Source organism: Pelophylax lessonae (assembly GCF_965119305.1).
Source record: "Pelophylax lessonae genome assembly, chromosome: 1".
In the NCBI taxonomy this organism is placed as follows: Eukaryota; Metazoa; Chordata; class Amphibia; order Anura; family Ranidae; genus Pelophylax; species Pelophylax lessonae.
This window is the reverse complement of record NC_138768.1, coordinates 154,978,404-155,050,492: the sequence shown is the minus strand read 5'-3', so window position 1 is coordinate 155,050,492 and position 72,089 is coordinate 154,978,404.

The window sequence follows — 72,089 nt, the reverse complement described above, 5'->3', positions numbered from 1 at the left end:
AAATATGCTCTCCTCCTTTACTGAGTTGATTCCCTTTATGTATTTAAAAGTTTCTATCATATCCCCTCTGTCTCTTCTTTCTTCCAAGCTATACATGTTAAGGTCCTTTAACCTTTCCTGGTAAGTTTTTTCCTGCAATCCATGTACTAGTTTAGTAGCTCTTCTCTGAACTATCTCTAGAGTATCTATATCCTTCTGGAGATATGGCCTCCAGTACTGCGCACAATACTCCAAGTGAGGTCTCACCAGTGTTCTGTACAGCGGCATAAGCACTTCTCTCTTTCTACTGCTTATACCTCTCCCTATACATCCAAGCATTCTGCTGGCATTTCGTGCTGCTCTATTACATTGTCTTCCCACCTTTAAGTCTTCTGAAATAATTACTCCTAAATCCCTTTCCTCAGATACTGAGGTCAGGACTGTGTCAAATATTCTATATTCTGCCCTTGGGTTTTTACTCCCCAGGTGCATTATCTTGCACTTATCCACATTAAATTTCAGTTGCCAGAGTTCTGACCATTCTTCTAGTTTTCCTAAATCCTTTTCCATTTGGCGTTTCCCTCCAGGAACATCAACCCTGTTACATATCTTTGTGTCATCAGCAAAAAGACAAACCTTACCATCGAGGCTTTTTGCAATATCACTTATGAAGATATTAAACAAAATTGGTCCCAATTGATTTGATATAGGTTTAGTTCACTGTTTGGATAAAGATTTAATGTTTGCTGAATTCTGATAAAAAAAGCCAACAATCTGTAACATTATTCCTGGAAGGCATGGCAGGCTACATGATTTCTAAGAAAGTTTTAGGTGGCAATGTCACTGAAAAATGCAACAGACTGTCACCTACACCTGTTGATACATTACCATCCATCAAAGAGATCAAGGCTGGCATAAGCTGTGATCTTTGCCCTCTGAATACATGCAATAGCATAACTATCACTATTGCCACTAGTCATCACTAGAGATGTCACGAACATAAAATTTTCCGTTCGCGAACGGCGAACGCGAACATCCGCAAAAGTTCGCGAACGGGCGAACTGGGCGAACCGCCATAGACTTCAATAGGCAGGCGAATTTTAAAACCCACAGGGACTCTTTCTGGCCACAATAGTGATGGAAAAGTTGTTTCAAGGGGTCTAACACCTGGACTGTGGCATGCCGGAGGGGGATCCATGGCAAAACTCCCATGGAAAATTACGTAGTTGACGCAGAGTCGGGTTTTAATCCATAAAGGGCATAAATCACCTAACATTCCTAAATTGTTTGGAATAACGTGCTTTAAAACATCCAGTGTGTGAATACGATCAGGTATGGTTTTGTATCGATCAGGTAGTGTAAGGGTTACGCCCGCTTCACAGTGACAGACCAAACTCTGACAGACCAAACACCCAGTTTAACGCACCGCAAACAACCGCAAACAGTCCATTTGCAGTGGGCACAGTACAGTCTGTGGGCCTGACACTCACTGGCAGGCAACTGCAATTATATTACAGAGGAAAAATTAAATATATAAATATCACTACTTGTACTAAATTAATAGACGATGTTGTAATCCACTGCGCTTTAGGAAATACAGGTAACACAAACCTGACAGAATAACACAAATAACACAAATTGCTGCTACTTACTCTACTGAGTAAATATAATAAAAAATAAAATTCATCCAGAAAAAACAGGAACTGGCTTTTTCATTCGAATTTCAGTAGCGCAGGGATGGTGATAACCTCTTACCAAATAAATAGGATGATAACATATACCAAAATATATGAATCAGATGTGATAAATATAAGCATAAAATCATAAATACATAAAAGCATGAAATCACATCAATAGGAGTCCATAAAGTCCATAGGTATAAAGTGCATAGAGCAATGAAAGTGCAAACATGAAGGATCACAGGTGCGACTTATGGGGACCACCCTTGCTTGCCACCACCACACAGTGCCGGGAGAAGTATCTGAAATTCAGACTCACCAGACGCCTATGCCTAACCCCTCTCATGGACTAGGCAACAACAGCATATAGTAAAATCAGGTTTCCTCCAGATCTCTGATTTGTGCTGCAAAGACTCCTCTGGAAGATTTCCTGGTAAATTTATAAATCTACCAGGAAATCTTCCAGAGGAGTCTTTGCAGCACAAATCAGAGATCTGGAGGAAACCTGATTTTACTATATGCTGTTGTTGCCTAGTCCATGAGAGGGGTTAGGCATAGGCATCTGGTGAGTCTGAATTTCAGATACTTCTCCCGGCACTGTGTGGTGGTGGCAAGCAAGGGTGGTCCCCATAAGTCGCACCTGTGATCCTTCATGTTTGCACTTTCATTGCTCTATGCACTTTATACCTATGGACTTTATGGACTCCTATTGATGTGATTTCATGCTTTTATGTATTTATGATTTTATGCTATATTTATCATATCTCATTCATATACAGCATTTTGGTATATGTTATCATCCTATTTATTTGGTAAGAGGTTATCACCATCCCTGCGCTACTGAAATTCAAATGAAAAAGTCAGTTCCTGTTTTTTCTGGATGAATTTTATTTTTTATTATAGGAAAAATTAAATTAATTTTTTATCTGCAAGGTGCTGTGCCACTCTATATGAGTGGTGGGCAGTGGGCATAGTACAGTCTGTGGACCTGACACTCACTGGCAGGTAACTGCAATTATATTACAGAGGAAAAGTTAAATACATTTTGTATCTGCAAGGTGCTGTGCCACCCTATATGAGTGGTGGGCAGTGGGCACAGTACAGTCTGTGGACCTGACACTCACTGGCAGGCAACTGCAATTATATTACAGAGGAAAAATGTAATGAATGTTTTATCTGCAAGGTGCTGTGCCACCCTATATGAGTGGTGGGCAGTGGGCACAGTACAGTCTGTGGACCTGACACTCATTGGCAGGCAACTGCAATTATATTACAGAGGAAAAATTAAATTCATTTTTTATCTGCAAGGTGCTATGCCACCCTATATGAGTGATGGGCAGTGGGCACAGTTCAGTCAGTGGGTCTGACACACACTGGCAGGCAACTGCAATTATATTAAAGGGTAAAAATTAAATGACTTTTTTATCTGCATGGTACTGTGCCACCCGATATGAGTGGTGTGCACACAGTACAGTCTGTATATACTGTATATATAAAAAATAAATAAAAGCAGACTGATATACCAGCCCTAAAAAGGGCTTTTTGGGGTGCTGTCAGGAGTCAGGACGCTGTCCTTACAGCAGGAGTGGACACAGAACACTGGCCTAGCTAATGATTTCCCTATTAATTCAGCAGCAGCAGCACTCTCCCTGCTCTAACTAACTCTGTAGCTTCAGAATGAATCTAAGATGGATGCTGTCCTTGCTTTTTTATAGGATGTGGGAGGGTCTGGGAGGGAGGGTATGCTGATTGGCTGGAATGTGTCTGCTGATTTTGAGGTACAGGGTCAAAGTTTGCTCAATGATGATGTATAGGGGGCAGACAGAACTTCGCATATGTTCGCCCCCCGCAGCGAACGCGAACAAGCGATGTTCGCCGGGAACTGTTCGCCGGCAAATAGTTCGGGACATCTCTAGTCATCACTAGCCAAAACCATAAGAACCTGCTAAAAAAGAAACAATCCTGCCATCCATATCCACCGCTGACCATTCTGTTTTTCCTTTGCTCATTTGTCTGAAATGTGGGGAAGATAAGCTAAAACAACAATAAAGGTCAACGTCCGTTAGTTATCCCTATTTAACATATGTTCTGGTGAAAAACACCTCTTTCGCCCCAAAATAATTAATGGTGTGCTATGTATCTCTGTGTACCTCATATCTCTTTATTTGGAGTCAGCCAAAAAGTTTGAAAGGAAAAATTCCCCTTTAACACATGGTAACCTTTTGTGTGCCAGATTATTTTGTTTTTGAGTCACCCAAGACATCAAATATATTAGAGAAGGTAATTCTGATCTCTTTGTGAAGAGTCACTCTGAATGTTTAAAACATTCCTCTCACCCATAATAGCCAATTCTTTGTTCCCAATCTCAATGCCCAAAGTTACCCAAAACTTTACATTAATAGAAAAAAAACCCTGTCATACACAGTAATCTGATATGTATTTAATTTCTCTGCCAAATGAGTGTCCCCAATTTCTTTGTCCAAAGTCATCAAGACAATTAATTGACCAACAATAAAAACAAAACAAAAAACACAAAATATAAATTAATTAAATAAAACAAAGGTGCATTTCCACTTTCTTTTTATTGTGTTATTTTTTTTTCTGGGCGTACTTAGATATTCTTCTCCTTTAAGTAGGGATCATTCCATTTTGATAGTAAAATCTTGCCTTTTCGTTTTGTTCTTCAATTTATGTTAAGACATTAATTTAAGTGAATTGTGAAAAATGTGTTACTTACATATGTGTGTATGTGTATTTGTGAGTAATACACAAACACACACACACACATCTTGAAAAGCCATACAGCAATAATTTGCCGCAGCAAAATTAATACACTACTTAACGCACCATAGAACCTAATTTTGCTGATTAAGAATGAGAATAATTTGTGAAAAGGCAGGTTTTAGGTTTTATTTTCACTAATCAATGGAGTGTATTTTGATTAATTTCATCATTCGTCACCTTCTCTAGCTATATATCTTATAATTTATTTGGTGTATCAAACTGAAAAACATTTTATCAAGCTGTTCTTACTTATTTAGAGCAGCATATTCATAAATTTGTATTTTTCTCACAACAGTTGGTTTCAGGAAAAAAGTGAGTACAACAAGCTATCAAAAGTCGAAATTTAACATTGCAAACATGTACTCTGGGTACAGAAATTTATCAGAGAAGAAATTACTGCTATTTCTCTCATATCATGCTAATTGCAATATATTCTCCCCAAGGTATCCTGGGTACAGAAATTTATCAGAGAAGAAATTACTGCTATTTCTCTCATATCATGCTAATTGCAATATATTCTCCCCAAGGTATCCTTGAGCGTTTTATTAGCACTAATTTGAGAGATGCAAATGTATGTTTAAATGCTAACACTAAGAATAAAAAGATTCAGATACACTTTGACTGTGCTTGTTAAAATGAAAGCTCAGCCCTGTTCAATACAAAATATAATGAATGACATGCTAATGATTGATACAAATTTTGGTTTCTTAAAATAACATCTGGCTCATTTGACTGACACCTGATAAAAGTAATCAAGTTTTTTTTTTTTTAATAAGATCGAATCATTTTTTAAAGCTGTCATTTTACAGAAAAGCATTTGCAAAAAAAGACATTTTTCTCTTCCAAAGAAGTGAGTTTATAAATGTAGTCTGTATTCACTTGACCTGCAGTATAATTACTTACAGAGTAATTATGATAATGAGCAAAGTGCCTAAATAAGAAATTCACAATATTCCGTATACCACTGAAATGTAAAAACTATATAAAAAAAAGATACAAGAATATATGACATTTTAAAGCTTTCTTAAAAAATAAAAGTATTCTGAATTTTTTTTTTTTTTTTTTTTTTTTACTTTTTGTTTGAGGATAGACAGCATATTCCCTTTTTGTTTTTATATGCAACTCCTGTAACATGTATGTGTATATATTTGGTGGCATATAGATTTGTTATGCAGTAGTAAATGGTTTATTAAATCTCTTCCTTGTTTACTAAAATCTACTTCTTTTATATAAAGTATTTTAAGCAATGGTTTAACCACTTCAACTCCAGGCCATCTCTGATACTTCTCACATATAAGTAAAAATTCACATTTATTGGTAAAAAATTACTTTGTGGAATGGTGCCAAATTACGGTGTCTAAAAATCTCAATAGGAGACGCTTTATAAGTCTTTACAGATTACCAGTTTAGAGTTACACAGAAGGTCTGGTAGTAGAATTACTGCTCTTGCTTTAACGTTCATGGCGATATTTCACATGGGTGGTGCGTACACCGTTTACACAGGAAGGGACAAAGAGCACTTTTTTTTTTATTATTTATTTTATTTAAACACATTTTTATTACACTGTATATTTATTTATTATTATTTTTATTTTTTTAATCTCTTTTATTGCTATCAGAAGGGATGAACAACATCCCTTCTGATAGCACTGGCTGTGGCAGGTCCTCTTTATGGAGAGATCTGGGGAGACCCCAGATCTCCCCTCTGATCTCCAGAGCATCTGATCAAACCAAGACTAGTTTGATCTGATACTTGTTCAATCCTTGTAGCTTCTGGTTTCGGAACTCACACAGTAGAAGGAACAACATCAGTGTGCCAGGAACCAGATAGCACTGGGATCCCCAACTGCATTGGAAGAACCTGGTAAAGGCAGCGGTGGCAGAAGGGGGGGGGGGTGGGACCCCCTTCCGCCACCTGTAAAAGTACTCCAGTGGATTCTTAGCCACTAGGATTACTTGTAAATTAAAAGGGAATTGCTTGCCCTAAAAATGCATATCTCGATTATTGCTGCAGCTTCTGCAACCACCAAAATATCACCCTTCCACTTCAGAGATGTACAGGTACTTCTGCGGGCGGCAAGTGGTTAAAGTAGACTTATACTCCAAAAAAGAAGAGTTGCTTTTTATAATAATATAAAAAATTACCCTGAAAATATACCCTTTGTCTTATTATTTTATTTTGAAAAATAGTTTTTATTATAAAAATATCAGTACAATTTCTGAAATGTGATTGCGCCCAAGGCACTCATGTTCTCTAGCCACATAGCTGTACATGTACATTGTAAGATCCTCTAAGGAACTGTTCTTCTAGTCTCAGCAGAAATGGAGTTAGATTTGGTGATGTTGGAAGGGGAGTAATTTATGCAGCGGTAATAATACTTTAATCCTATTAAAGTAGTACTAAAGCCCCATTATCTTTCCCAAAGCCCCCTTGCCACCCCCACCCCATCCCTGAACACTTACCTGGCTTTATGTCACCTCTCTAGCAATGTCTCCAGCTCCAGTTTCACGACTCTCAATTCATGGTTTAACAGGAGAAACTGGGGCAGTGGAGCCATAGACTCTTACTGCCATCAGTCAAACTCCTACGAGGAGGGATAAGGGGGCATAGTCTACTGGCGCTCTGTGTGTGTATGCAGCTTTTTCAGTACAGGTCCTCTTTAAGGCTGGTTTACCAAGAAGACACTTTCAGGCAGTTAAGACAACTGTTATGTGCTTACTAAACAACAGATATAATAGAGTGTATTTGGTCCATATAGTGAACTTGGAGTATTGGATTCTCTTTGAAGTGACCTTCTCCATGGAAAACCTCCACATATGAAAAGGATTCTTCACTGGAAGAGCTGTGAAACATGTGGAATAGACTCTTTTTTTGGTTAGCTCAGTTTTAAAAATTAGCTGGATGCATTCCTAAATACACAAAATGTAACTGGATACTAACATTTACAGATAATAACACCAGGATTCAGGAATTTTTTGTTCTCCTGCTGGAACAAATTTGACTATGCCTAATACGTTTTTTTTTTTTTTTGCTTTCCTCTGCATCAACTGTGGGTATAGGGTTATGTATATAGTTTTTTTTTAAATTTATTTTTGCTTCTGTTGGTTGAAATAGATGGGTTTGTGTCTTTTTTCAACCTAACTATGTAACTATATGCTACAAATAAAGCTTTTAAACAAAGGTGACCAGACAGCAGGTAGTACTTTATAGTACAGCAACCCAACAACAGCCTACAGAGTTTTATAGTTTTCCACCTAAAAGATTGGTCTGAAAATGAACTGAATGCAGCACCTGTGTGAGCAGAACCTTCGTAATTACAATTCTTTTGCCCCTTCTCATCCTCATATGATGAAACATATACACATACCTTTTTAGAACCTTTTACTACCAATTCTATCTAATATATATTTCCAATGCAAAGGACTGATGCTTATTCAATTAGTGTACCTGGGTGTATACATTTATAGCCATAATTTAGCTATGACAAAAGAAACATGACATTTGGTGAGATGGTACTGCAATCAAAGAAACATTGCTACATTTGGTTTATTGCTAATATGAGTTTTCATTAGTCCACTGCAGCCAGATTCTGCAGCTCTTTTAGAGTGCTCCTAGGTAGGACATCACCTCTTGTCACATATTTTTTTTAATATACTATAAGGGAACCTATTGACAGTTGGGAGATGCCATTTGCTGAGCCTGTCATTATTACCCTTGCTTCATTTCTAAGTGAGTTGTTGACCTGGATGAAGTTGTAAACCAAGGGATTTTATCTTTTTTCTCGCTTTACTATTTTACACCCAAAACAAACACGCAAATCTTGAGTTTTGATTTAGGGGTGAGATAGTGAATCGAGATAAAGGACAAAATCCCCTAGGACCTCTGAAGTTGTCCTCTCAAAGACTTCTTTCTTTGCTTTTTATGTTATTGGATGTGTTTTGGTATATTGTCCTTGCTTTTGTGGTCTCCTATGTACATTTTGTACTTGAATAGTATTAAGATACTCTTTGGGTGCAAGGCCTACTCTACACTTGTGTTTGAGCTATACGTTGTAAAACTCCAATAAAAAAACTATCAAAAAAGAAAATCCTTTAGGTGTATGCTGTATCTTTAATAAACAAGATGGCAGTGACTTTTTTCATATTTTCGCCTGACAGGTTTAATTTAAATATATATATATTGTGATTTTAATTTGCTTGTGTTTTACTTAGTAAAGCCTGCTTTTGGATTGATTATAAATTAAGCTTCCTTAACATCATACTCTGTGTTTCATAGGTTAAAATAAATATCTGTACTGATTATCTCAGAATTGCATCCGAATCCTTGTTTCTTGAACTGCTGGAACTTCTTTGAAGATTTTTTTGTTCTTCAGCTAGTTACATTAATTAGTTTTATTACTCTGGATATAGCTGTCACTAGCACATTTAATTATACATGCCCTTTTGTACAATGAGAGATCCAATCACATTAAGGCTTTTATTATTGCTAATATGTTATATAAGGATGTTCTGCACAAGAAACAGTTGTAACAGTTTGTCCGTTCTATTTCAAACAGAGGTACAATAATTAAACGCATTACTTACAAGAAAACAATGACAGCGAATTCCAAAATTAAAAGTTTAACAATTAAATATTCAGTATTTAGTTTTTATACCAGCAATTACCATTGAACTGTTTTATGAAACTGTTCTCACTTATAGAATTTGCAGACAGAGGTGACGCAGAGTGCATTATACTTCAACCCCTTGTGTAACTGCCTTAAATACTTTATATAGGTTATTGTTTAGTTGTTTCTTGCTGTGTTAAGTCTGATCTGTACCAAAAAATCATTTACAATTTTGACCTCTTTTATAATTTGTTTGTATCACTTTTGTGTGCATTCTTGTTTACTCTGTAGTTCTACACCCCACTAGATTGTAATTTGCAGTTTACATGGTATAATACTTTACTTTCAAACACATCTTCTTGCACAGTTTAAAAACAAAGTTACCAAATTGTGTTGGCCCTCTTTTGTACTGTGACAACGCTCAGTGCTTTTATGTAAGGACTGTAAACTTTAGTGGGGCTGACTCATATCTGAACCTGTTACATGAAGTGCCAATTTACTAATGTTTTTAGTACCTGAAAATAAATACAAAATATCAAGAATGTGATGCCAAAATACCAGGCTGCTCTCTCAAACACACACATGTACTCATTGTCAACTCATACTAACTCTACTACACTACAATATGTTTGAAAGAGATTGTTAAAAGTGTGACTTATTATTTGAAGAGTCAAACCTGAATTTTCACTTTGCAGGGGTATTTTCACTCACTGTACCTAAGTAAAAGATTCATTTTTTTGTTTTAATGATTGTTCTGAAGTTTACATGTGTCTGTTGACTATGGCTTGCACTAAATCTTATGATATGGGTCCAAAGGCTTGGTTTTATTTAACCAGGCCCCTCTCAATATAAATGCAAATTGGCCACACTCACAGTTTATCACAGCATGCTGCATTTGCAGCATAATTATTACTCTCCTCGAGCTGCCCAAAGGTGTCCCAGGTCTTTTTCATTCCTAGCAATGCCCTTTGATCACATGAGGATAACAGGTGAGGATAACAGGTGTCCCTACCAGTATTCAGAAAGTGGTAGCAGGCATCAGGCACTAATTCAGAAAGCGTGGACATATGTGGAGTAAGACACTGCTTACGCCACATATGTCCTACAATTGCCCTTACATAGTAGTTGAGGTTGAATAAAGACAATAGTCCATCCAGTTCAACCTGTGTAGGTGTGTGATGCCGTAATCATCTCTCATACCCCTTAATGTTATGATCCTTGAGATGTACATCCAAAAGTCTTTTGAAAGTAGCCATACTTCCCACAGTAACTACCTTTTGTGGTAGAGAATTCCACAATCTTGTAGCCCTAACACTAAAGAACCCCCTGCATTGCCTGAGGTTAAAACGCTTCTCCTCTAATCACATTGTATGGCCTCGTGTCCTCATGCATTCCTTGTGACTGAATAGCTTTTTTTCTATGCTGAGATCACCATTGAGGTATTTGTAAATTGCTATCGTGTCCTCTATCAGGTGTCTCTTCTCCAGGGAGAATAAAGCAAGCGATTGTAAATGCTCTTCATAATTAAGGTCCTCCAATCCCCTACTTAGTTTAGTTGCCCTTCTCTGGATTCTCTCCAGCTCCAACACATCCCTTCTGAGGACTGGTGACCAGAGCTGGACAGATTACTCCAGATGCAGTCGGACCAGATTTATCTCTGGAATACATCCCCTTCCTTATGCATGCCAATATCCTGCCGGCCTTGGCAGCTGCAGCTTGACATTGCATGCTATTGCCAAGTCTATCCTATACTAAGACTCCCAAATCTTTCTCCATTTTTTGATTCCCCCAAAGGTTCCCCCCCTAAAGTGTATTGTGGTTTTATGTTTTTAGTCCCCAAGTGCAAAACCTTACACTTTTCCACATTAAACCTCATTTGCCATGTTGTTGCCCACTTTGTTATTTTGTTCAGGTCATTCTGTAAGATATCTGCCTCATGTTGTGAAGTTATTGCCCTGCCCAATTTTGTGTCATCTGCAAAAACTGAAACCGAGCTACTGATCCCATCTTCAATGCTATTTATCAATAAATTGAACAAGGTTGGTCCCAGGACTGGTCCTTGGGGAACTCCACTTACCAACCTTTGGACATGCCCTTTTAACCAGTTCCGTATCCAAGAGCACACCTTGTGGTCGATGCCTGCAGACCTTGTTTTATAAATTAAGCGCTTGTGGGGAACTGTATCAAACGCCTTGGCAAAATCCAGGTAAACCACATCCACTGGTCTCCCCCTATCAAGTTTACAGCCCTTGTTTGCTGACATAACACTACCCAGCAACAACTAGGACAATCTAAGGGTCCTGTCCATCAGATCGGATCGCCCGTGTGAAAGGACCCTATACCTCAATGGAAAGGGAAACAAGGTGCTAATCTGAAAGCAAAACAAGATGAAGAGACTTAAAGCGGAACTAAACCCTCCTCTCCTTTACAGCCAAGAAAGTTGCCATCTTAGCCTCTGTTTGATCTGCAATTGCCATGGTACTGCATATGTGATCAGTTACAACACCAGCCATTTGATAGCTTGACAGTTCTGTGGAGAGCACAAGCACTTGTGACAGTTATCATTCACAGCATTGCCTTAAATGTAACTGTTTTGGGAAGCAGGTAATCCAATTGGATTTAGTTCTTCTTTAAGCGGTTGTAAACCAATGGTTACTTTTTTTTTTTTTTTTTAGGACCTGCAAGGTAAAGGCATAATGTGCTAGTATGCATCACATACTGGCCCATTATGTGAAACTTACCTGAAAATGAAGCCCTCCAGCGATGTGATATAGTCGCTGGAGGCAGTGTTCATTTTCTCCATGTCTTCCTTCCGGGTCTGCAGACTCTAGCTGTGTGACAGGCTGGAGCCGTGAGATGACATCACTCCTGCGCATGCGTGGGGGAGCCATCATTCACGGCACAGGTATCTGAAGGAATGGCATGGGTGGCTGTTCCTTCAGATAGCATACGCTGATGATGTCATCGGCTGCATGCAATGTCAATATCTTCTAAACGGTACATGTTTAGGAGATATTTACAGTACCTATAGGTAAGCCTTATCATAGGCTTACCTATAGGTACAAATATTTCTTCAGGCTTTACTTCCTCTTTAATATAGAGAGAAATGGGAGAATTATACATTTAATTAATGACCCTAATACTTTGTAGCAAACCCGATTGTTGTAAGATAAAAATCTGTAACCATGTGCAAATTATAAGCAAAGCTCCCAGCTGTCCTTACCGGGTATCATTCCTTTCTCCTCTTTTTTTCCCTGTTGAATGTCCCTCTTTTTGGTTTGATGTACATACAGACAAATAAACTATAAACTTGCCAAAGGTGTGTAAATTGTTTTCAATGTTTTATCAAACCTTCTGACTAGTGCATTTATTTATTTAAAACACTATTATAAAGGAAAATTAAATGTGGAAAAAAAAAACATTCAATACCAATAAACTGTTAACCCTTTCTATACTGGATGTTCACCTGACTTCCTTATCCATTGCATCCTGGTGTGGTTCATGCGCTGCCTTCCTCATGTACCTTTGTCCATATCAGCACCCTTCCTATGCTCGTTGGCTAGCAGCAGAAAAACCACTGGGGAGCCTCACAGGCTTATTTCTATCCCTCCACCCTAAAGGCACCCCAGGAGTGCCAGATTTGTGATTTTTGCTTTGACTTCTGGACTGGATTTTTTCCTATGGCTGCCCTGGGTGCGAATCTCTTTACTGAGCCATTAGTTGGCTAACAGCAGAACAACCGCTGGGGAGCCTCACAGGCTTACTTCTATCCCTCCACCCTACAGGCATCCCAGGAGCACCTGGTTTGTGATTATTGCTTAGTATTACGTAAAAGACCGCAATTACAGACTCCTAAATTAGAATTCCAGATAAAGCCAAACTAGTCCTAAAAATGCTCCCTCTTTACCTATTTTCAGCCCTCTCTGGTTTGGTCATGTGATTCTCCTGCAGGGGAATGAAAAGAGTGCATTATATTGTGGATGGGCGGCTCCTACAGGCACATTGATGTACCTCTACGTCGCTGGCCTCTTCCAGGGGCAGGGACATGCGTGCAAAACAACACAAGGCTCTCTACAGAGGGAACAATCTTTTTGTTTCTTCTCCCGCAAATCAGGGAGAGGAACAAAGCTATTTTTAACAAAAAGCAACACATAATACACCTAACCCCTTGACTACCCTGAGATATAACCCTTTCTCAGCCAGTCCCAGTACACTGACAGTAAATAGTATTATTACTATTACTACTATTATTAATTATTATTATTAAACTGATCACTGTATTAGTGTCACTGGTGTGGTGATGTCAGTTAGCCTGATCAACACCATCACTAGTATAAAAAAAAAAATGACTATACATATATATATATACACACACACACACACACACACACACACATATATATATATATATATATATATATATATATATTCCAGTTTATATAACCCATTTTGTAGACACTATAATGTTCACACAAGCCAATCAATTTACACTTATTGTTTTTTTTTTTTTTTTTTCAAATAAAGACATGTAGCAGAATACATTTTGGCCTTAATTTATGAAGCAAATACATTTTTTTTATTTTTGTATTAATAATAGACCCAGTGGTGATAAAAAAAGAAGCACCAAAGAAAGCTCTATTTTTGTGAAAAAAAATGATATATTTTTCTTTGGGTACAGCAATGTATGACTGTACAATTACCATTGTAAAAAAGCGCAATGCTAAATAGCAAAAAAGAGCCTGGCCATGAAGGTGGTAAAACTTTCTGGAGCTGAAGTGGTTAAGGGGAATGCAGGCCAATTAAGTTCAACCTGGACCCAAGTGCACAGGTTTAGTTGTTTAAAGAAAAAGGCTTTTAGAACCAATGTTGTCTACCAGGCACAAGCTTTATAGATATTCACTAGAAGAGAGCAAATGGCTGTAAAATGCATGTGCACTTTGACTTTTAATTTATATTGTAAATACCCTAGCCAACCCTGCACTGGGTCTTACTTGGACTTAGAAACTTATAAAATGTTTGAGGGACACCTCGCTTTCTTTCAGTCATGGGCGGCAGTTTGGGAGGTGAGATGTGGTAGGTTCGTCCAGGAGCAGGGCCTGCTTTTCCTAGCTACGCTACGTAAACAAGATGGACGCTTTCCTTTTGACGCCTGGCGCTATAGAAAACTCCATTATTTAATTCACAGTTTGTCCCCTGCCATCCTTCCACCGTCTGCTTTAACACCTTTTGAGAGGCTTTGTATGTCGAGCTCCCCAATCCCTCACTCCATCTTGGTACTGTATGGGATGCTTCAGTTGGAAGAGCTTGCAGGTAAATCTGCATACATAAGGGAATGGGACAGAGTCTTGCAGCATGATTTTTCAGAGACTTACCTAAATTACCTATACCGTCTCACCCACACCAGCTGTGTGGATACAAGTGCAAGAAAATAGCTGTAAGCTTCTTACTCGTTGGTATCGAGTTCCTTCTAGACTAGAGAGAACCTACCCGTCCCCATCAGATGCTTGCTGGAGGGAATGTGGTCACCATGGGGGGAATGTCCCAAGCTAAGACCATATTGGCAATACATTAGGGCTCAAATTAGAGTGACCCTAGACATTGAGATGTCTGACTCACCACTACAGTTCTTACTTCATGTGGTCTCCATCTCTATTAACCACTATCGCAAATCTGTTCTACATCTAATTCCAATTTTTTGTAAGAAGACCCAAATTCCTTGTTGAGCAGAATTGATCCCCCTGGTGAATAACATAATGGAGGCAGAGGAGTAGATGGGGACATGCAAGGGCTGTTATAGTAAGTTTTATGCAGTTTGGGCCACCTGGAATCACTATACCTCCAGTGCCCTGACCGCCTACAGCCCACTATGTCTATGCCTGCTGTGTCTTAGCCATTGACATTTAAGCACTGCCCCTGACCCCTTTCATTTTTATAGGGTCTAGAGATATAACTTTTGATACTCTGATATTTGATTTGCACTTTGAGAAAGTTGACATTTGTTTTGTGGCTTATATTATTTGAGTTCATATTGCTACTGTGTCCAGTGACCAGTCCCCTGCCTGTCATGCTCAAAGGGATGTCCATAATCCCAGACCTGACCAATGGCTGCCATTCACTTTTACCATCATCCAACAGATAAGCAAGGCACTCTTGCCCCATCTTGCCGTTATGCCACCTTTCCACCCTAACAGGGACCCTGGACTGAAGGTGTAAGAGAGGCCACCCCAGTCTTATCAGGCTTCCCTGCCAGGTATGTGACATCAGCAAAGGAAGTTGCTATTTTAGCCTCTGTTTGATTTGCAATTGCCATGGTGCTGCACATGGATCAGTTATGACACCAAAAATGTGATGGCTTGACAGTTTGGTTGATAGCACATGCAATTGTGACAGTTTTGAATCACAGTATGCCTTGAATCTAACTGTTTTGGGAAAATGTGAGTAGGCAGCTCTTTATTACAAAATAGACAAGCTATCTCTCCCTTCTTGTTGACAGTTTTCAATTAAATTTACATTGAGCTGCACATGTACAGCTCAGCATGCATTCCCATCACACTCTGGCTGTACTGGAATGACTGACTCCTGTACATATTCTTGGAATGATGTCATCCCCCACTGACCAATCAAGAGGCTGAAAACCCAGCACCTGGAGAGAAGATAACGGTGGTCTGGTGGGGGAGGTAAGTAAATTGGGGAGTTTAGTTCTACTCTAAGTTAATAGGTTTAGTTCCACTTTAGATCTCTTAGGTTGGCCATACAAGATTTGAGAAATGGGGAGAGAGCCGCTCAGGTGTATGTTCCAGACCCGATGCAGGTCAGATCCGCCATCCAAGAGTAGAAGAAATCCAAGTTTGAGACCGCACTCGAGGTGTTATGATGAAATCAATGGTTTCTTTATTCCTCAAATAAAGTATACAGACAGTGTACAAAACAGACGTGTCCGGTTGACGCGTTTCACGACGCTGTAGGTCGCTTACTCATAACCACACTGTGAGACCGCATAGATCGGCGAGCATTTGTAGGTAGACAATCAAACAGGAACAGGGCGGTGCAATCACACACACCCTGAACCAATTAAGTTGATGAAAAAAACAGAATGAATGGAAGCCGAGCTGTCTGCGATATCACAGTGAAAACAATTAGTGACACATGAAATCCCACTAGGGGAAACAATATAAAAAATATAAAATAGTGAAAGAAACATATATGGAAATTCAATAAAATCACATTTGCATAGTGGAATCTCACAAAAACAGGCTATAGGGATAAAATAAAAACATGAAAACACATATATATGTATAAATATAGGAATTCTCCTTAAATCCATGTCTGTTATGTACACTGTCTGTCTACTTTATTTGAGGAATAAAGAAACCTTTGATTTCATCATAACACCTCGAGTGCGGTCTCAAACTTGGATTTCTTCTACTCTTGCATACAAGATTTGAATCTTGGCTGGTTCAGCAGGAACCAAGAACCGGCCAAGATTCAAACCATTAATGGGTAGGCTGAATGTACCAAGTTGATCGATTGATCAACTTGGGTACAACCAGCCTGCTGGATTCGCTTCCAATTATCTGCTCCCCCTGCCGCTGGGAGAAGACAATTGTTTGGCAGGAGGGATTCCCCTGTCTACACTGAAAATTTTCCGTGGTAGCAGGAAAGAAATTTGCACCATCTATGGGCTGCCTTAGGGACCCTATGATTAAGTCCTCCCAGTACGAGCTTCCTGGCTATGCTTCCCCAACATAGAGTGTGATCACACTCCTCTGCAATGTAAGATAAATACAAATTTTAAATATGAGATCCGTTAGTAATGGTTGCCGCAGGTGAGCAAACCTGGGATGGTGCAAGTGCAGAGATCTCACTACTGGACTTCCAACAGATGGAGCAAGCCAGCCAGTTATTCAATATGATGCTGTCTAATCTGCACTTTCAATAGATATTAGCTCATGTATGTAAAAAGGGAAATAAATCCATTTGCCTAAATGTCCCTTTGTCACTTCTCAGCATTCTTTGCAGAGAAGCAATGCTGTAGGGAACAGCTGCGAATCTGCCTCTCCCCCGTTTTCCCTGACAAAGAAATGTCCTGGGAAGAGGTCACTGGTTCTAGGTGGGATGAAATCATAAAATTAATTCCCACATCCTGCGCTTTATTTACTTTAGCTTCTTGTCAAAACAACACACATGACTGCCGAATGCCACAGAAAACACATCCTGCTCCAGAACTGCTGGGCCGTTTGTCTGAGCTGTAGTTGTGTCTTAAAAATAACACAAATTATACCTGCACAATTATGAAATGAATACTTATGTTTGGATCTGGCTAAGGGCGATGAAAAGAAGAGTATCCGTGAGCTAAACATAGCCGGCGCGCAGCTAGAATGGGACTGAAATAGACGCACAGAGGTTAAAAACTCCAAATCCTGTTATACATTATAATTGTTTTATCTTTCCAATGTATAATCTGAATAACAAACACTTTCTCTGCGGCCCATGTACAAAGTTCCTGCCTGAGCACAATGCATTTTCTGACAACACATCTCCCTGTAATCCCTGGCACACTATGTACACTTAATGTGTGATACTCTATTTTTGGTAGGCGAGAAGAAAAATAGATTCCTGTGTAGGAGAGAATTTGGGCGTCTGCCAGATATATGATGTAAAGCTTTATAAGTGATAACAAAGGCTGAATCAGTATATGTGCAGTCCCTGTCTACCTACAGCAAGAACTTTTTTAAGCATGCACTATAGAAATAGTAAAATCTTATGCAACATTGGTTGTATTATTACAATTAATTGGATGTATTAACCAAATTAGTGTATATATACTTAAAATCCTACACCAAGCTGCGCATAAATGTAATGTATAAATTATTATATTTCCATAATCATTATATGACATAAAATGAATTCAGTGCAAAAGGAGTAAATATATTGTCCCACAAGTGCTAAAAAAAAAACCCAATCGTGCTGACAATGAAAACAGTCATGGATGAGAGCTTCTCAGTGTTCAAAGTCCCATACACGCTATCCAGGTGTGGCTCCCATGGTTTAGATTCCAAACACCTTAAAGTGGAGTTCCACCCTAAAATTTAACATCGGTCCATCTTCTTGCTCCGGGTCACCTGAAAAACAAATGGATAATCGCAATTTTTTTTTTTTACTTACCTTGTTTTAGAAGAAAATATACTCACCTTACTTCCTCTTCCTCCCTCTGCGGCCACGGCGATTCATCACTTCCTGGCTTGCAATGATTCCTGGGAGCTGAACGTCATCGCTCCCAGGAATCAATGCGCCTGCACCGGCCCCGACGTCGGTTCCAGTGCAGGCGCGTCATACCTTGCTAAACAGCTTCTGGGCATGCCCAGAAGCTGTGCAGGGATGATGCTGCAGACCCGGAAGTGACGGCGGGGCCGGTGCAGTGCATCGTGGGACAGAAGAGGATGGAAGAGGACGCAGAAGAGAATCGCGCTGGCTTCAGCTGCCCACACCTGAGATGGCAGCGCTGGACAAGACATTTTCAAGGTAAGTATTTCTTCTAAAAGGTAAGTGCGACCTGGGACAGTTCAGAGGCTATCCATTGTGGAATGCACTAGCCCTGACTGTCCCGGGGGTATTTTTATGTATTTTTTTTTGTTTTAGGTGGAACTCCGCTTTAAGAAATTCCACCACCAATGTGCAAAAACCACTCCCAACGGTTAAACTCTTACCAGAGTTCATGGCCCCCCATTCTCATGGTATGGGCACGTGCGTTTTTGGGGTAACAATATCAGTATTGGATCATATACTCTGCCCTTCTCATCAGAGCAAATGTAGGATCTGACTACCTAGATATTATAATTACAAATTCAACACAAAGGACTTTAAAGGGTAACTCCACTTTTGTGGGGGGAAAAAAAATAGCAAATAAAGAAAAAAATATTATAGCGTATAGAAGGGATATGCAAACTGTGGCCCTCCAGATTTTGCAGAACTACAAGTCCCATGAGGCATAGCAAGACTCTGATAGCCACAAGCATGAGACCCAGAGGCAGAGGCATGTTGGGACTTGTAGTTTTGCAACAGCTATAGGGCCATACTTTGCATATCCCTGGCCGCTGTAAACAATTGCAGCACGAGTCATTTATCAGTTAAAGTAACTCTGTGCCGTATCGCCAAAAATGGCCTGGTCATTAAGGGGGTAAAACCTTCCGGTCCAGAAGTGGTTAAAGAGTAACTCCACTTTTGTGGGGAAAAAAAATAGCAAATAAAGAAAAAATCAAAATAGTGTATACAATTGAAGCACAAGTCATTTGTCAGTTAAAGGAAATCAGTGCAGTATTGCAAAAAAAATGGCCTGGTCATCAAGGTGGTAATACCTTCTGGTCCAGAAGTGGTTAAAGAGTAACTCCATTTTCGTGGGAAAAAAAATAGCAAATAGAAAAAAAAAATAATAATATAGTGTATTTACCAGGGATATGCAAACTTTGGCCCTCCAAAAGTTGCAGAACTACAAGTCCCATGAGGCATAGAAAGACTCTGATAGCCACAAGCATGACACCCAGAGGCAGAGGCATGATGGGACTTGTAGTTGCAACAGCTGGAGGGCCACAGTTTGCATATCCCTGGCATATACAATTGCAGCACGAGTCATTTGTCAGTTAAAGTAACGCAGTGATGTATCGTAAAAAACGGCCTGGTCATTAAGGGGGTGAAACCTTCCAGTCCTTAAGTGGTGAAATGATATGTTACCCCAACATTTCATATTCCTGATATGTGTCCATTGTACCATGTACTTATATGGAAGAGTATCCTGTTCTCTTTGTATTGCTTCCTTTATGTGAGATCCTGCCAGTCCCTGCTTTCTTATTTCAAACTGGAGCACATCCATCCCAGTGTTGTCAATTTTTTTCTTTGCTTGTAAGTACAGCCTAATTGTTCTTCAATGGTCAGACATGTGCTGACATGCCCCCCTGCACAGCCATTCACTGGGCAGGTCAGTGTATGGTGTTTCTCTGCCTCGTGCTGACATACCCCCCTGCAGTCTTCACCTTACCTTCTTTAAGCCACTTATGCAGCTGAGAACAGTGGTCATGTGATCATTTCTAAAAAAAAGAAAAGGAAAAGGTATTTAGAATGTGTTTTATATATATATACAGTATATATATATATATATATATATATATATATATATATTATATACTATAATACCAAACATATTGGGACACCTGCCTTTACCCGCACATGAACTTTAATGGTATCCCAGTCTTAGTCTGTAGGGCTCAATATTAAGTTGGCCCACCCTTTGCAGATATAACAGCTTCAACTCTTCTGGGAAGGCTGCCCACAAGGTTTAGGAGTGTGTCTATGGGAATGTTTGACCATTCTTCCCGAAGAGCATTTGTGAGGTCAAGCACTGATGTTGGAGAGAAGGCCTGGCTAGCAGTCTGCACTCTAATTCATCCCAAAGGTGTTCAGTCAGGTTGAGGTCAGGACTCTGTGCAGGCCAGTCAAGTTCCTCCACCCCAAACTTGCTCATCCATGTCTTTATTGACCTTGCTTTGTGCACTGGTGCGCAGTCATGTCGGAACAGGAAGGAGCCATCCCCAAACTGTTCCCACAAAGGTGGGAGCAGGAAATTGTCCAATACTTCATGGTATGCTGATGCCTTAAGAGTTCCTTTCACTGGGACTAAGGGGCCAAGCCCAACTCATGAAAAACATCCCTACACCATAATCCCCCCTCCACCAAGTGATTGGGACCAGTGCACAAAGCAAGGTCCATAAAGACATGGATGAGCGAGTTTGGGGTGGAGGAACTTGACTGACCTGCACAGAGTCCTGACCTCAACCCGATAGAACACCTCTGGGATGAATTAGAGCACCAACTGCGAGCCAGGCCTTCTTGTCCAACATCAGTGCATCAATTGCGCTTCTGGGAGAATGGTCAAACATTCCCATAGACACACTTCTAAACCTTGTGGACAGCCTTCCCAGAAGAGTTGAAGCTGTTATAGCTGCAAAGGCTGGGTCAACTCAATATTGAACCCTACAGACTAAGGCTGGCCATACACTATACAATTTTCTTGTTCAGCTTTCCTTTAGATTTACCAAAACCATGTAATATAGGGTCAAACCTAAACACTTTCAGTTTGTATGCAGTCAGGCAGGCCCTTGCACTACATAGATTAAGGTAAATCTAAAGGAAATTGAATAAGAAAATTGTATAGTGTATGGCCAGCCTAAGACTGGGATGCCATTAACCACTTAAGCCCCGGAAGATTTTAACCCCTTCCTGACCAGGGCCTATTTTGCGATTCGGCACTGCGTGGTTTTAGCGGACAATTGCGCGGTCGTGCGACGCTGTACCCAAATTAAATTGACGTCCTTTTTTCCCCCCAAACAGAGCTTTCTTTTGGTGGTATTTGATCACCTGTGCGATTTTTTGATCATGCGCTATAAACAAAAAAAGAGCGTAAATTTTGCAAAAATAACAATATTTTTCACATTTTTTTATGTGAAATCCCCCCCCCAAAAAAAAATGTAAAAATCTAAATTTTTTAACATTTTAGGCCAATTTGTTTTCTGCTACATATGTTTGGTAAAAAAAAATCGCAAAAAGCATATTTTGATTGGTTTGCGCAAAAGTTATTGCGTTTACTAACTAAGGGAAGGATTTTTGTCATTTTTATTGTTTTTTTTTTAACGAGTAATGGCGGCGATCTGTGATTTTTTTTGCGGGACTGCGACATTGCGGCGGACAGATCGGACCCTTGACTGACATTTTTTACACTTTTGGGGGTACCAGTGACGTTACTACAGTAATCAGTGCTATACATATGCTTTGTTACTGTAAAAATGACACTGGCAGGGAAGGGGTTAACTTTGTTTGAGAAGGAGGGGTTAAGTGTGTCCCTAGGGGCGTGTTTCTAACTGTGATTGGATGTGGCTTGTGATGTAACAGCAGAGATCTACGGTCCTACATAGCAGGACCGTATGATCTCTGCTGTTACACAGGGGAGAATGACAGGTGGCTTTGTTTACATTAGCCGCCTGCCTTTCTCCCGGTGTAACCGACGATCGCGAGTGACCGGCGGACATCGGGTCCGCCGCTTACACACGTGGCGGGGTCCATGAGCGAGCGGCAGCGCGCCTCCAGAGGCGCACACTCGCTCCCTAGAGCCTCACAGGCTAGCGACGTAGTACTACGTCACTTTGCCTGTGAGGGGCTGACTGCCGACGTAAATCGTCGTTAGGCAGTCGGCAAGCGGTTAAAGTTCATGTGCGTGTAAAGGCAGGTGTTTTAATAATGCACAGTAGTGTATATGCACAAAGTTTTGCCTTGCATTACTATTTTAAACTGAATGGGTTGTTTTACAAGGTAGGGGTTCATATAAACGTTAAGTGTTGTATGAAATTAACATAAATATAAAACTCCACGCAATCAAACAAAATAAACCATATACATAGCATATACACTGCTCAAAAAAAAATTAAAGGAACACTTTGAAAACAGATCTCAATGGCGAAAAATATCATGCTGGATATCTATACTGATATGGACTGGGTAATGTGTTAGGAATGAAAGGATGCCACATTGTACGATGGAAATGAAAATGATCAACCTACAGGGGGCTGAATTCAAAGACACCCTGAAAATCAAAGTGAAAAAATGATGCAGCAGGCTAGTCACTTTTGCTAAAATTTAATTCCAAAATTTCCAAATCAAAATGTTACTCAGTAGTTTTTATGGCCCCACGTGCTTGTATGCATGCCTGACAACTTCAGAGCATGATCCTTTTGAGACAACGGATGGTGTCCTGGGGTATTTCCTCTCAGATCTGGACCAGGGCATCACTGAGCTCCTGAACAGACTGAGGTGCAACCTGGTGGCGCCAGATGGACGAAAACATAATGTCCCTGAGGTGTTCTGTTGGATTTAGGTCAGGCGAGCGTGGGGGCCATTCAATGGTATCAATTACTTCATCCTCCAGAAACTGGCTGCATACTCTCACCACATGAGGCCGGCCATTGTCACGCACCAGGAGGAACCCAGGACCCACTGCACCAGCAAAGGGTCTGACAATGGGTCCAAATATTTCATCCCAATACCTAATGGCAGTCAGGGTGCCATTGTCTAGCCTGTAGAGGTCTGTGCGTCCCTCCATGGATATGCCTCCCTAGACCATCGCTCACCCACCATACAAACAATGTTACAGGCAGCATAACGTACTCCATGGCTTCTCCAGACCCTTTCGCGTCTGTCACATGTGCTCAGGGTGAACCTGCTCTCATCTGTGAAAAGCACAGGGTGCCAGTGGCAGACCTGCCAATTCTGGTGTTCAATGGCAAATGCCAATAGAGCTCCATGGTGTCAGGCAGTGAGCACAGGGCCCACTAGAGGATGTCGGGCCCTTAGGCCACCCTCATGAAGTCTGTTTCTGATTGTTTGGTCAGAGACATTCACACCTTTGGCCTGCTGGAGGTCGTTTAGTGGGGCTCTGGCAGTGCTCATCCTGTTCCTCCTTGCACAAATGAGCAAATACCAATCCTGCTGATGGGTTAAGGACCTTATTTGGTCCTGTCCAGCTCTTCTAGAGTAACTGCCTTTCTCCTGGAATCTCCTCCATGCTCTTGAGACTGTGGTGGGAAAAACAGCAAACCTTTTGGCAATGGCACATATTGATGTGCCATCCTGGAGGAGTTGGATTACCTGTGCAACCTCTATAGGGTCCAGGTATCGCATCATGCTACCTGTAGTGACACTGACCCTAGCCAAATACAAAACTAGTGAAAAACAGTCAGAAAAGATAAGTAGGGAAAAAAATGTCAGTGGCCTCCACCTGTAAAACCATTCTGTTTTGGAGGTAAATGTCTTTCGCATGCATGAATAATAAATCAGTGTGACTAAAAAATGATCTGAATATCTTCCATCGCAAAATTTAAAGTGCCAAGTCCACTTATATGCAACTGATAATTAAAAAGGAAAAAAAATAGATATATGAAAAAAAAAACAGTTGCATATATGTGGATGTTACACTGCATTTTGGACTTGGCACTTTAAATTTTGCGATGGAAGATATTCAGATCATTTTTTTAGACACATGGATTTATTAATCATGCATGTGAAATAGATTTATATACTATGTATATGGTTTCGTTTTGTTTGATTGCGCAGAGTTTTATATTTATTTTTATTGCATTTTTTTGGTGTGGGAACACATGAGAACAGCTGCAGCAATCATTTATATTATTGATGGAATTTGGTTCACAATTTTCGTGGTAGCACGGGACACTCTGGTATAGTATGAGTTTAAGTGCTGTATGAAACTTTAACAATATCAGTCTCTACAAAGATGTCAGACAAGTGATGTCATAGTGGCACTTTGAAATATCAGGTGCTATTTGTGGGCAGAAAAGCTCCACCCTTTTCTGCAAAACCCCACCCATTTTAGCATTATGTCAAGGAAACTGCAAAGGTTTCCCTTTCCCAGCACACATATATACAAACTTTCGTACATAGTTCCTAAAAATGGAACATACAGATTTGGCCATGCAAGTAGGAAGAGCATTCTGCAAAAATCAAGCCGATATTTGGATTGAGAGCACAATACAGCACTATTTTATATCCAAAGTTTAATATTTTTGTTATTTTTAAAAAATGAAACCTATCTATCTGTAAGTGTAGTGAATAAATTATTGTATACCTTTTTTAATGGGTCATGTTCAAAACATGTATGGTAGTTAGGAATAGTCATTAAAGTTTAACTAAAGGCCAAATGTTTTCTATAGTTTTGATATAGTGGGAAGGGATTAGAACATTTGTCAGATTTTTATTGTTGACACTGCCTTCCCAAGGAGATTTACACTCTTTTTTTGTCATGTTTACCGTGATCATTGAAAGCAAATACCATATTTTGGGTTGTCTCCAGAACAGTAATAGATAAATCTTCCAATAGGGGCACTAGTACTGGTGACCCTGGTGACAACCAGGGATTCCCTCACTTTGGAGGGATTTTCTGTCACTTCTAGTTTTGTCAATAGGACAGGAAGTGAAGGGGAAGTCTCCTCAACAGGACACAGATGGCAATTTGCCTTAAGTTCTATTTTAACCACTTCTGGACCGGAAGGTTTTACCCCCTTAATGACCAGGCCATTTTTTGCGATTTGATACTTTAACGGACAATTACGCAGTCGTGCAAAACTGTATCCAAATAAAATTGATGTATTTTTTCCCACAAATAGAGCTTTCTTTTGTTGGTATTTGATCACCTCTAAGATTTTTATTTTTTACAATATAAACAAAAAAAGACCGCAAGTTTCTAAAAAAAAAAAACCAAAACAATATTTTGCACTCTCTGCTATAAAACATTCCCAATGAAATCTTTTTAAAAATCAAACTTTTTCATCATTTTAGGCCAATATGTATTCTGCTACATATTTTTGTTAAAAAAAATCCCAATAAGTGTATATTGATTGGTTTTCACAAAAGTTTTCGTGTCTACAAACTAGGGGAAGGATTTTTGTCATTTTTATTTATTTATTTATTTTTACTAGTAATGGCGACGAGTTTTAGCGGGACTGTGACGTTGCGGTGGACAGTTCGGACACCTAACTGACATTTTTGACACTTTTCTGGGACCAGTGACATTACTACAGTAATCAGTGCCAAAAATATGCACTGTTACTGTACTAATGACACTGGCAGGGAAGTGGTTAACACCAGGGACGATCAAAGGTTTAAACGTGTCCCTAAGCGGTGCTTTCTAACTCTGTGGGGGATGGGCTTACTGAATGAACACAGAGACCTGAGTTCCTAAATAAGAGGAACACGGTATCCCTGTGTTCATTACTGACAGAACAGCGGTCTGCTGTGTTTACAACAGCAGACTGCTGTTCTGTCTCCAGGGGAGCGATTGTGGGTGCCCAGCAGACATCGTGGCCACCGGACCCACTGATTCGCTCCCCCTGTAGCCAATCACGCAATCTGGCAGCGCGCGTGCGCACCCACTAGCGGTCCAACGAAACAACGTACAGGTACGTATTTTCACGATAAAGAGCCGACCTGTTGCAGTATAAGTACAGCAGCTGGTCAGCAAGTGGTTAAACCAATATATTACTGCTACAATAAAATTTTTTTTTTACACCTTTTTAACACATACATGAAAGCTCAAATTTTATCTTGCATAAGGCAATAAATAATGTTAATACATTTTAAATTAAATGTACTAACAGCAGGAAGTGAAATTCTGAATCATTAATTAAACCTAGAACCTATTTTCACATTTAAGCAGAATATGTTTTAACTGAAGCCTAATAATACAGTTAATATTATTCAAAACTTTTAGCATAAGCAATATCGATATCTGCTTTTGTTTAGATTTGTGATAAGACTGTCCGGCTAGCTCTCTTAGGACATAACAAGCATATTGATGGTTCTTCTAATCCAGGAGCTTGAATTTTGAGAATAACGTTTCAGGCCTAAGCATCATCACAATTACACCTGTTAATGTAAAGTTATAACCTCAGTGCTTTTGTCTGTTAACCGTATTCAAAATGTTAGGAAATCTCGACAGCCGTTAAAGAATAATTCCATTTTCTTCATAGTAAGGTGAATGATGTTTTCACTGAACGTGGGACACACTTAAATGTCCCTTATTTTGGTTTACTGTCATCTTTACCCCCTAATGCAGGTGGCCAGACACTATAGCTAGCTTCTGTGTTCTTTACCTATAGCAGCCCCCTTTCCCATAAGGCAAGCAGGCCTACCGATACTCGGTTGTCCCCAGGTCTTCTACACAATGCTTTAGTGCCTGGCCTCCACACCAAGGCAGGTGTGAACTGAGAAAAGCAAACAGGTACTTGCAGTAGGCAGACAGGCAGAGTGGTTTAATGACCGTCCAGGTACAAGGCAGGAAAGGTTCAGACTAGTAAGGGTCCAATATGTAGTCAAAAGGCAGACAGAGTTCAGAGAATAGTCCATATCCGATCTGAGGTCATAAACAGGGGAATCCAAACAGCAGAGCTGGACAGACAGACAGAGAGCTTGGAACACGTATTACACATGCTATAACACAAGCACAAGACAGAAGGCTTGGCTGGCCTAAATCAGGTTTTGTCTCCACCCCGAGACTAGCCACATCAATCACCTTGCATGTGGACAGACAGACAAGGATGTATCATAGCCAAAACCAGGATGAAGGAATGAAACCAGAAGCTGTCAAAGAACAGGGTGTTTACACGCTCCTGACAGTTGCACGCAGCAGTGTATCAATCATAAAGAAGACTGAAAGGACACTCCTTTTCTCTAACAATCATGGCCAAATTAACAATGAAAATAGATAGGGCAGCTTCCCCAGGCTTAATATTCCAGCGGACCTACCCAGGAACTTGAGCACAGTAAAGTTGCAGGTGCACAAGTTTCTAGAATAAGAAAAGAGCTGACCTTTCCTCAGATCAAGTGTCCATTGGAAGGTGAAAAAAAACCCTCTTCTGGGAATCTCCTTTAGCCATTATACCACTGGGACAATCTCTTCATTATGATCATGCAGTAAAACAAGGAATCTCCCTGACAGAACAACAGACTGAAAACCTAGGCACTGGTGTCTGTGGGTCTGGCCTCCAATGAACTTGTGACATGTAATGTCAATCAAAACATTGATAAAAATGGGGTTGTCCCTTTAAAGTGAAACTGTATTCTATTTTAAACTTTTAATTGTATAAGACCAAGATGCCTGCTAGTACCATAATTAGCAAAGGAGCTTTCTCTGTTCCATTGATTTCGTTTGGTTTTAAACGCTGCCTATTTTTTTCTTATTTTACCTGACCTGCAAATGAAATGCATAATGTGCCAGTATGCATCACATACTATATTCAAAACTTACCTGTAAACAAAGCCCTCATTGTCACCGCTGGATGCTGTATCCATCTTTGCCCATCTTCCTGCCTGGTCCACGGACTCCGGCTGTGTGACTGGCCGGAGCCGCGTGAAGTCACTCCTGCGCATGCGTGCGGGAGTCACCGGTCACAGCATGGGGCTCTGAAGAAACAGCACTGATGCGTCATTGTCAGCATATGCAGTAAATATCTCCTACACGGTAAATGTTTAGGAGATATTTACAGTACTTATAGGTAAGCCTTATCATAGGCTTACCTATGGGTACAAACAATCAGTAGAAGTTTACTTTTACTTTAAAGTAGATGTATAGGGTTTATAAAAAAAATAAAAATAAACACCCACACTCGCTTTTATGCTGCAGCATCAGTGTGATTCTGCAGCTGTCCAATGTTGATCGCTCAGTTCTCTGTCTGCTCAGAGCAGAGAGCAGTGACTGTCAGTCACTGAGCTTCCTGCTCTGCTCTTCCAGCACTTACTGGAGTGCTGGGCTGGAGTGGAGGTGGGCACAGCTGGCTCCAGTTCTCAGTCACGTGTAAATAAGGCAGGTAGGTGGATCCCAACAATATTATCAGAATCCTTCCAGAGCCTGGAGCGGCTTTGCTATATCAGCTGACACCAGGTAATAGACTGCTATAAACTGATATTGTGTCATAGAAGAGCAAAAGTAAGTGCACTTCTGTGACCGACAAAAGAAGTGGGGCCCAAAAAGCTTTGTCCATACTTTTTTTACTTTCTCTGATGTCATGGCTAAAATCCATCATCTGAGGCAGTATTATTGGACAATGCAACAGCAATTGTGGGGATTAACCATAAAGTCAGGGAAAGCCAGGGAAAGCCTTACTTACAAAGAAAAAAGGGCACAGAACCAGGTTTTCTCGCTAATAAAGGTAATAACAGATATTGTAGGCTGTCTCCTCTTAGACAGCACTTTATATTTTGAAAGTACAAATACAATGCAATATAAATCACCATCTTAAATTCAGAACCAAAGCAGTTGGGCTGCCATCTCTTCAGAAGTCTTTGGACTTTTATGTATATGACATAGAAAAATTATTTTTAGACAAGCCAAAAAGGGTCATTTTAAATGTGTATAGAACAGCAGTAAAAACAACTTACAAAACATTTATAATAAAAAATTCCCTTTACTCCAAACTTAGCCTTTGGGAAGTCCCAAATACTATGGAGTAATATTGACTAATTCCAAAATATGTAATGTCTGCTTTGGGAAGCAATCTCAGTGGACCCAGAGGAAGTTGAAGAAAAATCTATAGAAATGTCTCGCCATTTATGTCCCAAGGGAAAAAAATCCTTCTTGACTCCAAAATCCATTCTTGGCACTCAGTTTTTTTTTTCCAAAACAATTTATTGAAAATTTAGCAGAGTACATATCAACCAGTAAAATTTCAAGTAATGCCTAGTGCACATACAAATAGTGCAACAGAAAATAAAACCAAGAGACACACAAAACGGTTATACTGTTATGGACTTGCAATAGTGTTTGGCAGCTTACCTGTTCCTTCATGTCTGTATTCGAGGTCAGACTTCACTTCTGGTTCCTTTTTATCACCTCTCCTTCCTGTTCCTCCCCCACCCCAGGTCATCCCAGGAAGTCTATATTAACCAGTGCACTGCAGGTCTGCTTTGCTGTTCAATAGTGTTTGTTTCCTGTTTCCTGTCTGCCGTGTGCTTGATCTACCATTCTGTGTACCGACTTTGGCTTGTCTCTGACTTTTCCTGTTTGCCTGTTACCCTGACCTTTGGCCTGTCCCTTGGTTACCCTCGTCTGCCTGTTACCCCGATCTCGGCTTACCCATCACCATTCCATGTGTCCTGAGTGGCTGCTTCCCTTCTCTCCCTACGGAGTGTGACCCGGGGGACCCCAGGGGCCGCGACCTGGGCCCAGCTGCAGCCAAGTCCATCCTCACCACTAGAGGCTCTGGTGAACACCTGCTGGGTCTTAGACTCCGCGCCATGGGGAATCTTGGGCTCACGTTCCGGTCCATCCGCAGCAGTCTGCTATCGGGTTCACTACCTTGAGCTGCACCCCTGCCTCCAACAGGGTGCAGTTGTCACCTGGCCACACCAGACATAGGAAAAAGATAAGGCATTGTGGAAACACATATAGGAAACATATCATATATGTAAGGTCACAACAATAGAAGTATCCCAGCTGTAATTACAATTTGGGGTTTTGGAGCAGGGTGAGCATCGCGGTGAGGCATTCTGGACCCCGACACCCCCCATGGGGAACTTGCTGTGTCAGGGAGCAGAAAGCGGACACCATACAAAAGGCAATTACCAGGCAGTAGGGGACCACAGTGGGGATACTCATAGATGCGATCAGGGAGAAGCGGTGACCTTCGGAGGATGGCAGAGGTGTCAGGGGAGGAGGGGTGTAAGGGGAAGAAGGGAGGGAGGGGAAGGCATGGCGGGGGGGGGGGGGGTAAGAGGGGAGAAAGGGAAGGAAAGGGTAAAGGAGAAAAAAAGGGGGGAGAGGGGGATGGAAAAGCAGAGGTCGACCCGGCTGATGATTGCATAATGTAAGATCAAATACGGTGAAGTGGACAGGCATGTAGTGAGGTATGGTCGTAAGAGAAAACCGGGTGATTAAGTGCTTAATGTCTGAAAGCTAGGTAGAGTCATAGAGTGTATCCAAGGGGCCCAAGTCTGATAATATTTATGGCTGGAATCCTTGGCCTGAGCAATAAGGTCTTCCATCTCAGCAACCCGCTGCACCCTCCGGAACCACTCTGCAATGGTGGGAGGGGTGGTGGACAGCCAGTGGCACGGAACACCCATTTTGGCCTCATTAATGGAAATAAAATGTTATATACTATAAAGAAGCCTTCTTTATTTTTTCCTCTTTATTACTGTGTGAGTCATACTCAATATCAATACTCTGCGAGAATGCAGATTGTAGAAAAGTTAGAAGTCCATATTTGTTCACTACGCCTGGGTCAGTGTGAAACTATCAGCATTTAAAGTGGTTGTAAACCCTTACATATACCCAGTGAAGTGACTGGCCTCAGGTGATACACAGAGATTAAACAAATATTTGTACATAAATTCTACCTGTTTATCTGCAATCTTCTCTTCTCTACATCTGATCAAGGTCCAGAATTTATAAAGTGTGTCTGAGCTTTCAGAAAAAAGGGGCAGAGAGCTGAAGTTACACTTTGCAGAGCTTAGTAAGGAGTGCTCTGAGTGCTGATTGGAGGGAAGGGACACACCCACCTTCGTAGAGGAACAGAGCTGATGCTGTCAATCAGCTGGAGCTCCCTCCCTTGTCACCTTTTTTTTTTCTTGGCGTCAGGAAAATATCAGAAATGATTCATGCCGATAGGAGGGAAACAAAGCAGCAAACAGAAATGACACTTAGTGCTCTAGATTGAGACAAGTACACAATATACAGGGATATGCTTTGCTCATATTTCTTGTCTGAAGTTTTCAACCACTTTAAATTGAAGCTAACCTTTTTAAAAGGGGGTCAGCAATGGCGACCACCATGTGTTTGTCTTAAAAGGTTAACTTTTTAATGTGAATGGTAAAGTGACAATTTACTGCAAAACTTATCAGAATAATGAAATCTGTGTATATGGACAACTTATCCACTATTCTCTTTCCCTGTCAGAAAAATCCACCATTTTGCTTAAGGGTTATTTGCTTATTAGGGGCAGACACCCTGGAGAATAATATGGCAGTAGTTCCATGATATTATTGCAACACTTAACTAACTTTAATTTTAGGGCACAGAAACACAATACATTACCCTTTTTTTGGTACAGTATAAAAGATGGAGCTCTGCCAAGTAAACATATATTCAACATATCAAACCTTAAAATTGCATGCACCCATTAAGCGGTGACAAATGCAGTGTCCTATATTTCCCATAGGTGGTGCTTTTAAAGCCCCTACAGGTCATTAGTTTAGAGTTAACCATAAATAATAAAATAAAAATACTTTCTCTCACTCTGGTGTGCACATCTATATGTAACGTGTTGTGCAATCAGGGTTTTCCTCAATGCATGCGTTTACATTTGTATGTGCGTGTATATGAGTGTGGGTGGGCCTCAAAAGCTTTTGTGGGGGATTTTATGTGCTTGGATGGAACTTACATTTTTCTATGCTTTTTATTTCATCATATGATGATCTTTTGGTGTCAGGTTCTCTTTAATGAGACATCAGGAGTCTAAAAGACCCCTAATGTCTCACCTGTTCTCCAGTGAAGCTGATGGAACACAGATCTCGATTGCAGAAAGACACGTCCATTTTGGGTCGGTAAGGGGAAGGGGTGGCCTGGGAATGAATGTTTGCTGGCCAACCTCCCCTCTACCTGGTGGCACACGCCATGTTTGTGCTGTGCCTTTGACAAAGGACTTTGACTAAGTGCATGTGCGCGAAACACATTGTCATGGCAACAGATGAGCCTGTGTTCCACGCTGGTTTATGGCTTCCTTTCTTCTCCAAACATCCGGGCAGTGCCACACGTCATCTAGGCACACCTATCACTCCAGCTCAGCTTGGCTTCACTGGTCTCCGGTCTTGTTTCCTGGTTAGCTCAACTTTTCCACCGCTATCGGCAGTGACACTCCCAGGCAGTGACACTAGGATCTTCCAGTTTAGTTTTTGAGTTACAACACACCATCCTGCAATTTGCGGTAGTGCCACCTCATGCACACGCCTGTACCTTTTGCCTCCAGCCATCAGGTTTTTCTCCTGGTCCTGGTCCTGGTCCAGGTCTCCATCCATCACAGAATGGACAGTGCTGCCCCCCATGCTCACCAGCCAACCCTTTGAATATTGCTAACCCTTCTATGCCCTGGGGACCCAGAGTGGTATCCTTGACTTTTTTATGTTCATTTATTCATGTACCCATGACTTTGTGTATTAAAAAAATTGCTTTTTTATATGGTTCAATTGACTTTCACCATTTCCATGTTCAGTCCATTCAGTAGCCTTCCTTTGTCCTGGGTCTGCTGATAGGTGCTTGGAGCCTGGAAAGCCTGGTGGGGTGTGTGCATGGGGTCGTGTGGCGGCCGATGTAGGGGTGTGCTATCTTCTGCCAGCCGGCAGTTGGCTTGTCAGATATACACATACTCCCAGCAGGTGCACCTGGTGGTAGCGGAAGGGTTAAATGATTGATATATTTTGTATTTCTGAAATAATAAGTTACATTTGCAAATACACTGGTGATGAAATGTAACTCCAAATCTATCTATCTATCTATCTATCTATCTATCTATCTATCTATCTATCTATCTATCTATCTATCTATCTATCTATCTATCTATCTATCTATCTATCTATCATCTATCTGTCAGATAAGAGCATTTTCTTTTCCTATAAACAAAACACGTATAAAGGTATATAATAATGAACTGAAAAGCATTCAAATGCTCTTAACATACTGCTAACACCTTACCAGTGCCAATATGCTGCAGCAAGGCAGGTTTTCTGCTGTGTGCACATGTTGTGACTAGCGGGTTTTTACTATGAAATAGCAAGATTTATTTGACACAGCCCCATAGCTAATGACAGTGTTACCTAGCAGCACTTAGTTAGCATGTCTGCTCACAGAGGTGTATTCATTAAGTTAAAACAATAATCATAAAAAAATGGAAAATGCACTGGCATATACAAAGAAAGCCCCTGGCAGAGACAGTCAGACACACTGTGCACTGAACAAAATAAACAAAATTCTGCTGCGCTAATGATAATACAAACCACATTAATAGAGTGTAAAATGCATGTGAAATAAATAATATAAAATATAAGTCCATTTAAAATGTGCATAGATAAAAACAACAGTCCCAATCAAAAGTGACATTGATGTGTAATGAGGAGTATCAGAAAGCTTCCATAATCACCATTGTGGGCCATCATCAGTAGTTAAATAGACTCTTACCAGAATCTATGGACTCTATTATGGAGTCAGATAAGCTGAATCCATAAAACACATTAAAAGTAAAGTGCAAGGCTACTGACATGGAGATCATAAAAACAGCGCTGTGTACAAAGTAGTAGTAAACCAATCCAGATATTCCAGAGATTGCATGCAAGCGTGGCGACTTTACGTGCGTTAGCCCCACCCAAAGTGTTTCATCATAATTGACATCATCGGGGACATTGCTACTATGTTTTGTATGCACAGCGCTGTTTTATGATCTTCATGTGAGTAGCATTGCACTTTACTTTTAATAAATGTGTCATAAACTAGCCATTGCTCTGTTAATAATATGTGGCTGTGAAATAAAAAAAAAAAAACACAGATAAGATAAAATATCATTGATCATATACAAGTGTCCCATAAAATGAATCCAAGTGGAAAAGATTGAAGTGATCTGTTGCCAAGTACAGAAAATATATCTCAAGTATCACCTGTGCAATCTTTGCCTCCACCGAATAACTAAAATGCAAACTCCCCAGAATGAATTGCTGTCTCAGTTATAGGACAGCAATTATGACCTCAGCTGGTGATATATTTCCTTTCGGGTTGTCATTGTCAAACTGTGATGGATCTTCTAAACATCAAAATGGGGCCCCCAGGAATGCCTTAACCAGCCACACCAGGTAAATAATCAAATACAAGAGAAAATGCTCATAGTGTAGTATTTATTACACCAAAAGTAAAAACAGCAAAAATAAAATACAAAAAAAAAAACGAAATAAAAGAAGCATTAGCTCATATCTTTAATTCACCAGATGATCATGCAGAAAAAACTGACAGTATGATAAAAAACCTAAACCTAAACATAGAATGGCGGCTGGACCTCAAGCATATCACCAAGCTTAAGCTCAAGCTCAAGCTCAAACTCAAGCTGATGCTTGGTGATATGCCTGAGGTCCAGCCGCGATTCTATGTTTAGGTTGGCAGCACCAGATATAAGTTGTAACAGATCAACCGGCACCCCGACCTGGTACCTCCGTTGACGGATGCTCCTAGTGCTTCCTGAGGGCTCCAAGCACTCCACCAGACACAGTAACCAATTCAGACCCCACAAACCGCCGCAGCTTGGTTAGGGTCTCGCCGTCTCCTACCCACCCTGGACCTACTACAAGGCTCCAGGTTCCCGTGGGTGAACCTCTCTTTCCCCAGACAGTGAAGCAGGAACAAGAACAATCTCTTACACAAGCTCTTACAAGAGCTTAGTAATTATCCAAGGGAGTATGAAGGACATAGCAATCCCTTGTAGCATATTCCCCCAATGAGAGACAGGACTCTAGATTGAGGGCAAAGTATAACTCAACTTTATTGAACAAGAAACATACTTGTATACAGTTTCCCTGTTGCCATATGGGGTTTAGGCGTAATCTCTTACCGTGTTGTGAGGATGAGGGGTTTATGTATAAAACTCCATCAGTAATTGTAAATATATATATATTAATGAAAGTAGTAAAGGTACCCATTTTTGATTGCAAACTCATACTTGGGAATTTTAGTGTAGATAGATTTGCGTGAGCCAGACGGACTGGTTTTTAGTAATTAATTAATCCAGGGTAACACATTCCTTTGAAAGGCCAGCTGGCTATTTACATATAAATACCTACGCATAGTATCAACCCCTGTTTACATCCTGGAAGTGAGACTTTCTGGAGCCAGGACACATCTTGCATATCTTAAGTAGCCATTTCAGAGTTACTCCACAGTGAGGAGTAAACACACCCCCCCACACACAGAAAAAGGAGTGGTTAGAAAGAGGCGTAACTATGGGAGGGGGAAATGGTCCAATCTGGGAAGAGATACGCCCACAGGAAGTGACAAGCAAGATAGCTGAACCAATGAGAATGGCCCTATACAAGGCTATGGGATATGGGTCTATATTAGGTTCGGTGAGACAGGGTGACTTCCTGTTTGGCATGGGAGAGCGAGAGCCAGCACTAGAGGTAATTATGGAGTAAGGATTAAGGGTACATTGTATATTTTATTTGTGTCGGTCATAGTGTGTGTATATGAGTCTATACTCTATATATTGTATTTGTTCAGTTAAACTAGGGATATTTTACATTGTGTAGTATGTACAATAGTTATTATTGTTGTAAATTACGTAGGCTGTGCAAACCTTATAAGAATAAATAATTGTTGTGTTAAAGTTTTCACACAGTCATAGAACTCTCATTATTAACCCAAATATTGTCTGAGATAAATTAACTCTCATAGATTTTTGGTAACATTCCCCCACAAGGTTACCGCCCAGGTGGACCTTGTTGAAAACAGGGCCTGACATTTACAATCCAATGAAAACAGAGTTTTACACTCCCATACAGTGTACACAAAGATATACACTGTGGGACAATCCCCCCTCCCCCTTAGCAGCCAATCCACATACGCATATGCATCCCATAATAAGTTTATCTTAAGGCAGACAGCACAATGTGAGGTAACAATGAGACAGGCACAATCCACATTCACTCCCAATACACAAACAATAGTGAAGTCTCACAGACAAGCACATGGAATACACTTTGTAAGGTGGTATTAAATCTTCATATTTTTATATGAAGATATGGTTGACAAATATTACTGTCCCACTTGAAGCAATCCAAACCATTAATTATCTGTCTTTCACTCATAGTGACGGTTAGTACCATCACATAAATGTATTTTTGCACTATCAGTTCTTATTTTATTTTTTTTGGACCTTTGTTTTTTATCATACCGCCAGTGTGGGTTTAAAGGGACACGTGTGTTTTTCCTACACTTGTACTTGTGATTTGGGATCCACGGATGAATATTTTTGTTGCTGTATCCCGGAATTTATCTTGAATTTTACCATTTAGTGTTGGACTTCTTTTATATGCACAAACTTTATATTTATTTGCTCTTTATGGTATATGAACTTTTCATTTCTCATGCTATTTGATTATGAAATGTTTTCACTTTTTATGTTATTTATGATAACTATTGGATGCACATTTATATTTATGGTTAACTTTATTTGAGCTAGCGTGGCATCTTACAAAAAATATTTAAATGTTATGTATGTTATCCTATTCATTTTTTGCCCCAGCGTAATTTTTATTATCATTTTTCACCATTTGCACAGTATCTCTTTATTTATATTCAGCTTTAGCATGGCTAGACAAAGAGCAACTTGTTATGCAAGTGCTCCATGTTAATAAAGAAAAGTAGCATTTCAAAGCTGATGTCGCAGCATTACCTTGTTTTGTATACGTAACCCCTCGGCGTCCACGGTATACAAAACAAGTTTTTTGTACTTCACAGAGAACACAAAAATGAATTATTTTTATGACCTTTTCCAGGATGGTGCACTTAACCTGTATTGACATTTTCCTAAGAGCACATTGTGTTTGAAGTTTAGCATCATGCAGATGTTTGAAAATGCAATTACCTCCCTGTCTGCTGAATGCTAGCCAAAACTAACTACACGTAAAGACAGGCTAAATCGCTCACATGTGGATTTGTTAAATCGTATAATATTATGTAACGCTTTCAAGATCTTTCAAGGCCTCCAACTGTTCAAAAAGCAGTTTTATAGGTAATTATATTTCATATTTTCTTTAAATAATAAAATATTTGCTTTTAAAAGTACTCGGATAATCTTTCAAGAAAATTCATATTGGAATTCTCTAGAGGAGAATAAGGTTCAGTGTTCAAATGTGAAAAGCTTAAAGAGGCCATGTTACCTACTCTGTAGGGTTATACCTTATTGCAGACATTATGAAACTGATTTGCAGTGTTCAGACATATAGTTGTAAGGCTGCATTCACACTTGTGCGACTCCAAAGTCGTGGGATTTGAATTGCAACTTTACATTGCAACTTTTATGAAACTTTAATGCAACTTAGGATGGGTGCGACTTGGATGCAACTTTGGCTGGTTAATTTGGCTTTGACTGTTGCACAACTGTTGCATTGATAACATTAAGATGTGACTGTGGAGTATTCTGTCAAGTTCTGGTCACCAGTTCTCAGAAGGGATGTACTGGAGCTGGAGAGAGTCCAAAGAAGGGAAATAAAATGAATAAGCAGACTGGAGGACCTCAATTATGAGGAACGACTACAAGCACCAAATGTATTCTTTCTGCAGACGAGATGCTTGAGCAGGGACATGATAGCGATTTACAGATCCCAGCGTAGGAAAAAAAAATATTCAGTCTCAGGGAATGTAAGAGGACACAGGCCACACAATGACATTGGAGGAGAAGCAGTTTAACCTCAAGCTGTGCAGGGGATTTTTCACTGTCAGTGCGATAAAGATGTGGAACTCTCTTCCACAATTGGTGGTGTCAGCGGGGAGTATTGATATATTTAAAAGACTCCTGGATGTGTATCTTAAAGAACACAACATACAGGGATATAGGGAATGATTATCTACATTGACACAAGTACACCTACACAGGTTGAACTGGATGAACTATTGTCTTTTTTCAATCTTACCTACTATGTAACTTTACAGGTGCATCTCCTAAAGTTAGAATATCATCAAACGTTAACTTATTTCAGTAATTTAATTCAAAAAGTGAAACTCATATATTTTATATCGATGCATTACACACAGAGTGATATATTTCAAGCATTTTTCTTCTAATGTTTATGATTATGGCTTACAGCTAGTGAAAACCCAAAATTCAGTATCTCAGAAAATTAGAAGATTACATAAGGCTATTAAAAGAAAAGGATTTTTAGTATAGAAATGATGGCTTACTGAAAAGTATGTCCATGTACAGTATAGTATGCACCCAATACTTGGTCAGGGGCTCCTTTGGCATGCATTACTGCATCAATGTGGTATGGTATGGAGGTAATCAGCCTGTGGCACTGCTGAGGTGTTATAAAAGCCCAGGTTGCTTTGATAGCGGCTTTCAGCTCATCTGCATTGTTAGGTCTGGTGTCTCTCATCTTCCTCTTGACAATACCCCACAGATTCTCTATGGGGTTTAGGTCAGGTGAGTTTGCTGGCCAATCAAGCACAGAGATACCATGATCATTAAACCAGGTATTGGTACTTTTGGTAGTGTGGGCAGGAGCCAAGTCCTTCTGGAAAACTGAAATCAGCAGCTCCATAAAGTTAATCAGCAGAGGGAAGCATGAAGTGCTCTAGAATTTCCTGGTAGAGGGCTGCGCTGACTTTGGACTTGATAAAACACAGTGGACCAACACCAGCACATGACATGGTTTCCCAAATTATTCCACGGACTGTGGAAAATTTTGCATTTCATTTGGAAACCAAGATTCCAGAGTCTGGAGGAAGAGTGAAGAGGCAAAGAATCCAAGTTGCATGAGGTCCAATGTGAAGTTTGCACAGTCAGCGAGGATTTGGGGAGTCACATCATCTGCTGGTGTTGGTCCACTGTGTTTTATCAAGTCCAAAGTTAGCGCAGCCCTCTACCAGGAAATTCTGCTGACCAGCCTTAAAGTGATCCTGACCTAATTTTCCAACAGGACTTGGCACCTAACCTGTGCACACTGCCAAAAGTACCAATACCTTGTTTAATGATCATGGTATCACTGTGCTTGCCATGCCTCATGAATGCAGTAATTCATGCAAAAGGAGCCCTGACCAAGTACTGAGTGCATACTATGCAGTACATGGACATACTTTTCAGAAAGCCAACATTTCTGTATTAAAATTTTTTTTTTTTTTATTGTTCTTATGTAATATTCTATTTTTCTGAGATACTGAATTTTGGGTTTTCACTTGCTCCAAGCCATAATCATCAAAATTAAAAGAAATAAATGCTTTAATATCACTCTGTGTGTAACACATCTATATAAAATATATGAGTTTAACTTTTTGAACTGAATTACTGAAATAAATTAACTTTTGATGATATTCTAATTTTATGGGATGCACCTATATATGTAATTTTCATGCGCCTTTTGAGAGTTTACATTGCAGTCTATGGCACTCAAGTTGCATTAAGGTCTGTTTAAAGCAGTGCAGGAGCCTTTTAGGTTGCTACCACTTTAAGTTGCATAGATTTGAATGGATTCTATTGAAATACAAGAGCTGCGACTTGTCAAAACGACTTTATATGTCCAAAGTCACATGACAAGTCGTCCAAGTGTGAATGGAGCCTAAGTGATATTGCTTGATTGGGCTAAATAAATTGCACCTGGGGGGGGAGTCCACACGAGAATATTGTATATCACATTGCTGTCCTGATTGTCACCAGCTGAAATTATTTTCCAAGTTCATTCAGGCCACACAAAACACTGAGGCACACTCACCTAGATATTATAGTTTACTCTTTTTTACAAGATAAAATAGCTGTTTACTGTTGATCTACATGCTTTATCTCAGACTTCTCAGCCCGTCCCTTTGTTATACACCTACCCTTATATCACAGCCTACAAGTTATGCAATACAGCTCATTGTCAGCTAACATAAATCTATTTATTATACTAATATACTCCTTTATTAACAATTGGAATATATCATAACTTTGTTTAAAAAAGACAGACATTTCCTATCATCCTTACATTACATATGTCTACTATATACAATAAAGACCAAGCACTGATATTATTGCTAGACCTATTCTCCATTACCTTTGACTGTTATCAGGGAGAGTTGCAGCCATTATTATGCAGAAGAACTGAACATTTAGAAAAATTTATTACCCAGAAATTTCCCTTTTTTGTTTGTCAAATTTTTTTTGACTGGATCACATTCTAAAACTGATACTATTTAAGACTCCTTAGTGCCTCTGTAACACTCTTGATGTGTAATGTAGACCACTTGCTGACCACCTAACTGGGAAAATACGTCATTAATTTGATGTTTAAGACCGGGGTTATGGCTGCAGCAAAATGCTATAACCCTGCTATTAATATTTCCTGCAGATGCCGCTCTTCCTGATAAAAGTGATCCAGCGGCTGATTAGCCACCGGATCACTTTTAGAAGCCGTGGGAGAGGTCCCCCCCCCTTTCACTTTCTGGTCATTCTCAGGCTTACCTGGCTCATGGGGAGGCCTAAGAACCGATCAGCGGTTGTGGCGGCTGGCCATAGAGATAAGCAGAGGAAAGATGGCCTTTTCTCATCTCTATGGCCTAGGAGGCCCAGAGCGATGTCACGGGCTATGTAAACAAGACCATTTTTTTTAAAACATCTGATCAATTTTTTTTTTTGATCTAATGCTTTCCATTGTAAAGGGGACATGTGGGGTCTATTTGACCTCAGATCTCTCCATAAGGCCTGGTTCACACAGGACAAGCTGTGGTTTGCCTTCCGGTGTCCTGTGCATTTGTGCTCTCCAGTTATGGTGTGATTTAAGTGCAAATTCTTCCCTGAATTTACACCGGAACTGGACCCAAAAACGCACAGGACCCTTTTCAAATTAGCTTATTAGCTTATTAACTGGCTCCATTGAAAGCCGGTCTCAATCACAAGTTATGCAAATTGGATGTGGTGTAAAATGCATCCAATTTTCATATGTATGTAAACCCAGCCTAAAGAGGACCTCTCATGCCTTATTTCTATCACAAGGAACATTTACATGGTGCCGTAGGCAGAACTCAAATAAAAGAGGAATAATTAAATAACCAAAATATTTGAGATTAATATTACAAAAAATTGACACTGCAACTTGCATTGGTAAAAACGGCCACGGCCTTTATTAAAAATTCTAAATATTTTTTAAATACCTTGTGGGATTAAAACATAGTATAGCTTGGCCCTAAAGCCCAAACTAACCATAACTGAAATATTAAACATATACATATATACTGTAGGCTAGCCAAAAAGCTCAGACTACACCAACAACTGAAATAAAAACATCCCACAATCACTAAGACCGTGACAAAACAGATACAGGGTGGGCGGGAGGGTCAAAACTCCTGAACTTCTTGTAAGTTGCTCCCGCTGACTGAATTTTAACCGTTAACTTCCTTCTTTATATAGGGGAGTCTCAACAGCTCTAGGTGAATTTTCTGTACAAATTGGACCAATCATCATAAGGTAATTACATTAACCAGTAAAATTAATAGAATATTAACCAATCAATCCTAGAGTTATAATGGCCAATCATATTGTCTATTTTAATAACCAATAACGGCCTTTTAATATTAATATTTTTTTTTAGATTAACTGTCATGCCACGTCCCCATAAATGAATGTCAGGTACATTTTATGACCTGCCCTTCATTTTTTTGGTGCCGTAGGTAGAACTCAAATAAAAGAGGAATAATTAAATAACCAATATATATTAGATTAATATTACAAAAAATTGACACTGCAACTTGCATTGGTAAAAACGGCCACGGCCTTTATTAAAAATTTTAAATATTTTTTAAATACCTTGTGGGATTAAAACATAGTATAGCTTGGCCCTAAAGCCCAAACTAACCACAACTGAAATATTAAACATATACATATATACTGTAGGCTAGCCAAAAAGCTCAGACTACACCAACAACTGAAATAAAAATATCCCACACGCCAAGCCCATTAAGGGGATGGCACCACCACAAGGCCTAAGGCCATCTCAATGCAAGTTTGAAGGCCAACATTAAAAATATAATTCGCCACGTGCGACAAATGAACCAAATCACTTCTATAAAAACCGCTTAATACACCTTCAAGGTCAGAGTGTCTATAAGACAGTCCGCCAATAGAAGGCATAAATTTAGCCATGGATCGATTTATACGTTTGCGATTTTTCTCCAAAAATACTTGACCTTCAGAGAACCACAGCAAACGCGAAACCATTTCTGAAAAGACTAGTTTACAGGAAGGAAAAACTGAATTAAAATACAAGAAAACAGCTCTGATCTGCAAAATGACATCAATATTTTTGCGAAAACCCCAAATCATTACCACCCGCATGTATAATAATAACATCAGGAATAGGCCACTTCCCACAAAGATCAGAAAATATAGAACGGATGTCAGTCCATAGAAGACCACGAACACCAAACCAAAAAATTTTCAGGGAAGTAGATGAAAATCCTAGATCACTGCCATATGTTCTCAAAATAGCTCTTCTGTGGGCCCAAAAAATATAGGAATGCCCGACAATCCATATAACTTTAGCACTACCTGAAATTTTAAAAAGAAAGGTTAGGTCTAACATACGATTTGAAAGCATTTGATCTCCACCTGCCAATATTCTGAATAGTGCCGCCAGAAAAACCTGCAATAGAAGCAGAAGTGGCAGCTCCAATTCTAAACTAATGAGACGTGATTGGCAAAAAGTCCAAATGCAAATGGGCCAAACATCTTCTTAAAATAGCACCAAATTGAAAAATGGTAATAGGAAGTCCATTTTGGTGAATGAAAAATTGGGCAAAAGACACAGGCCTTATTTTTAAATACCGTTCTACCAGCCACACCACACAAATGGAAGCATCAGCCTGTCTATTCAAAGAAATCAAAAAACCTTGTCCAGTCTGGCCAGTTTTACTATGCCTTAAGCAAATTCTCAAAGATCTGCCAACCAAAGAGACATCATTAAAAAGCAAACCATTCCCCGCTGTAGAAGAAGAAGCAAATAACTCAGAGACTTTAAAGGCTCCAAAGTAACAGGTACAAAAGGCAGTCTGGAATAGTAATGATTCAAAATCCGAAAAACAGACTGAAGAGGTAGCACCACACAGATCCTTCAAAATAGACAACGAGATGGCAAACCTCTTGTCAGGAAAAACATGAGCTTTACGATAACCATGCAAAACAACCTTTACAGAAAAATGACTAGCACAGGATGGATAACCACTCAACCGTGCAAAAAAGGAAATACCAGCCAAAGTTTTATTTACATGTGCAAAAGAAAAATTCCTACCACATAAGTCATTCAAAAACAACAGGACAGACCCTTCATCCACAGGAAGAACAGCCCTCCCTCTAGATAACCAGAAGGTGGACCATAACCCCCATGAGGACAGATAAGACGACCAAGTAGAAGGAGCCAACGAATTCCAAATAGCAGAAGCAACTCTAGTCAAACTAGGGTCCACAAGTGGCTTGGGCAGGACAGGCCAATGGGAGCTGCAGTTGGCGCCAACATCCGAAATCTGTCGAACTGTAGGCGGGACAAAGAGTCAGCTATATCATTTGAAAAACCTGGAATATACTTCGCCTTTAACCAAATATTTAATTGAAGACATTGCAAAACTAAGAAACATAAAAGAGAAATGACAGGTAAGGAACGAGAGGACAAACAGTTCACAGTAAAGACAACGCCTTGGTTGTCAGAATGCAAAATAATCCTCTTATTTTTAAAATGTTGTCCCCACAATTCTAATGCAACAAGCACAGGAAACAACTCCAAAAGTACTATACTAGAAGTCAAACCTCTACTAATCCAATTAGGATGCCAGGAGTCAGCAGACCAATTGCCATCCCAGTAAGCTCCAAAATCGTGGGCGGCAGATGCATCTGTGAACAAACTAAGAGCAGAAGCAGAACAAAATTCTTCCTGCCAAACAGAAGAACCGTTAAAGTTATCTAAAAACTTTAACCACATCAACAAATCTTCAGCTATGGCAGAAGAAATTCTAACAAAATGAAAAGGGGAAGAAAAACCAGAAATGGCCCTATACAAACGTTTACAAAAAACCCTGCCCATAGGCAGCACCCGAGAAGCAAAGTTTAAAAGCCCCAAAAGAGACTGAATAGTTCTCAACTGGACTTTTTTCTTACACAAAATAAATTGCAATAAAAATTTAATCTTGGAAACCTTGGAAGCTGGGAGACGAAATTCCATCAAGACTGTGTCTATTTCAATACCCAAAAATTCAAGGTTGGTGGTAGGGTACACAGTCTTCTCAACAGCCAAGGGAATTCCAAACTCATAACAAACAATTTTGAATTCAGTAAAGATTTGCAAACAATATATAGAATCAGCACTTCCAATGAACAAGAAATCATCAAGGTAATGCAAAAGATTACCTGAAGATGCTCTACAGGACACTACCCATTCAATAAAACAGGAAAAAAAGCTCAAAATAAGAGCAGGACAATGAACACCCCATTGGCAAACATTTGTCGTAGAAAAACTGATCACGAAAGAAAATCCCTAAGGAGTTGAACGCAGAAGGGTGTATAGGCAAGAGTCGGAACGCAGACTTCACATCAGATTTTGCCAACAAAGCAGAGACCCCTACACCCCTAATTTTATTCAAAGCATCCTCAAATGTTGAATAGGAGACTGAACAAAGAGAAGGGTCAATCTCATCATTAAGAGACAGCCCATCAGGGTAAGATAAGTGATGGATAAGGCGAAACTCGCCAGCCTCTTTCTTAGGGATAAGCCCAAATGGTGAAATGCGGAAATCTGGAAAAGGGGGGGAAGAAAATGGGCCAGCCATCCTATCAGCCGCAATTTCTTTAAAAAGTTTCTCTTGAACTAAATCAGGGAATACATTCACGGAAGGCAGAATACCAACAACAAAACAACCTGAGCCAGAAAATGGAGGCAAAGAAAAACCAAACCTAAAACCCTCATATAAAACCAAAGCGTTGCTACTGTCTGGGTACTCCATGAGCCAGGGAAGCATTTTTTCCCAGCTCACCGGAGTTGCCGCTCTTTTGAAAGAGCTGATCCTTTGCTGAAGGAACAGAAGGCGGATTATTCCTTTTAAAACAACGGGAAATAGGGTGATTACCTGCACAATGGGAACACTCGTGTCTAAATTTACAATGAGAACGAGTGCACTGGCCTTCACTAAAAGCAAAACACACCCCTTTCCTTAGTGGTCCAAAGGTGGAAGATCTGGGAGGAGCAGAAGACCTTTGTGGCAATAATAAATTAATCCACAAGCCCACATCTTTTACCCCCCATTTCAAAGAGCCATGAATGGAAAGTTTTTGTCTAAAGGATTCATCATAATTATACCAAGCAAATCCTTGAAAATGTTTATACACCTCCAAGACAATATCGAGGTGTTGAAAAAGACCCAAACATAATTCAGGACGCCTCTCCCCCAACACACTTGCAAAAATACAATATCCTTGCAGCCAATTATTAAAAGATCTGGGAACATTCCTAGACCTATCTTCAGAAGGTTTTTCACCATCTTTACCTGTAGCTCTGTTATTAGGCAATAAAGTCAAAAAATCAACAAAATCCCCCCTCCATATTTTCTCCTTAACAGAGGTAGACAAATGAAACCCCAAAGGGGAAATTTCGCATGGTATACTCTCCTTCATGCAAGCATCAGGTACCAAAGGTGAAGAAACAGGGACAGAAGGGGCAGACACATTAACAGCATGTAAAACAGGGCGATCTGCAGGAAGCAAAGCCTCAGACCAAACTTCAGTCAGAGGGTCCACAACAGATGGCCCAGGAACTGGCACATTAGAAGTAACTACATCACTAATAGAATTAGAATTAAAATTAACCACATTAACAGGAGAAGACACCTGAGAACAAAAGGCAGTCAGCATATTAAAGAAATCCCGGAGCATAGGAGACTGACCTTCAGGCACTGCGTCATTAACGACCGCAGCGCCAGCAGAACACTCAGGCAGGATCCCAGAAGTAGATCGGTCAACCGTGGAAACCGGAACGACAGGAACTGGGACGCTAGGCTGGGCCGCCAACACATCTTCACCGACAACCTGAAAAGAAGGAGGAAGATTAGCAAATCGGTACTACATGCACCTTTAATGGGTCTCCCCTTTTTTCCAGATCTCCTGTAAGACGAGGCGATATCTTCTTCAAAACGACCCGGTCGTTTCACTGAGCGGAGCGGGCGTCCATCTTGCCTCCTGGAAACCGTCACACTGAAATGACGATCCGGAACTGCGTCATCGGGGTCACGGACATGACGATCCGGAACTGCGTCACTGGGGTCACAGACACGGTGATCCGGAATTGCATCACCGGGGTCACGTAGAGCTGCTCTCATTGGACGACCTCGCGAACGGGAGCAGAGTCAGCAGGAAGCGCCACAGATACTGGAGCGACGTCATCTGAAACAGCCAAAGATGGCCGGCAAGGCTCCACCGGCTCCGGGACCGTAGCAACGGACAGGCAATGTCTCATCCATTCTACACCGTCGGTTTCCCCGGCCCGGTCCAATAACCTCTTCAGAAGAGATTCCATAGCAGGTAACAACAACAGAACTCCACAGCAGGTATAAAACTTCTGAACTTCTTGTAAGTTGCTCCCACTGACTGAATTTTAACCGTTAACTTCCTTCTTTATATAGGGGAGTCTCAACAGCTCTAGGTGAATTTTCTGTACAAATTGGACCAATCATCATAAGGTAATAACATTAACCAGTAAAATTAATATAATATTAACGAAATAATTACTAGAGTTATAATGGCCAATCATATTGTCTATTTTAATAACCAATAACTGCCTTTTAATATTAATATTTTTTTTAAATTAACTGTCATGCCACTTCCCCATAAATGAATGTCAGGTACATTTTATGACCTGCCCTTCATTTTTTTTCCTTGTCATAGGAATAAAAGTGACAAAAAAAAAAACATTAATGGGACAGTTTAAAAATAAAAAAAGTAATAAAATAAATTTAAAAAATATGTAAGCGCCCCCGTTCCCCTGTGCTCCTGTGCAGAAGCGAACGCATAAGTGTATTTTTTCCAATCATCCTTTCACTTGCTAAGCCTATGCTAATCACATATTGTCAGACAACTTCTTGGTTGGAGGCCGAAATGCTGAAAGGGCTTCCCTTGCAGCTCGGTGCGAATCACCCCTGGAAGTGGGACAGGAGGTGACATGTCCCAAGGAGCACTGGGTGCTTGTGGAGTGCAGGTGAAGGTTCCCAAAGGTATCCGGAACAACTCTCAGGAACTCCAGGGGATCAAGCAGTGTGCAAGTGAAGGCCAGGCCAAGGGTCATACACGGGTATCAGTCCAAAAAGGCACCAAGACAGGAGGATTGAGCAGAAGCAAGTCCGTTGAACAATCCGAGGTCAGTACACTGGAAGTCAGGCAGAGGGCACAAGAGCAAGGATGGTCAAACAAGCAGAGGGTCAAACACTGGAGCGGGATCAGAGGAGTCAGGAGGCAAGCCGGGTCAAAATGAGGAAGCAGGAACAGGTTCACAGGTCACAGATAGAAGGAGCTGAAGATAATCCAGCGATGGATGGGAATGCGAGCGCTCCTTATATAGGGACTGGGCTGGCGTGCTGTGGGTCATGACGATCGGGCGCTGCACCGGCACGCCTGCGTGCCCACGCAGTCGTGATCCAGCGCATGCGCGGTCGTCTGTTGCTCTCACTCGCCACAGAGCGGCGATTGTGTCCCTGACACATATGTTCTTATTTCATTCGATTTTATTGAAATATAGGTATAATAATAATACATGGTACAACAAGTATTTGAGTGTGTAGAACCCCAAAAGATTAGTCACAGTATGAAATGTCATGGAACCAGGAAAAGCTTCCGTTAAATTCAGGCATGTGCTACATGTTGCACAGAGCATATAAACAGATGAACAAGAAACCCAGGCAGGGTGCCATGGGCAGTGTTGGGGGTAACTAGTTACAAAGTAACTGATTACAGTAACTACATTACTTTTTTTGGTAACTAAGTAATGTAACTAGTTATAATACTAATATTGGTAACTACACTACTTTACTAGGCTATAGGAAGTAAATACACTACTTTACTAGGTTATAGGAACGTGCTTTCCTGCGTTACCCAAGCCGTGCGATACAATCGTTATTTCGAAGAATAGAGAGGGATGAAGTTTATGACTTTTTTTGGCACTTTATGTTTTATTCAGTTTTTTCAGGTTTTGTTCTCATGTTTCCCAAAGCCTGTGTTTATACAATAAACTCTATGCAGGAAGAGTGTCATGTATCTTCTTCTACACGGTCAATTAAGAAAGAGGAAAGTAAAGTAATAAGTAGTTAAGTTACTTTTCAAATGCAGTAACTAGTAAAGTAATCTCATTAAAATTTACAGAAGTAACTAGTAACTAGTTACATTTTTTGAGTAACTACTCCAACACTGGCCATGGGGAGGATATGGATATTACAAAGATTAAAACAAAAATAGTAATACAATAAGACAGTAGATTGTCAAAGCATTGAAAACAGTATGTCGGTAGCTAAGTGGTCTGACCAGGTACATTAGGCAAAGAGCGAGGGGATGTCTAGCATGTCAGTTTTAATGGTTTTTAAACCGTTTTAACATTTTTTTTTAATAGGTAATGAATTAAAAGGCTTTTGCCCATAGAACCCATTAAATCCAGTGGCTATCAAAGAGTCGTTTTTTTACATGTTTATATGCCAGTAGGCTTTCAAAAGCAAAATTTTGTTTCACCATATCAACCACTTCCGATGCATTTGGTGATATATTGGTTTTCCATCTTCTAGTGATAAGCATTCTAGCAGCTAGCAGAATGTTGGTAAACATTGTACGACAGTCGGGGAGAAATAGGTCTATACGTATATTGAGACTCACCAAAGCTGGAGAGGGTGAGGTGATAATCCCAGTAATCTCAGAGATCATGCTGTAAATGTTATTCCAGAAACTGGTTAAGTGTTTGCATGACCAAAAGATGTGCATGAGTTGACCCACCATTCCGCATCCTCTCCAGCATAATGGGCACTGCAACTTAATACATTTAGAGATTCTATATGGGGTGAGGTACCATCTCAAGGCAATTTTTTGGGACAGTTTTCAATGTTTAGAGAATTTGGAAGCCTGGTATATGGATTTGAAAGCTGATTGCCATTGTTGGTTAGTAAAGGATTCTCCAAGTTCAGTTTCCCATTTTAAATATGAGGTGGATTTGTGGAATATAAGTTTCATTTGTAAAAGGTTATAAAATAGGGAGGAAAGGCGGTTTAACCTTAAAATGCGTAAGGGGTTCTTCACTGTAAGAGCGGTAAGGATGTGGAATTCTCTTCCACAAGCAGTCGTATCAGCTGGGAGCATTGATAGTTTCAAAAAACTATTAGATGGGCACCTTGGAGACCACAACATACAGGGGTACACAATGTATGGTTAAAAGCAAACACACACACATCATAGGTTGAACTGGATGGACTGATGTATTTTTTCAACCTCACTAACTATGTAACTAACTATGTAACTAAGGGAAATTTCTTTTACCAAGGGCAGTGCCTTTTAAAAGTATAACCAAGCTCATTTGTATACAAATATTTCGGGAGAGGGGAGAGAGTTAAGGAAGTGGGATAATTGGAGGTATAGGTATTGATCACAAGATGGGATGTGGAATTCATTTTGGAGTCGTGCAAACAGTTTGATGGTCTTGTCTTTGAACATGTGCCTAATAACTGTAATTCCTTTGTTTTCTCAGTTATAGAGGGACACATTGGGGATAAGTATTTCTAAAACCTTCAATGGAATTTTTATATCAAATTTCTGTGGTTGTGGGAGATGGAAGGAGTGAAGGGCTCTCCATGGCATCAGAGAGGCTTGGGTGGAGAGGGGTAGATTTTTTAATGGTCTAGGTTTCCATATATAAGCTAACAATAAGTTGCTAAGTGAGGACATAGAGCTGTCTATGGATCTAAATCGATCCAGAGTTTGTCTGTCGAGGGCCTGAACCATTAGTTTAGCTGGGATATGTGGGACGCTACCCAGTAATTGTGGAAGTCAACCATGCCCATGCCTCTGGCACATTTATGTTTAAGGAATTGGGCGTGAGAACTACAGGGTTCCATATTCTGCCACACAAATTTTTTGAGCAGTGTGTTGAGTGCCATCAGATGTGTCTTTTTACCAGGGATAGGAAGGGTTAGAATAATATACAGTGTGGATATGCTGCGCCTGACGGGGTAAGCATACTGGCCCTTTGACACTAGGAAGTGGATGTTACTGATGAATATACTCATGATTATATGTATTTATCTTTATTTTAGCCTTGGGATTTCTACTTTGGAGACCCTATACTGAGCTTGGGAATAATCTAATATTTGAAGACTCTGATTAAAGTGATGCCTAAGCCCCATAGTTTAGTTATCTGTGGATACCCAAATAGAGAACAGTTTGTTATGACCTGATTTATTCAATTTTGACTTTGGGATTAACACCATTACCTGTTTACTTTTAACGATGTTTACTGATATATTTTTCCATCATTGATAGGAACTTGCTCCATAGACTACAAATTGTTCATTTTCACATTCCCGTCAGTTTATTGTCCTGCTCTCTGGATTCATAACATGAGGATTAATATACAACCAATACTGGTAAGTTCACACAACAGCTGAGTTCTGTAGCCTTATATGGCCACATGAATTCAATTGATTGATGCTATGTATTGATCACCACAGATGGTCGCTCTCTTGCATGGTCCCAGCACCTGCCCAGGAAAACTCTTTGTACATGTGCAGTAATTCAGGTTTGTTCCTATATATTCTCTGTTGCAGTAATGTTCAACTATATAACATATAAAATTGAACTTGAAAATTATATTCTATTTTTCGTAGATAAGTAATGTATGGTCTGTTTTGCCCTGATGAAGCATGTGGCAAAACGCGTTGGCTTTGAAGACCTGCACTACATATTAGGACCTACTGTATCAATTGATATTCCTACATAGAATATATTTTATTTGTACTGGATACTGGTTTGTCTTTATGTCTTTATGTCTTTATGCTAGTGAGAGTAAGTAATTGGAGAGAACTTAGGAAGGATTCAATATTGGAGTCTTGTGGCTGAGAGGTATTAGAATCATCCTTTAAGTTATAGACCTGCACTACATATTAGGACCTACTGTATCAATTGATATTCCTACATAGAATATATTTTATTTGTACTGGATACTGGTTTGTCTTTATGTAAAGAATTTTAAACTTTTTTGATATAATAAAAAATATATGTTTTATACGGCCTTGATTATCCCTCATTTTTGGCTTGTAAAGTCCAATTTTTTCCTTTTTTTTTTTTTTTCTTTTTACAATTATGGATGATGGCCTTATGTGTCACGGATATTTCTCAATATGGAGTCAATACCTAGATCTAGTATTAAAGATTTAGTAAAATCGACCTTGTAGTAATAAACTGCACAACATTTTGTAAGGACTTCATGAGTTGCTGCTAAGGAGGTTTCTGGGTTCATTAGAACGATAATTATATAATCGGCACAATAATTTATGGGATGGGAGTCCTGCTGGAATTTGAAACCAGTTATTCGGGGTGATATTCTTATGGCTTCTGTTTGTAGTTGGAAAGGTATGAGAGAGCATATTAGATGTGTATACTTTAGCAGAAGGCGTTGAATACAGCGCTAGGATAGCAGACAGTGTAGGTCCATCAAATCCAAATTTCCTAAGAGTCCTGTGCATATATCACCAATGGATATGGTTAAATGCGTTCTCTGCGTTCAGGGATATAAGAAGGGAAGGCACCTGACTGACTCCAGCATGTTGGGTCATGCCCAAGACCCTTCTGGCTGCGTCCAATGCCTGAAGTCCAGAAACAAAACCTGTCTAATCCGGCTTAATTAGTGTTGTCAAAATAGGGGTAAGTTTATGGGTCAAGATTTTTGCATATAGTTTGACATCGGAATTCAATAATGAGATTGACTTGTAGTTGGCCAGGGAGGTGGGTTCTCTACCGGGTTTCGGTATCGTCCCTATATAGGCTTGCAACATCTCAGGAGGAAAGGAGGCCGAGGTCATCGTCACTGAGGGGAGGCTTGGAGTAATTATTTCTTGGAACTGTTTATAGTAGTTGTTTGATAGACCATCTGGGCCTGGGTATTTTCCCAGTGGGAGAGATTGGATGTCTCTCTTAATCTTCTGAGGGGTTATAGTAGCATTAAATGCTTGGAGTTTCGTGCTAGTGAGAGTAAGTAATTGGAGAGAACTTAGGAAGGATTCAATATTGGAGTCTTGTGGCTGAGAGGTATTAGAATCATCCTTTAAGTTATAAAGAGAGCTGTAATAGGATGCAAAAGCATCTGCAATTTCCCTTGGGTTAATGATTTTTAGTTTGGATTGTGAGTCAAGCAAATACTCAATCTTGGATTGGAGTTTTTTTAGCTTTAAGTCGGATCGCTAAGACTTTACCTGCCTTGTTGCCCGAAAGAATAATGCATTAGCTTAAGAGCTCTAAGATGTTTATCATATTTTTCAACTAGTAGGAGTCACAAGTACATGCGTAATTTGGAAAGGACCATGCATGAGGAATTGGTAAGGTTTGTTTTATTAATAAATTCCAGGGCTCAGATGTCTCCCAGTAGTCTGTCAAGCTGCATCGAACTCTGCCTCCTAATCCGTGAACAAATTTTTATAAAAATACCTCTAATAAAGGCCTTATGGGCACACCAAACAGTAAAGGGGTCAGAAACTGAGTGAGAGTTCATCTGAAAATATTCTCTAAGACAATTTTTATTATCTTTAACATAAGTTAAATATTTGGGAGTTAACTCTTTAGATATAGGCCGGGTTGAGTGTGTGTTCCTCCACAATTGATATTGAAATTGAAGCATGGTCTGACCATGAAATATTGTGGTTGATAGAGGAAGACACAGCCTGCAACAAAACCCTGTCCACTAAAATCATATTGATTCTAGAGTACAAGTTGTGGCATGCCGAGTGGAAGGTGTAGTCGCATTCCTCAGCATGCTGACATCTCCAGGCAATCGAAGATGTCCTCTTTGTGGAATAAAGTGCTGGAGGACACTTTTTAGGCTTAGAGGACAGGTCCAGATGGGGGTCCGCATTACGATTAAAGTGCCCACACACTACTAAGGAGCCCTGCTTGACTTTTGAAATTTTGCGAAAGAGTTTATGTGCAAAGCAAAGTTGGTGCATGTTGGGGGTGTAGGCGTTCATGATAGTGTAGCACCCTACATGTATGTGCTAGGTAAATGTATAGTGGGCCTTGTCTGCCTAACAGCAGGGCTGTGATTTATTTAGTAGGGTGTCAGGGCTTCCAGATGTGCCTGCTGAGGGGAGAAGCATCCCCACTGGCTCCTGTGAGAGGCTTCTCATAGGGCAGTGTGGGAAGCCCAATCAGGGGACACATCCAGGCTTGTAATTACCCCAGAAGGCAGATTATGCTGCAAAGGATTCTGGGAGTGGGTATAAGTTTGGGGGAAGTGCGTGACAGGATGTCTTTGGTGGGAGACGAGCCCCAGGTGGGAAAGTACGGCTGTCTCTCCTCCTGTGTGAGGGACCACTCCAGAAGAGTTTCTGGGATCCAGTGCCAGATAGCTGAAAGGGGATACCTAAGTTAAGGACCCTGAAGTTACAGAGGGGGGTACATAGTGAACCCTGAAGAGTTAAAGGGGCACCTGCATATGGGCCCTGAATTGGACAGAATGTGACAGTTGAGAGTTGCAGCTTTACAGAAATCTACAGTGTACTACCTCAAGCCAGTGCAAGGCGGGAGGGGGAGTGTTCAGTGACTTTGCAGTGCGGCAGTGTCAGTAATTCTACAATTCCCAGTCTTGGGTCTTCTGGACCAGGGGCAGACTGGCAACTTTCAGCCCAGGGGGCAAGTACAAACCAGGGGCCCATGGTGCGGCAACTCGGCCCCCTTCTCACTTTCCCTCAACCATAATCCTCCTCCTGTCCCCCATTCCAAGCTGAAGCCCTGCTCCAGATGCTCTCTACTTACCGGCTGAATATGGTTTCCTGACTTGGCCAGCAGGGGGAGGTGGGACAGCTCGGTCTGGGCTAGCCGGGGGGAGAAGAATCATGGAACCGGCCTCTGCTCCGACACAGTTTACACCATCCATGCTGGGGATGGGGGGAGGCCTGCACTTTGTCCTTGTCTTCAATTCGCACTCAGTAGGTCAGTGGAGACTTTTTACTTCTCTTCACCAGGAATCCTTTAGGCATGTCTGTGGCAAAAGCGGTGCAGCCTTTTTACGGGGCATCTGAGAGGCCCAGGGGGCAATTGCCCCCCTGCCCCCTGGCTCAGTCCTCCCCTGTTCTGGACTTATTGTCGAGGATCCAGCACTTCTATCAAGCTACAGTGTGTTCTCAGTGTTACTGAGCGTTGGCTGGCATCGGCTTGCTTCAAGGAAGCGCCAACGGGCATTTTTCTAGGATTAAGTCCCAAGTGTAATTAGTTGAGCCTAAAGGAGTATCCCACTCATTCCCTTCTCCCATCCCCTTTTCTACAATAAAAAACACAAAACCAAGATGCAGAAGACATCCATGTCTCAGTTCTCACACCCAGGGTCGCAGCTCACATGGGCTGGAGAGGTAACCGGTACCAATGGCAGACCCACATCAGGCCACAGGCCTGGAAAACCTGCTACAATGGTAAATGGTCTTTTTATAATATCGCATAGTAGGGTCAGGTATCTATCTTCTGAGTCACAGATGGTGTTATGCAAAGAGAAGGCTACAGTGTTTTTGACCAAAATTACAACGCCTCTCTTCTTGTGCAGTGCGGATGCAGTAAAAATGTGAGGGAACTGTTTATGGCTGAAAGTAGAAAGGGTTGATATCTGGAAATGTGTTTCTTAAACACAGAGAAGGTCGCATCCCAATTTGATACATTCCTTCCATAGAGATGCTCTTTTGGCAGGGTGGTTGAGCCCCCGCAGAAGAAATTATGTTACCTTAAGTACCATTGGACACAACATTGGAAAAGCTTGTGTTACCTTTGGGATGTACAGAGGTGACAACATATATAGGAGATAGCAGGCCCAAGCGTAGGTTCCCGTGGGAGTTGCACAGGAAATATAACAGTTGGGATTCCGTTGGATGCTCATCTCGGACATCACACCTGGATCTGACAAGGTATAAAAGGGACAGAACAAAAACGAAAAATAAATGTGAGAGAAAACAGCAACAGTCAGTAAAAATGGTATTCGATTCCAGCCAGAATCTGATTGTAGAAGTACTGCACATTACTTGTAGGGGGAGTTACATGGAAAATGTGCTCCCTCGGACTGGGGAGGTCAGATATTGCATTTGCTTTGAGCTTGAAGGATAGAGGCGATCAGAGTGCGCATTTTTTTGCTTGCGCTTGTGAGAGACAGTCTGCCATTTGTTTTCAGTATCCATATTCGTAGGGGTAAACTAGATGCTGGTTCCTGGTCAGGAAGGATGTCCCATGAGCAGAGCAGTGCTAGGTGTTCAATAATCGTTGTGCTTACAGAGGTAGTGGGTGATGGTTAGCTTCATTGGGTATTCCCAGCGGTAAGTGGTATTGTGTGTCCCCGAATCATCTCCCTCTCCTCTTTTGTGCTTACCTTCTCTTCTCAGCTGCGTGTAGGAAAGGCAGGGACTGACTCGCTGCGGCCCGCTCTGTTATGTCGGTGGGACTGGGAGAAGGAAATGACGTGAGGCGCGCCGCACCTCATTGGCCGGCAAACATCAACCAATCTGTGTCACGCTCCAATTCACACACAGTGACATTCAGCAGCACACTGTCTGCAGTAGTATGGGCTGGTGGAGCCATGGAGTCTCATGTGGCGCTGGCCGTGGCCACCGGTGAACAACACACATGATGTCTATCTAGGCTGGATGATCCAGCGGAGTCTTGGGAGGCTGTGCCGGCTGCACCCTCCCTAGGCGGTAGTGCGCCCCTAGGCAGCAGTGCACCCTAGGCACTGCTAGTTTTTTTTTTTTTTCAAGAAAATAAACTTTTATTGAGCACATAAATGATCCAAGGTGCAAACAGTAACAGAAGAAGGTACAAAACGCAATTGGCATACAGAATATACAGAAGGGTTCAGAACTTCGATCAACGCATAAAAGCTCAGGTACCAAAAAATGCAAAAATAGTAGAGTGAGCACATTGCAAACAGCTTAGCTCAATCACATCATAACTGTTGAGACAACTTTGACACATACAGGAAAGTAAGCACAATGTGTAGGGTCAGGAGTAGTAAACTAACAAACCAAGGAACTAATGGTGGGAAAGGGAAAGGGGAAAGAGCACCACTGAAGAGCAACATAGATCAGAACATAGCACCAGCATTAGAAATACCCTGCTTATCCCATCAAGAGTCTGTCCATCACCAGCTGGGGCGGGGCCCGGGTCGGATCATCCAACCATGGTTGCCACAAGGCGGAAAACTTCTTATGCGCCCTACGATGTAGGTAGGTAACTTTTTCTCTAATCAACAGTTTGTTAACCTGGTCAATCCACTGCGCCGTCGTTGGGACCCTGGAGGAAATCCAATATCTCGCAATTAGCTTGCGCGCCACATAGAGCAGTCTAAGTACCGCCGTATGGACATGCGGGGTTAATGTTTCATCCTCCAGTGCCCCAAGTAGACACACAATCGGATCTCTAGGCAATGTAAAACGATAGACTCCGGATATGGAGTCAATGACCTCGCCCCAATATCTAAACAGTTTGGGACACCTCCAAAGCATATGGATCAGCGTTCCCTGGTCCCTGTTACATTTGGGACAGGTATCACTGTCCCTACGCCCCCATCTGAACAACTGGACCGGAGTGCGATATGCCCTGTGAAACAAAAATAAGTGAGAAACCTTCTGCGACGCTGACACCGAGACCAGTGGGATCGAGGAGAGACACAGCTCCCATGTCTCACCATCAATAGGGCCCAGGTCCCTCTCCCACCCAGCTCGGGCCGGAAGAGAGGCCGGGTTCTGCATGGCAGCCAGCAAAGTGATGTAGACCCGAGAGATCATACCTCGTTTGTCAATAGACCTAAAAACATCTATCGTCAGTGAATGTTCCACCAATCGAAGGGGGACCGTCCGTGACTGGACATCTAAAGCATGCCGCAGCTGAAGGTATCTAAAGAACAACTGCCTAGGGACCTGAAACTCACTCTGGAGTTCCCGAAAAGACCTCAAAACCCCATCTCCGCGGTAAATCTGTGCAAAGAAAGCCAGTCCCCGGGACTCCCAGCACCCCACTCCCTCCAACCCAGACAACTCCCGATAGTTGGAGTTCCTCCACAGTAAGGTACTATGGAAGAACCCCTGTATTCGCAGCATTTTCCGCACAGAGTGCCATAAAGTAAGGAGAAGCCTGACAGTCGGGAGCGAGACCTGCAAATGCGTGAAACCAGCGTCCAAATGCGCAAATGCAGTGTACGGGGAGCCAGGGGGAACCAGGAGAGCCCGGATGGGATCCGCAGGATCAGGCAAATCCCAACCTCCCAGATGCTGAACCTGAGAGGCAAGGAAGTACACCCTAGGATTAGGGACTGCCAGACCCCCACTGTCCTTACTCATCTGAAGTGTAGTCAGTCTAATACGGGCCACCCGTTTCCTCCAGATTAGATCGCGAAACAAGGATTCCACACGCAGGAACCAGCGTCTCGGGATCCAGAGAGGGGCGTTGTGGAGTACATAGAGGAGCTGAGGGGCCCAAATCATCTTTACCAGATTGACCCGTCCCGCCACCGACAGAGGGAGTTTACACCAAGCGGTACATTTAAGTCTAAATTTATGAAGCAGGGGCACTAGGTTAAGTTCCAAATAACGGCCGACATCCGGGGTCACCTGAACACCCAGGTAGCGGAACTGGTCAACCACTCGGACATCCCTAGCCCTTTCCGGCAGGGGGGCCAAGATGGGGTCCAAAGGCATAAGGACCGACTTATCCCAGTTTATTGAGAACCCGGAAAAGGAGCCAAAAAAGTCAATCAAATCCATGACCTCGCTCAGCGACCTCCCCGTGTCCCCCAGATAAAGGAGGGTATCCTCGGCATATAGGGAAACCACGTCCTCATGAGGGCCCCGTCGGAAGCCAACAATCTCCGGATGAGTCCGGAGACGAGCCGCGAGCGGCTCTAAGGCCATGGCAAACAACAAAGGCGAAAGTGGACACCCCTGCCGAGTGCCCCGGAACAAACAGAAGGGTTCCGACAGGTCCCCGTTGACCCTAAGTCTGGCTCTAGGATTGGCATACAACAATTTAACCCAACTAATAAAGGTGTCCCCCACTCCAAAACGCCTCAGCACCGCCCACAGGTAAGGCCACTCGACGCTGTCGAAGGCCTTAGCTGCGTCTAACGAAAAGATTGCTCTATTACCAGGATTATCCACAGGGAGCTGAAGGTTAAGAAACAGGCGTCGCAGGTTCAGAGCCGTAGCTCTCGTGGGGATAAAGCCCGATTGGTCCCTGTGGATAATGCTCTGCACTACTGCGGACAGTCTAGTGGCCAGTATTTTAGCTAATAGTTTAACGTCCGAGGTCAACAAGGAGATAGGTCTATAAGAGTCGGCTAGCATAGGATCCTTTCCAGGCTTGGGGATCAGTACCACAATGGCTTCGCACATAGAGTCAGGCAGGGTCCCTCTCCGGAAAGCGTCATTGAACACCCTCAAGAGCACCGGGACCAGCTGCTCAGAGTATCGGCCATACACCTCAGATGGCAGGCCGTCCGCACCCGGGGACTTGCCCCGTGGGGCGGCCTTTAGTGCCATTAGAATCTCGTCCGCAGTTAAAGGAGCATCCAGGCCCTCCGCCTCCCGGGCAGAGAGCGGCGGCAGGTCGCAGGTGTCCAGAAAATCCTCCACCACCCGCTGCGGGGCCGACACCTTAGAGGAGTAGAGATCCGAGTAGAACTCACGTAGGACCCTAGATATCTCAGGAGTGGAGCTCAGCAGGGCCCCCGAAGGGTCCCGCAGAGCGGTAATAAATGCCGCTGGCTGTTGGGAGCGAACCAGCATAGCCAACACATGACCAGTACTCTCCCCCTCCTCAAAATGCTTCTGCTGTAGGAAAAAACGCTTATTTTCAGCCCGTTGCAAAACCACTGTCTTGGAGAGGGACTGGGCTGCCAACCAGGAGCGTTGAGACTCCTCCGAAGGGTCATTAACATAAGCCGCCTCCGCCCTGGTCACCTCTTCCAGTACGGTGTTCTCCCATTCCTTAGTAGAAGATTTAATGTTATTTATCAGATAACTAAACTGCCCCCTCAGGAAGGCCTTAGCAGAGTCCCACACCACCCCCAATGCAGCCGTATCCAAATTAATCGTCAGAAAGGAAGTTAGTAACTGGGGTATGGGGTCAGGACTAGGAAATAGCTTGAGCCAGAAAGGGTTCAGTTTCCAAAGGGGTCTCCCCGACCTAGACGGCAGAGACAGGCTGATCCGGAGCGGAGCATGATCCGAAACCAATCTCGGGCCATACTCAGCCCCAACCACCAGCGGCAAGAGGGCCGGATTGCCGAACCCCATATCAATGCGGGAGAGGCCAGACCGTGCAGCCGAGTAGCAAGAGTACACCCGGTCACCCGGATGCCCCATCCGCCAAACATCCGTCAGTCCCAACTCCCCCATCAACCGAGCAAAGGGAGACCCATTGCCGATCGACTGAGGGGGCCCGGAGCGAGGGGTAAATCTGTCCCAATGGGGGTCCAGGGTGGCATTAAAGTCACCAACAACCAGCAGAGGGACCGCAGGAAGGCCAGCAATCCTCTTCGCCAGCAAACCAATGATCCCAGCCGAAAACGGCGGAGGCACATACACCGCAATTATTGCGCAGGACAGTCCCCCAACAGTACACACCAGCATAACAAATCTACCCTCGGGGTCAGCATAGGATGATGAAGGCACTGCTAGTTTGCCTAGTGGGAGCGCTGGCCCTGTTTGGAATAACCATTACATTCCTCTGAGTTAGACTTGATTGAAAATCTGATTGATAATTTGAATTGATAACCTTAAAAACATACCGTGCATGCAAGACAGGCCAAGAATATCTTGAAATTAGAAGTGATCTGCATAAAGAATGGACAAAGATCTATGAAACAAGAATTGAAAGACTTTTAGATGGATATACTGTAAAATGCATTTGCAAGCTGTGATTTATGCCACAGAGGGTGTTACTAAATATTGATGTACGTAAAATTTTTTATAAAAAGCCACCCTGCAAAAGTATATTAACACATCTTACCAATGAAGTCAATCCATTCTCTTTAGCAGACTCAGAACTAGGAGTGCTAGAAGAATTTTAAACACCTTAAATTCTAGGTGTGTTGGGTGACTATGATTCTACTGCACGCTGCTTTTCTACCTGCTGGCACTGATATGTCTCTGCTACAGGGAACCACAGAAGGCATCAGAAAGACAAAGGCATCTGATACAAATAAATTCATCATTGGTAGAACTGGTAAAAACTTTCTTTTGGTGATAGAAATGATTTAATAAACACGGAGTTCTGACTGGTTAGTTCACTTGGTACTCCAGTTCTAGATAAATCCTTTACCAGATCACTTTGCACCAGTGAATTTCCAACTTTGCAAAACAAATAACAGTGATGTTTGACAGATCACTTATGGAGAGAATCCTAAAATTCACTTATCAGTAACAAGCTTTTTTTGCTTTCAGTTGTTAAACCACACCAAGACAGGAAATTGAACACTAGAAATTTCAGTTCAGAACATGAAAAAAAGCACATTAACATTGAATGTTGTAGATGTAACATTAGTAACAGACCGTGTCCTATATTTAAAAGCATAAAGCATGAAAAGCCAGCATATTGTCCCCTTAAATGTAATAATGGCTCGTCATTATCACATCATTATTGGAATATTAACTTTTATGCTCCAAACCATAAATGTGTTAAATTCGCTAAAGAAATATTAAAGTGGGCAAAAAGATCTGTTGGTACTTGCATGGAAATAAAAAAAAAATATTTTCACAAATATGAAATGTGTTATATGTCATTAGAGGTCATTGTTAGTAATTAAAAAGTGTAAGTTAAAATAATAATGGGAATGGGGTACAGCCAAAATAAGAATGTAAACACTAAACTAAAATATATTAAAAAATAAAAAAGCTGTTGAAAATAAACTTGTAAAGCGCTGCCAATAATAAAATAATAATCATTTTATTTATATTTTCTTAAATTGTAGAAATTCACACCCATACATTGTAATTATAGCTTATAAAGTTCACTTCCTCTTTTCCAATTGCCAGTGGACATTTGAAGGCTTTCCATATGTTAACAAATGTTGCATATTAAGAAATGTTATTTTTAAATAAGGATTTTACTCACAATCAGTTGGCAAAGAGGCCTTTCCCTCTGGATGGAAACACACATCCTAAACCAGCCTTTTTCAACCAGGGTGCCTTGAGGTTACTTCAGGGGTGCCTTGGTAAAATGCCTAAAAACTGTCCAAAAATTGTATACAAGCCAGCGGATCCCTTTTAGTTACACAAAGACACATTTTCATTGTGCACCATTACAACCTTCTAGCCGCTGGCACCCTAACAACCAATGACATCATTGGTTGGTAAGGAGGGCACAGGACCCCTACACAGCTTCCTTGTTTGCCCTTTTCTGACTTTCTTCATCAGCACTGGTGTTAAATTAGATATGTGAGGGAGAGAAAATGAGAGAGAAGTGAAACTTTAGAATACTAATCAGTACCAGTGTGCAAAGGTGTATTTGCTTTGGAAGAATAAATCACTTCCAATGTTGGGTGTCCAATGTAGGTAGATGGTGCTGCATTATGTAAAACCGTTTGTTTAGTTTTTGAATTTTACAATGGGGTGCCTCGAGAATATGCAGAATTTTAAAGTGTGCCTTGACTGAATAAAGGTTGCGAAACACTGTCCTAGACTACTTTATCCGCACAAGCACAAGCCGATCAGTGGGTGCTGGCCAATGGATGCATGCCAGTACCCACTGATCGGTAAGGAGAAACACAGAACAGAGCTCTGCCTATGTAAACAAGGCATAGCTCTGTTTTGTCCGCAGGGATGTGGTGAATTTTGTTTCCCTGCAAAGCAGGGAATAAAATCCACCAAATCCCTCAGTAAAAACAGCACATTGTAAACACAAAAACACTGGTTAGGCACTCATTTAACCCTTTGATCACCCTAGATGTTTAACCCCTTCCCAGCCAGTTTCATTGGTACAGTGGCAGTGCATATTTTTAGCATTGATCACTGTATAAGTGTCACTGTATTGATCATTGTATAAAGTGTCAAAAGTGTCAGATTGTCCACCGCAATATCATAGTCCCACTATAAGTCACCGATCGCCACCATTACTAACATATAAAAAAAATTCCAGTATATATATATACCATAGTTTGTAGGCACTTTAACTTTTGCACAAGCCATTCAACATATGATGATTTTTTTTATTTTTTTTTTTACCAAAAACATGTAGCAGAATACATATTGGCCTAGATTTATGGAGACGTTTGATTTTTTAAAAAAATTTTTGGATATGTTTTATAACCGAAAGTACAAAATATTGTTTTTTTTTTTCAAAATGGTTGGTCTTTTTTTGTTTATAGCACAAAAAAACTCCAGAGGTGATCAAATACCACCAAAGGAAAGCCCTATTTGTGGGGGGGAAAAGGACATCAATTTAATTTATGTACTGTGCTGCATGACAGTGCAATTGTCAGTTAAAGTAATGCAGTGTCGTATAGAACAAAATGGCCTGGTCATGAAGAGGGGTAAGTCTTCCGGAGGGAAAGTGGTTAAGTTGCTGCACACAAAATCTTGCTCTGATTATCTTTCTTTCTCTCCTGCCCACCCCCACCCACTCACCATCAGATCCAGCTACCACAAACCTCACTCTCCCTCACCACCATTCACAATAAGGTCCAAATGTCACTAATCGCTTTCCTGCTGATCTCCATGATCAGGTTTTTCAGCAACACCCCACCCCTCAACCAAGATGAATTCTAATATACTAGGCCAATCTCTCAGATTTTGCTGTAAACACATATGTCAAATGTAACTTTGGTGTGAAATCATAATGCTTCAATACTTTGATGTATCATTTTTACAAATAAATCTGATTGCCATAAGTTAGGCTGTTGCACTCTGTAATGAATGGTGCATTGAAAAGGGATCCTTAGCACAGTTCATAAATCTTGAGTCTTGTTTTTCATTGTTAGCTGTTGCAGAAAATATTTGAAAACCCAATGAGTGTATGTACAGTATAATTTGTAACCTGATGACGAATTTAATGGATAATGAGATGTAAGCAGTCTCTGGCTAACACCTGTAAAATGTTTTCCTAAAACATAGTGGCAGTGACTTTGTCTTGCATTTAAGGTCAGCTTCTTTGCCGTTGAAAAACTGAATAAAACATTTATAATCTAAAAAGTGTAGTGGAACACCCCTTTTGCAGGTGTAGACCCCTTAATTAATGAAACTCCCTGGCTTCCTGGACATGACCAGGGAAGAAAATGTTCTCTGCTTACCTCCCTCAGCAGCTTCAACACCTGTTGAAGCAAAGGAAGCTAGGCAAGCGGGGCCCTCCATTGTTAGAAACTAGCACGTGGGCAGCTGAGATAGAGCCTGATAGCACATAGCTTCTTCAAAAGACCCAAAAGACTACTGTGGGGAGCCTTCCTCTATGGGTACCACAGTACTCCAGTTCCAGTGTGGTGGCACTTTGTTCTCAGGCCTTGGATCCCTCCAACTGTTAATTTGTGTTACCAGAACTACCCTGGGTGTCATTAAAAAGGAATGCTGCTTAGGATACAGCAGGTACAGTAAGTTAGCAGGTGCAATTAGTTTGCATTCCACTAGATGGCTCTGTTCCTCATTTAGTCTGGGACAGGAAATGTGGTAAATGGGTGTTAGGCCTCTTTTAGAGAAAACCTTCCTCTAGTGATGTAATTGGCGGAGTTAGTGCCATGTAAATGCCCCAGTGCTATCTGGGTGTAGTTGGGTACCACCCAAGGGCCTTTAACAGGGCTGCATCCCCAGGTGAGGTGGTTCAACACCCAGTAGGACAAGTTGAAGTCTCCCTGACTCTTTTGTGGTTGTTTGCAAGCTGTGAGCAGGATGCAAAAGGCCTTTTATACCACGTCAGAGTCCTCTGAAGTGAGTACTAGTACACCTAAGAGTGACAATGTTATCTAGTAGTTTGACCGCCTGAGCAGAGGAGACATTAAGAGAGACTGGTATACTAATGAGGACACTTTGTTTAGACTCAGTAATAGAAACTGAAGGCTGTGGACTTAGTGTGCATGGGGGAAGTGGTCCCAACTCTGCGGTGCTCCCAAGGAGAGGAAATGATAAGTGAAGATGGCTTATAAATTAAGTGCTGGCATTCTGTGTCTAAATGACAGACACATAATGTCTGCTTCTATGTATGGCATTCCTCATCAAAGAGTTCTGTCAGTATGTCAACATAATGTCAGATGTCATGGCCATCTTTGAGAGGTTACAGTAAAGTGTGGAAAATATATTTTGTGAATGGACATTTCTTAATTCTTGAATATTAGGGGCACAGGAATGGAAATTTTGTAAGCAGGTCTACAGCCAGGAATTTAACACATTATGGTGAAGGGTTCCATCTACCAGCAGGGGTAGCTGTCCTGTCCATGAAAAAGTTATGGGGTGAGGAGCTTGGCACCAACACACAGCCAATCGCAGTCCCCCTACAAGTAGCTATTTATGTTTTTAAAGGGTAACTAGACAAATATAGAAAAAGAAAATGAGAAATAAATAAATAATATAACATATACAATTACTACATAAGCCCTATTGTAATGTAATGTTATTAAAAATGACCTTTCCTTTTTAAACTGAAGTCATGTAATTTTCTGTAAGATTCAAAGCAATAATATGGTGATCTGGAAGTATTCTACATACATTTGATGTAGAACCCCCCCCCCCTTTCCTGTCTGGAATGTAATTTCCACATGGTAGGTTTTAGGCATCCTCTGCAGCAAAACTGTCATTTTTGGTGATATAATCCCTAAGGGTTAAACAGTTCTAAAGAAATGCAGAATCAGAAAATCAGAAAGTGCATCAGGTGATTATAATGAATTAGTCACTCCCATTCAGAATCAGTATCCAAAAGACAGCTTTTTCTGCAAAAACAGGTAGCAATCTGCTACAAACGTTGATAAAATCCCCACACTATACATTGATCACCCAGAGGGGAAATTTTTTTTCTCAAGCTACTCTTTAACTGTTTTACCATAGTAGTTATTTTCAGCTTGATTTTATTTTATAATATATTTCAATAGATTTTTATTGAAAAAATGTTTTTCATAAGTCCAACAAACTGTAAAATCGTTTTCAAATAGTACATAACTTCTGATTGGACGGTATTTGTAGAGATAAGAGGCACATTATTGCCCAAGAGGGAAGGGAAGGAGAAGAGGGAGGTAGTACAGAGAGAGAGGGAGGGTAAGGGAGATAGGGAGTCAAGATTATACACGTGAGTCGGTACCGGGATGACTTTTAATAATAAGAAACCACTCATATACAAATTAAGCAAGTATTAGAGAGGGTGTTGTTAAGCTCAGGTAGGTGATGTATAGACATGGGTTCCTGGCCCAGAAAAATTGGTAAAAATGAGTGGGTATTATGAATAATGACAGGGTAAGTATTCTACCGTGAGAGTAACAGAGTTTCAAGGAACAGTTCGGGTGGGTAAGCCAGGGTTGCCATTGGTGAAGAAATCCTATTTGTAGAAGGTGGGCTTTAGCAAGAACCTATTCATAATGGGCCTGCTCATTTAGGAGATGGGTGATCATAGCAGGGTCAGGAGAAAGTGGGGATTTCCAATTGTGAGCAACAAGTAAACAGGCTGCGAAAAAAGGTGGGAGTAAGAATTACATGAAAGTCGGAAGGCCAGGAATCCATGTCCAATCCTAATAAAGCAGGTTTAGGAGTAGGTGGAATATTAAGTCCAGTAATACTAGATATGAACGAGAATACTTGGGACCAGAAGTTCATAAGTACGACACGGTGCCACCATACATGGGATAAGGAACCAAGTGAACCACAGTTTCTCCAACAGAGAGGGGATTGATTTGTGTAAAAGGAAGCCAGTTTTATTGGGGTACAGTACCATCCATGCAAAAGTTTCTGGGAAGACTCCCAGTGTGTAACAACACATCTTGAAACTTTCAGGGGTGAAAAGGATGCTTTTTTCCATTGTTGTACGATGACAGTGAATCAAAGTTCCTTTTCCTATGAAAGCAGGGAATTAGGTGTTCTCAGAGAGGACAGTTTGTTCAGTAAAGCGTATATAGTGACGAGTCCTTTGGAGTTGGGTGATGCAGCGTCAAATATATCCAGAAGTTAATTTAGGAAATGAGGTTCGTCAAATTTGATATGCCGAAGTGCATGGCGTACTTGAAGGTATTTGAAAAAATCGGAGTTTGTAAGCGAGTACTTGGAGTGGAGATCTTGAAAAAAGCGTTGATGGGTATCTTTATACAGATGAAAGATTGTGTCCCAGGAGTGCAGGGATATGTCAGGGACTACATTTCTCAGTGAAGTTAATAGTATTTTCTGGAGGACATTCGGGGAGAGAATGTAAGGCGGGTTCAGTACAGAGGACCATACTCAGAAGGCTGCAGTGATAGTCACTAGGAAGTGACGTGTAGGATGTGACTGAAGGATCTTTGCTCCCAATACACTTTTGAGGTCAGATTCCATAGCAGTTTGTTTCATATTCTGTTTTGTACTATTCTCCCGTGTATGCATGCCTTTTGTCATTCTGACCTTGTTTAGCTTTATTGATTCTAGATTTTGCTCCTGCTTAGTATACTGCAATTTACAGTTACTCTCTTTATGATCAGCTGTCCATTTAAAATAAGCCATGTGTTGGTAGGGGTGTGTTTTGACCTAACTGTTTTGCTGCTCTTGGGCAGTGTGAACATTTAGCTGTGCTATCTAACAGGGGTGCCTGGATCACAACATTGGCTGCACAGAATTGCAATTTCTTTGACAGCTAATACAGTTTGCATATGGATATTACAATTGTGTTTTTAGATGACTGCCTGAAGCTCAGCTTTTAATTACCCTGTACTGTCATCTCTATGAAATAAATATGGCCAAATTATAAAGAGGTAAAAGTGTCAGGGTTTAGTATTTTGAAATGTTCTCATGTGTGTTATTAACGTTTGCATTTTTTCTTTGGGATAACACCTTTTTTAATTTTTTTTTTTTTTTTACCTAATGTGAAAAACAACACTTTAGGTGTTACATTTGCTTTAGATGAGCATTAAGAACAACCTGGTGAAAAGATATGCATGGCTCTTATAGCCCTGTTAATAAAGGTCTAGGTCTTTCTTTCTTCAGTCTACTAAAATCAATGCAACTGTATGATAAACTGAAGGCTGAGCCTTTTCAAGGTGGGATCATGGGACCTCAATACAGTCTGTTGTAATGCTTTCACTCAGTTGGGCCTGGTGGGACCCCCCCAGGTTTCCCTTGTCCCCAGGCAGAGTATTCACTCTACTGTAAGTCTTACAGTCAATTGATATTTTGTAAAGAAACAACAAAAAGGGGTGGTGGAATACCTATACAGTAGCACATCTCCTCAAAGCCTGACAGTGTCTGGATGGAGCTCAGACCTCTTCTGTATACAGCACATGGAAGAACAGAAGAAGCATCCAACATGACAAGAGTTCCTGTGTTTTCTCTGTACCAGGCAGTGAATGAACTGCCCAGTAGAGCAACTCTCTGTGGCTCAGTTTCTTGCTCTGGGTCCTATCGGCTCTGTCCTCTGGCTCTAAGGACACAGCAAGGATATCCAGCTCTGATCCCCACACACCAGGCTCTGCTCTCTCTAAAGGCATGCACAGAAACAGGTGCACACTGGTTTCCCGCATCAGAGTACCGTATATTTAAACCGTCCATGGCTGGTCTTAGATCCCTCTATATCTTCCTGTGCCTGTGCATTAATATGGATTCACCATAGAAAAATCTAAAGGAGTTTCCAGGCTGCTGACATCAAGCAGATTGTGAATCAGAATTTAGGCTTTTGCAGTTTTGCTGAGAATTGGATCAGATTTCAAGTTGGATTTTAAAGGTTGTCCAAGACCTCAGGGAACATCTACCCCAAAACTGAAAAATGAATACTTTATCAGCGAAAGATGTTTTGTTATATGTGGGGTTGCTCTATAAGACAAATATGGTATGTAATTTGGCATGTGCTTTTAGTATATGTTTTATGTGAAGTTGTAGCATGTGGCCAAATGTACTGCATTATAGACATTTCCCCCAGAACTCACTCAACAAAGTTGGCCTTTATGGTGTTTCTTCACTGCCAGATGAACAATGTTTAGTTTTCCCTGTACTGAAATGGCTCTTTTCATATTTTAAACCTTAACAGAACTAGACCACATAGGAAACCAACACTTCATCAGTTCTGGGTCTGGCAGTCAAATCAAACTTCATGTATGCTAGTGAGCGTTATATAACTGATCTATAACTATTAAACTGCTTAAACAATACAGTCCTCCAGATAACAATATACAATTTTCTTTTACTATTAAAGTTTGGCAACACCGTAAAGGTTTTGTACACTCTACAGTATACCATAAAACGAACATAGCTAACAAAGCATTCTATTATGGGTATCCTTTTCCCCAATTATTAGAAAATATATATTTTTTTTAAATGAGAAATGGTTTATTAATGTCAATACTGCTGTAATGTTTTTTTTTTCTGGTGGATAAATTTGCAGAATAAAATATTTGCCTACAGCTAAATCTGACAAATACAGCTATGATTCATTTCCAAGTTGCTTGTACTTCTGATGTGACAATTAAACGAAGAAGGCATTTATGTTAATATACTTTAATAAATGTTGGCAATGGAGGCTAGTGGCTATTTAAAGGAAACATTTCATACTTCTAAAATTGGATAGAGTTCTCCCACATCTGTGTAAATTATGGCCTTATATATAATAGTTTTAAAGTTATAGCTGTGTTACTGGTATCATATCTTACCATTTTTTTATTCTGCGTGGCATGGCCAAAAAAAAAAAAAACATTTCTTGACACAAGCTTATGTGCTCCTGCTGCTGTCAGTCATATTCCCGTGAGTGGAGGGCAGGGGCCTGGCTTACTGGAACTGTGTGTGTTTGGATGCGCACAGCCCGCGTTGGAAGCACATGCCCACAGGTGCCCCCTTAGCACCTGGCTTGCTAAGGAGGCACCTAGGAGCAAGGAAAAACAGATAGCACTGGCTGGGGACTGTCAAATAGGAAATAAGGGACCTCTATGATCAATATCATTGCACAGAGCAGATAAGTAAAACATCTTTTATATTTTAAGACAAAAACATACTTTAATTTCACTTTAAAGCAAACTTCCACTTCCATTTCCTTGTTGAATCCAGCTCCTTTTCTCACTCCTTTATTGTATTTGCACATATAAAAACCTTTTTGTTAGGGAATGCAGCTCACATTTTTCACCTAGATGAGAATGACGTTCCTATCTGTCTGAAGCCTCCTGACAAATGCATGTCATGTAGAACACACTGGGCAAGCACCACCATTCTTCCTCCGAAGGCAGCTGCAAGATTCAGCTCCCAGTAATCCAAGCATCAGAACTGGAAGTGATGTGGCCTGCAGAGGATTTCAGCAGGACAACACTGTTTTTATTGAATGTGTGAGCATGTTCAATTAATATTTTGAGGATAATCCAGGAAACCATAAGGTTCCTTTTACACTAGTCCGATAGTCCAATCGTTGCAGAGCACAGAACGTGTATTAATGCAGAATCCGATAATTCACAACAAACCTGGTGGGAAAGCACCCAACCATGAGCACTCACGGCATGTAACAGCAATGTGTAGCAGAGCAGGTCTCAGATGTGCTGACAGCATCTGTCTGAGGGGCAGAATGTTGCCTGCCCGGTCCAAACCCAAATGGGGAGGTTTCCAGAAGGATGGCATGACCCTATCCTTTTCCTACTCATCTGGAACCTCTCCCTGCTGCTAATCACTGACCCTGATGAGTGACTTGTCCCTATACAACCCACACATGAAATGCACACCAAGCTTAGAAGCAAGGGCCTTATATAGGCTCTACCTGACCTAAGATGGTTTCTGGAATCACATAGGGTAGCAGCATCTAATAGGTTAGCTTCCCATGTGACCCAGGAAACCATAGAGGAACCATGTTCCTCTTGACTTTCTTTCCCCCTGCAATGCTGCGATTGAGCACCACCTGCAGTGCAGAAAGCAGACTGCTCCTGCCTACAGCTGCCTTTTCACATTAATGCAACTCAGCATGGCACAATTTTGGAAAAGGTTCCTGTACTACTTTGATGCAATTCCAGCCCAATTTTGGTTCAATAGAAAATGCAAACCACTTCAAAGTAGCATCCAAGTGGCATCAAAGTTGTACTTCATAATCACTCTGAAAATCGGATCAAAATCGGATTACATTGAAACCTGTCTAAAAAGGAAAAGAAAAAATAAATTATGGAGGGGGTGAAGCTCCACATTAAGTTGCACTTTAGCGCTCCCTTGGCTTTAACTGTACTTGGTATGTGACTGCACCCAGGCCGGGAAAAGGGGTGGGCAGGAGGGGAAGCTGCCTCGGACGCAATGGTTTATTGCAGGAATGTGGGCACCCCGACCCTAACCCTGAGGGAAAGGGGGCACCAATTTGGCCTCATTGCCCTGAGCGCTGGATGACACTGTCCCAACATTGACTGCACCTACACAGACTTACTATAAACTTCTGCCTGCATTTTAGAACTGAACAAAGGTTCACATAAGCCTCTGATATTAAAAAACCTTGCTTTTTATTATTATACTGTGTCTGGCTGCCCTTAATACCATCACTCACTGTAAATACCTTTTTTTTAATTACAATTGTTGGAAATATCGAAAAAAATATATCAAAGTCTCATACGTTGTTGGATAACTCAATTTCCATGCAAGTGTAGGGATCCGTTGCACTCTACTGTTAGCTGCTAATATCCCAATGTTATGTGTAATTGTGCATTAGCACTTCCTGTCTCTGGGAGGCTGACTTTGAAAAACCTCAGAAGGAGAAAATGAAGAGAGAGAGAGAGAAAGTTTCAGCCACATGTCCTGCCCATGCTATTAACTCCAGGACTCTCATGCAAGTATTCCTATGTTCTAAATGTTTACCTACCTGTGCTACTGTATGTATGTAGTAAACACACATACAGTTTATTAGTATATTAGTAGTAAACCTGTTTATTGCAAGATAGTTCAAATGCAGCTGCTGGAATTTTAGTCCCTTCTAGTAGTCTAGGATTCTATAGCTAAGGTTAGCTTAGGGCTCAATAACCAGCTAAAGCCAAGTTAGGCATCCGATGACCACTTCTGGTAGTTAGAAATCTGGTTGCATGACAGATTAGAAACTACTAGGGAATAGTAGATAGGCAACTCTGAGTTCTAGTGCCACACTACAGTTTCTTCCAGTGAGAAGCTGCTTTCTAGGCTGGTTGAACAAAGGTTGGAGAATCTCCTCATCCCCACTGATCTTGTGGTCGGGTCTGCGACACAAAGATGGATGCCACATCATGATCATCCTCAGGGGCACCTGCAACTGAAATTTGCTGCAATATTAATCTGGAAGGTATGCTTATTTATAACTATATACTGTATACCCAGGTATAAGTGCACAATGTCAACAGGACTCCTATG